At 33.4% G+C, this 72,089-nt stretch overlaps 5 protein-coding genes across 7 annotated transcripts; 2 read left to right on the top strand and 3 right to left on the bottom strand.

Annotated features, from left to right (window-relative positions):
- Positions 1-19,163: 19,163 nt before the first annotated feature.
- LOC106110349 (serine/threonine-protein kinase 40-like) lies at positions 19,164-25,242 on the bottom strand. The gene is made up of 7 exons (XM_013292148.1): positions 24,565-25,242; positions 24,024-24,257; positions 23,556-23,688; positions 22,341-22,521; positions 21,427-21,520; positions 20,695-20,880; positions 19,164-20,070 (listed from the first exon to the last, which is right to left on the bottom strand). Exons 1-7 carry the CDS (start codon positions 25,039-25,041, stop codon positions 19,531-19,533), a joined length of 1,845 nt encoding a protein of 614 aa, XP_013147602.1. The 5' UTR covers positions 25,042-25,242; the 3' UTR covers positions 19,164-19,530.
- Positions 25,243-25,383: 141 nt separating this feature from the next.
- On the top strand, positions 25,384-28,504 carry LOC106110347 (AFG3-like protein 2). Its single transcript, XM_013292147.1, has 2 exons — positions 25,384-27,059; positions 27,599-28,504. Exons 1-2 carry the CDS (start codon positions 25,604-25,606, stop codon positions 28,438-28,440), a joined length of 2,298 nt encoding a protein of 765 aa, XP_013147601.1. The 5' UTR covers positions 25,384-25,603; the 3' UTR covers positions 28,441-28,504.
- Positions 28,505-31,617: 3,113 nt separating this feature from the next.
- On the bottom strand, positions 31,618-36,136 carry LOC106110353 (transcription initiation factor TFIID subunit 3-like). Its single transcript, XM_013292159.1, has 2 exons — positions 35,916-36,136; positions 31,618-35,760 (listed from the first exon to the last, which is right to left on the bottom strand). Exon 2 carries the CDS (start codon positions 35,738-35,740, stop codon positions 32,279-32,281), a length of 3,462 nt encoding a protein of 1,153 aa, XP_013147613.1. The 5' UTR covers positions 35,741-35,760; positions 35,916-36,136; the 3' UTR covers positions 31,618-32,278.
- A 487-nt stretch (positions 36,137-36,623) lies between these two features.
- LOC106110369 (probable RNA polymerase II transcription factor B subunit 1-3) lies at positions 36,624-45,311 on the top strand. 2 transcript variants are annotated; one of them, XM_013292187.1, is made up of 11 exons: positions 36,624-37,045; positions 37,573-37,774; positions 38,204-38,340; positions 38,826-39,027; positions 39,258-39,363; positions 40,037-40,171; positions 40,817-41,068; positions 41,314-41,409; positions 42,445-42,571; positions 43,139-43,338; positions 44,688-45,311. In XM_013292187.1, the coding sequence occupies exons 1-11, from the start codon at positions 36,892-36,894 to the stop codon at positions 44,808-44,810; spliced, it is 1,734 nt and encodes a 577-aa protein (XP_013147641.1). In that variant the 5' UTR covers positions 36,624-36,891; the 3' UTR covers positions 44,811-45,311. The 2 variants fall into 2 exon arrangements, with proteins under 2 accessions (XP_013147641.1, XP_013147642.1); XM_013292188.1 differs by lacking the exon at positions 44,688-45,311 and having other exon boundaries at positions 42,445-42,567; positions 43,139-43,161.
- Positions 45,312-51,089: 5,778 nt separating this feature from the next.
- LOC106110304 (t-SNARE domain-containing protein 1) lies at positions 51,090-57,644 on the bottom strand. Of its 2 annotated transcripts, none has more exons than XM_013292069.1 (6): positions 57,557-57,644; positions 56,460-56,687; positions 54,304-54,469; positions 52,942-53,070; positions 52,247-52,385; positions 51,090-51,396 (listed from the first exon to the last, which is right to left on the bottom strand). In XM_013292069.1, the coding sequence occupies exons 2-6, from the start codon at positions 56,678-56,680 to the stop codon at positions 51,221-51,223; spliced, it is 831 nt and encodes a 276-aa protein (XP_013147523.1). In that variant the 5' UTR covers positions 56,681-56,687; positions 57,557-57,644; the 3' UTR covers positions 51,090-51,220. The 2 variants fall into 2 exon arrangements, with proteins under 2 accessions (XP_013147523.1, XP_013147522.1); XM_013292068.1 differs by having other exon boundaries at positions 51,091-51,396; positions 57,305-57,638.
- Between the last annotated feature and the right edge of the window lie 14,445 nt (positions 57,645-72,089).

Below are 72,089 nucleotides of genomic sequence, written 5' to 3'. Positions count from 1 at the left end.
AACAAACAATAGTAAAATATTTCAAGAGAACTATGGCTTAAAATAAAATCAGTTGCTTTGTATTTTATAAATAAGCTTAAGCCCGCGACTTCATCTAAATTCGTTCAGATGTTTAGGCGTTGAATTCTAACTCAACTCAACCATCCATCTAAACTTTCGCATTTATAATATTAGTACGACAATAGGAAAACAACTGATGCACGACAAAGACCTTACAATAATTCCACCAAAACGTAAAACCTTTGTGTGCTTTACCGTATCGACTGACAACGAATGTTGAAACGAGATTTAAAAATGAATATTTCCCTGTGACTTGCTACCCATTTTGGATACGTCCATACCACTGGTCCATTTTACTTTGATATGATATTGGCTTTATGGGTATTTAAATCATAAACCGAAGCGATCGCAATATCTGAACTTATGAAAGATTTCGTGATCGATTTCAATATAAAATTATATCTTAAATTAATTACTCTTTATTTTAACTAAGGTGTTTTATCATTCCTGTCCTAGAAAATTATTTCCCGCTATCGCTTGTCACTTGTCTCATACTCTCACGTCTATTTCGCACGTTACTGTAGATCAAGCGTAACTGGTCACTGCGTAGTTGTTAATATTGTACGGAACGCCTCTGCGCGTGGTTTATACCACCGCTACGGCCTCTGGGGGTGATTTAAAGACCACATTCGCTTTGTGACTTCCGTAGTTGATGATGCTGCAACTCTTCGAGACGAATTTACGTTTAACGTAAACTATTGCTTAGGTTAGCTTGAAATTGTAAAAGCCAACATACAAGTAATTTTAAGTATTATAGACAAAACATCGAGGTTTGTTACAAAATAAATCAATTTGTTACTTAAGGTTGCATATTAACGCTTGTAATTTAAAAAATGCCGACATTACATGTGCGTCGCTACCAGTAGCTAAGAAGACTAGTAAAAAAAGAAGTAATAAATATATGTTGTCCAATTTTTAATGAAAATCTTCGATTGTTTTGGTTATATAGGGATTGCAGGCATTTTAGTTTCTTTATTAGTTTACGAATTTTATATCTTCAATTATTCATGGGGCGGCTTCCTCCTATATTAGGTCCTACTTCGACTACACCTATAATATAATATCATTTCTTGACATTCTAAAAGACCATAACTGTTATCTTAACGACGTTCATCATTTGCCACCCTTATCGTATCATCATCACCAGCTCACTATACGTCCCCACCGAGGGGCTCGGAGCCTACCCTAAATTAGGGTGACTAGGCCATAGTCAACCACGCTGGCCCAGTGCGGGTTGGTTGACTTCACACATATCTTTGAATTTCTTCGCCGATATGTGCAGGTTGCATCACGATGTTTTCCTTCATTATGTACATATGAAAATTCGATAAATCGATAATCACATTGGTACGGCGGGATTCGAACCCAAGACCTGTAGATTACAAGTCAAGTGCTTAAACCACTGAGCCATCGACGCTCCTTATCGTATCATGTATTTCAATTGTAACAATAATAACTAAAGTCCGTGTCCCTTACTATTGTATAGGTGTGTCAAAGTGGTGACATGCAGGATATGTTATTGCTGTTTCAATTTCAATCAGGCGAGTGGTCACGCCGCACGGCATTGGGCACCAGCTGCAGCGCCGGTTAATTTCATATGCTAATGTACAGCTTGGACACTGGTATTAAAATATGAAACGTTACTAAGCATGTGAAACTCATCACAAACTCGAATGAATATCACTTTGTTAACTTCACTACATAGTAAAACAGTCACTTCACGCTGTCTGTCTGTTCCTATGTATGCTTTTTAAAACTACGCAACGGAGTTTGAAGCAGTTTAAAAGCGATTCAAGAGGAGGTCTTCTATGTATAATATTTTAGAGAAATACTAACAATTTTGTAAGTCTCCAATTTAATGTCACATTTATTTATTTGTAATAAATAATAAATAATTAACTATTAGGTAGTTTAGAAATTAAATAAAAGGAGAAAGTTTTGAACTTTTAAACTAAACGGGGATGAAGTCGCGGTCAACAGCTAGTATTATTATAAAAACGAAAATAAAAGGTAACGGTGTTGTGACAAAAATCGCGATTTTAATGTTTTTTACTCTTTTGCATTTCCATTTTTGTATCCGTCGTGAAAGTTTATAGTCGACTGCGAATTTTAAAAATACAGATGGTAAAAAAATAATTGTATTCATAAACACAAATGAAAATTATTGGTTTTTTCTGTTAATAACAGTATGTAAAGTAAATATTCTTATATGATTTTGAATTTCGCATATTGGTACTTACGTTATTAATATTGCTGTTGAAACCAATCTATATTAATAATAATCTTTATAATAATCTATATTATAAAGAGGACAGATCTGTATTTTTGTTTGTATTGAAAAAACTCAAAAACTACTGGGCCGATTTCAAACATTCTTTCAACATAAAAAAGTTACTTTATCAGTAACATAAAAAAATTACAGCACAAGACAATATGTTTAACATATTTAGGTTCTTCCAAAAGGATTTCTTAGTCCTTTATACCTTTTGAAAATTCTTATTACTTAAAAAGGTTATAAAAATAAACCGATCAATCTTTTGTGTCTTGAGATTTCTACAGAGCGGCAAGAGAACACTGTTCTCGGCAAATAAATCATAACAAGTGACAGTCGCACCACGCCCGCGCATTATCACAGCTTTCTCTTGAACCCGCATTAATACGATACATTTTCTTTGTCACGTAGTCAGGGAAATAAATTCCCAACCCACTTAAAATATTGTACAACAAAATAAAACTAGTTTCTGAGAGAATTGCAATTTATAATAAATTTCTTCAAGTCTACACATATATTTTTGATTGTGTTAAAGTAACAGAAGTATAGTGTAACGAAATGCTTACAATAACACAGTAATTTCGCAATGTAAACGTAGTTGCGAATGTAAATTACGACAAAACCCACACCAGTTAGACAGATGCTAAAATACAGGTCTTACCGTTACGAACTATGTAGACCTCTGTGTAGCCTTAACTACGTCATAAGAGATATTACAGAACACGTGTGTATGAAATTGTCGAAACCACTACTAAATACTACAAACCCACATCTTACCTGAACACACAGTTATATCTGCAAAATTATAACGAAAATTATATTTAAAATTGAGAACTGTTCATTCTGATTGTTAATTTCGTAGTCGATAAGAAATTATTATTAATTACTATCTTTCGTCCACGACTCCGTCCGCGTGGAATTAAAAAGAAAATAAAGTAAGTATCCTATTTATTCTTTCTGACTATCCTCTACATCTATGCTACGTTTCAGCAATTTAGACTACAAACTATAACATCTGTCCACTCATCCATCGAAACTTTCGCATTTATAATATTGGTAATCCTATTTGTTGTTGTTTGATTTCTGATTTATCTATTTTTATTTATTTATTAAGATAAACCAACAGGACAAAATTATGACACATACATTTTTACACAATACAATAAGTAACATGCAAATAATAGGTTTACACAACATACATAGGAAAATAACAACAACAACAACAGTAACAACAGTAGACAGAATATGTTCTTATCTATCTTTTTTTTTTAATATTGAACCCAAAAAGTAAAAATTGAATTTAAGTGATAGCTTTACGTAGATATTTTGTTAAATGTTGGAAAATTTTAAATGTTTGAAAGTTAGTCGTGATAAGTATAAAATTAAATATAGTTCCAAAAACGTCCGACCAGTCAGAAGTTCGAAACTAATCGATGTTCATCGAAACATTCGTAAGTAAGCCGTTTTTAATTCGTTATTGATTCTCACGAAAGTTTAAACAATAAAAGAACTTAAAGAATCTTTGCTCTGATCTTAGTTACAAAGGCAATGATTAATGTATGTATACACTATCGGAGTATCCGAAAGGTATCGTGAAACCCTTCCATTTAACGAGCTAGCATTGTTGCTAAGATTTTTAATTAATGGACTCTTTGTTGCACAACAATGGATACGCTTCGCTCGTTCTTATTTAATTCTATCTAGATTAATAATGTTATATCTTTGAACTTTATTGTGTAAAATAAATTAATTTTCACATTTTCAGTTTGAATTATATTGATACGTATTAATAGCTAACTGTTGCTTGCGACTTCATTTCCGTGGAATTAAAAAAATAATAAAAAAATATAGCTTATATTGCTCTCTGATAACGTAGGTTTTTATTGGTGAATTATTTTTTAAAATGTAGTCATTAGTTTTTGAGTTATTGCAATTTATATACATAAAATACTAATATTTCTTATTTATAACTAGCTTTTGCCCGCGACTCCGTTCGCGTGGAATTACAATAACAACAGAAGTAAGTAGCTGTTCTTCCAGACCATGTTCTACATCTATGCCAAATTTCATCCAGATCCGTTCAGCCATTTAGGCTACAAACTCTAACAAACATCCATCCATCTAAACTTTCGCATTTATATTATTAGTAAGATATTAGTATAGACTAAAAGTAAATACCTATGTACACTACTTATGTAAATTTAAATCTATAGTGAGTGTAAAGTTAATAAAATAATTGAACTTCGAAAAATATACACGATGTTATGCCATTTAGCAACTACCCTATTAAATCCTTTGCAATTCGTTACATTATAGTTAAATCTCGTATCCGCACAGTGTAACTAAATAGAGTTGACAAATCCATCTCTATTGATCAGAGCTACGGGCTACGAGCTACGAGCTACGAGCTACGAACAGGCCGGGCGCAGTAATTACGTGTCAAACAAAGGGACGCATGTAAATATACGCGATATTACGTGGACAGACAGACGTATGTGAAAATTATACGATAGTATCCGTCGTTATTATTCCCGGTAAGGACTTGTATTTAGATACTAAAACAATTTTTTGTCACAATTTTGAAACTTAGAAAACTCGCAATGATTTTGTCCACGTAATATTAAGATAAAAAGTGGCCTATAATATGACCGTCTGTATCAGCTAACCTTCAGTGAAAGTCCGGTTGGAAATCGTCCCAGCCGTTTCGGAGATTACCCGGAATAAACGCGGCTTGCGGACAGACAGACGGACAAAAAAATTGAATGCGATTTTTGCTGTCAGCAACGCAAATACGTCATCTTCTCGAAATCTGGATTTTTTCTTTTGATATTACAAACTGACACTCCATTTATATTATATGTAAAGATAACTCTACGTCAGAATATGAGGAAAAACTTGTTGATGATTAATTATTAATTGTGCAAAGTTACTTGTTATATTAAATAATTTCTTGTTTAACAAGGTAAACAGACTCAGATACCAAGGCAGCAAAACTCAAAAAACAAAAGAGTATCCAATGCATCGTCATTAACGAAGTTAGTAAAGGCTGGTCATTAAACAGGGATTTGAAGGGTCGAGTGGACCGAAATAAAGTTAGTCCCGGCACTATAGAGTACGGTACGGCTGAGGTATAGTGCTCAGGTGATTAAATGCACCGCTTAAGGGTTAATAATCTCCACTGAGGCGAGTTACGAAAGGCTTTAACGGATTACTAGAACTTTAACGATATATGTTGATGTTTGGAATTCAGCTTTAGAGATATGAACATGTTTTGTTTTTATTATTTTAACATAAGGGTAGGAATAAATATGCCAGTATAATTAAGTAAGCGCTTGCGTACTACTGACGTAATGCGTGCACACATGCTAATGTAATGTTAAGGAAATCCTACGTTATGTGATCAGTGACAACCTTTTTAACTGCCTTTGCCCCCTTCTAGCATTTATATTTCCGTCTTTATATTAATACTAACTTTTGCCTGCGAGTCCATCTGCGTGAAATTAGAAAAAAAGCAAGTTCTTTCAGACTAACCTATATATCTGTTCCAAATTTTATGGAGATTCGTACAGCCGTGTAGACTACAAAACTGTAATAAACATCCATCCATCTAAACTTTCACATTTAAAATATTAGTAAGAGGTTAAACGTGAACGGAAAAACGCCAGCAAAGTCAAAATTTATTTTAAAATTAAAATACCAAAGTTATAATACTGCATACATCTTAGCTGATTAAATTATACCAAGTTGATATCGTAACCTATGTTTATCTTCAAACCAAAGCCACGCTTGTCTATTAACCAGTTTAACTGTCGGCCAGTTATCGTCCGCTAGCAGCCGTTCCTATCATAAATCACAATATATTCTGGTCGATGCTTCAAGGTGTGCCTTAGTATTATTATGATACAACGTATGCTTATGGTCGAATTCTGAAACATTTAAATGTCACGGCATCTTTAATGTTGTACTCAAACTGTTAATTACAATAATATTTTGACGTTACTTAGATTGAATTTCATTTTTGTTTTGCTTTGAAGCATAATTGTTATTTTTAAAAGTAACATAGGATAAAAATGAAAACCAATTAAAAGTTTTGTGAAATAATTGTACGAGAACTTTAAACACAATCTTACTTCATGCTATCATGCTATGGTAATATTATAAATGCGAAAGTTTAGATGTATGGATGGATGGATGTTTGGTAGAGTTTCTAGCCTAAACAGCTATACGGATCTGAATGAAATTGGGCATCGATGTAAAACATAGTCTAGAAGAACACATGGGCTACCTACTTTTGTTTCTTTTTTAATTCCACGCGGATGAAGTCGCGACCGATAGTTAGTAATATTAAAAATGCGAAAGTTTGAATGGATGGATGGATGTTTGTTAGAGTTTGTAGTCTAAGCGACTAAACGAATCTCAAAAAAATTTGACATAGATGTGGAGCATAGTCTGGAAGAACACAAAGGCTACTTACTAAGTTTTTTTTTAATTTCGCGCGGGTGGAGTCACGGGCGAAAGCTAATAATAATGTTTCGATTATTGTTCGAATAAATATTACAATATAGTAAATATAAATATGTTTCCTACTAATTAAACTATACTAAGTACATAGAGACAGGTTAATTAGTCGCATGGCTGACTTGTCTTTCCCACTAATTGCCCAAGGCTGGGCAACTGGGGTTGATAAAAATCAGAAGCAATATCGCAAAGGGTGAGCACAAAAGGATAAGCTGACCGGAAAATTGTCGTAACCATAGCTTTTATTATTGACTATTGGATTGTAATAATTAATGTTTAAGTATATTCTTTAACGAGGAAATGTGGAAATATATTTAATATATATGAACTAATGAAAATAGACTCGAAAAAATTATTGTTACAAAAATATGTGTATACTAGCTTTCGCCCACGACTCCGTCCGAGTGATATAAAAAAAACTAAGTAGCCTATGTGTTCTTCCAGACTATCCTGTACATCTATGCCAAATTTCATCGAAATACGTTCAGCCGCTTAGGCTACAAACTCTAACAAATATCCATTCATCCGTCCATCCATCTAAACTTTTATATTTATGATATTAGTAAGAAGTAAGATTTGTTACTGACGATTCTTGTAAGTTCAATTGAATTCATCGAGTTCAAGCGTTCGTTAGTTAAATCTTTTGGTCAAATTTTGAAACGAATTATAAAGACGTTGTGTCGTAAACACAGCACATAATTTCTCTACCTAAAATTCTATAAAATATAATTCGTAGCAATGTTACGAATATGCTACAAGCGGCTACGCATGCTACGAAATTCTACGAAAAAAGTACCAAACTATTTAATAGTAACGATATTACCAAACTTACGTACATTATGTTGTATTTTAAACATATATTCATAAACTTATTTTAATTGAGTTCCCTACGTATTTAATAAACTTATTTGTGTATAATGATGGCCGCCGGGGGCGTCGGTCTGTCTAGTTGTACGTGGTTTATCATTTAATTGACACGACAAACTAGCGGACGTGACTGCAGTCTATTCGCTTTGAATACTAATATACTAACGCCATCTATAGCTAACTCACTACTACTCTAATTTGCAGTCGATGTTTATATAAAAACTATTTAAAATATTCTGTCTTAAAAATGTAGTCATGATTGAAATATTACGATGTACTAAACAGTATGCTTATAATAAAAAAAAATGTGTTTAATCTTTATCTCCAAGAAAGGAAAAAACAAATAACTACATGTAATTAAATTGGAAGACAATAGCCCACAGAGTCTGAAACTGGTCGGTGCCGTCACCGAAAAAAGGAGACGTGAGCAACAGCCGCGTAATACTTAGTTGACTATCGTATTATTACTAATTCTGTCAAAAAGAGTAGAGATTTTTTTTGTTGCAGTTCACAAACAATGTTTGAATAATCTGTTATACTTATTAAAACTAGCTGTTCCCATGCGACTTCATCTGCATGAAATTATGAAAGTTTTATTTTATTGTTTAAATGTGTCAAATTATCAAATACAAATGTGAAAATGACGACATGATGACAACCTTGCTTCTTTGATGTTGGCAGCAACTTATGGTCTCTTTCCCACATTAGGGTTTTTAGCCAAAATATTTACCCCTTAAGTTTAATGGCGTTAAAATATATAGCCTAAAGCGTGACGTAAGTGTAGGGCTTTTCATTAAAAAAAGAATTATTCAAAAGTATGCTGTAATTGCTGAGATCTTAGGCAACAAAGAATTGTGTGTTTACGCTTTATTATAATAGTATAGATACTTAAGCTAACATGAAAAAGCAAATACTATTAAAGTAATTATAAACTCGGAAATACACATTCGTCTGAATAAAGTGAGGAGAATATTTAATTAATTTTCGCTTAGTTGGCTCTCTAATTAAATACGGACGTTAGTTTTTTATTTAACATCCTTTATACTGTAAAGTTAATATGTTAAAACAAACGAAACACTCGAGTAAAAACTTTGCATGTTAACATAACCGCTTAGTTTTATCGTGATTTTTAACAACCATTGGTTAAATTCAACGATTCTTTAAGCAGCATTTAAGTGTTTTGTTTTATTTATCGCGTAAACAATTTATTTAAGGAGACACATAACCTAAAAGACATTTTAGAATAGTGGTGACCGGAGTGTCATTTTTAATATTCTATTGGTCGAATACTAAAACATTAGACTCCAAAATCCTTACAAATTTTCTGTCAGATTATAAGCGACGTTTAGCAAACTTTTCAAGATTATTATAGTAAAGCCCTAAGTTTTTTTGGTAACAATAATATATGTACGATTACGTTCACATTAAAATCGATGCTAAAAATGTATTTAACTAACACTCTTGTCAGTTTGTAGGAAAACAATGTAGTATTGCGCTTTATAATTCATAATTTCCCACAACTAAATTGTAAACCATCGTTCGATTAGAGAATGAGGTAAATTTATTTTATCTTTATTTTATTTTAAATTGTTTCTTGAATTAATGTAGAATCGATAGTTTAACTATAAGATTATTTGCACTCATATGTAGATATTTCTTTAATTAGATAAAGACATTTTTAAAAAACCACAGTGACACTGACATTGAAACTTTATTCTAAAAGTTTCCACAGATTAAAAATTAAAGAAAAAAATTTTTTTCTCCACATAAATATATAACGATATGTATAACCAACAATGTTAGCCTAACATATTTCTGTTATAAGTCTTAAAGCTCATCTCCTGCCACCTCGGGGCCAGTCGCGGAATCGAGAAACGTTCTACTCCGATAAGTCGAGTATATTTCAAGTCCGGAATAACTGCTATCTTTGTTTTCAAACTCTAACAAAGCCCCTACTACGAGTACATTATCGAACAATTGCGAGAAATATTTAAGATTCGAAATATTACTTTTTCAATTGAAAATAATATCACGGCTTATTCAAAAAAGTACAGACAGGAAAGAGAATTATTATAATTTATTTAATTACATTTAACGTGTTTGTATTTACTTATGTATGTAGTGCTGCTTAATTATTTTGATTATTTATAGAACTCAACCCTTATACACTGACATAATTAACTACAAGAAGCAAACAAGGTCAGAACCAAAAGCAATGAAAACTTTTAACAACTTCGCAACCTTAGTAGTGACCTTACATTCAGTTGAAAACAGAACAGTCATAGAGTAGTAGATATTTCAGTACTCAAATTGTTTAAATGTATAACGCCGTGACAAAACAATTTGCATTGTATTAGCAAACGTGTCAAAATAAGTAGGAAAAAATACGTGACAGGCTGACATATCAAAAGTTGATCCTTCGATTTTTCTTTTTAGCCAATTTAATGTATTTTTGTCTATCTGGGGTAAATTTTACAGCAAATGTTCGTTCAATTAATAGTACTGAACTGTCAACTGCTCTATCTGAGTGTTGCGCCTTCGTGTAAAACTGGTAGCCAGCTGCGGGCGTCGCATTATGTATAACTTTTTATAAAAGCGCTTCAAGAAAATGCAATTTGATACAAAGTATCAAGTTTAATGCGATCCTAGATTAAACAGCCCCGAGCTGAGTGAAGTGTATGGAATAATGTTTGTAATGCCTTCTCTCTATCTTTTATCAATTTAACTTTGAAATTTTTAAGAGTGGCGCAATAGTAATAATATACTTGCTTTCAAAGCGAATAAATGATTGTGAAAATAGATGATTTACCTTATTTTAATAAGCAAACGATGAAACTGTATGACTATGACATTTGTATTGTAAAATAACACGAATTTTGTATCTAAATTGAGTGCCTTTTGAGGTTATAAAAGCGATTAGTTTGTTTATAACTAGAATATACTACTTGCAACTTTGTATTAAAACTTGATTATGTTTTTTTATTCATTCATTATCTGAATTCTTATATTTAAACCATTGTATTACAAAGTAAAAAACAAACAGAGATTAATTAAAAACTTGCATAATAAAATTGCACCTGGGACTCAACGCCATTTTGTTTTCATCTCCATCTTGTTTATAAAATGGCTGACGGATTACACGAAGGATTTTAATTTTAAAGCGCACCGTAATAAAGCATTTCCGTCTGAACTCTAATTATTATTAGAGTTATTAGCTAATGGAAGCAATTAGAAAGAATGTTAGGATTAAGGTTTAATTAGCGGGCTCTTGTTTGTTATGTATTTTTACTGGCAATTTTGCTGTCAGACTTAGTTTAAGGTTACCTTTATCTTGTTCATTATAAAAGGAAAAAAGATTGTAAAAATATATTTTATCATCTACATTTCACTTTGTTATTGTTCGATGTTGTTTTTAGCCTTGCATTAGAAAAATTTTATATTTTATGACAAACGAGTAAGCGGCCACCTGAATTCGCCAAAATGGCGATGTGACTGCTACCCATAGACATTCGCAATAGCGGATGCATTGCCTACCCTTAACCGACGAAGTAGAATACGCAATTAAGTTGATGTTTCCCCTTCCTATGCGTCTTCTTCACCGTTAAATCCCAGTTTCCTTCCCATCCTTTTCTTATAAGAAGAAGGAAGGAAAAGGGACTAAAGCTGGGGGTCCAAAGTATTCCATTGAGTTAATATTGAACATTTTTAAATTCTTTCAATAGTCCTAACAACCTATACTGTTAGATATTTAGGAACGTTACTGGCAGAAGCCATAAAACCTATTGAGTGTTCGAATCGTAAAGCGCGAATTTTCGACGCCATTGCTTTCCGCGCGATCCATTCATGACGTTTTATTATCCCGCCCATTCTAACGTTATTTTATTGTCCATGTTATTGTTCTTATGTGCAATAATTTCCAGCACTTTATTGACTTTTTAAATGTTAGCACTAAATGCAATACTAAATGCTAGACTTTAAGGCAATTTTATTACAGCCATTATTTGGTATTGTTAAAAGAATTAGTAGCTTAAGACGCCTTAACCATGAGTATCTGGGTAATTTTTACTTGTGGATGTTAAAAAAAAAGAGGGGGATAACAATATGTTTTACGCATGTTTCCCGTTGGGTCTACGGCCTCCCTAGCAATCGGTCTAACGGTAAACACCCTTTTCATATATGTGTTTCATCAGTTTAACTACAAATTTTTAATAATTCGCTATCATGTACATTTTAAATCAAACATCTCTTAATTGTATGTTATGTTTGTTTCCCAATGTAACCTCTAGTAACCTAATAACATCATATATGCAAATACTAAGTAATTAAACCACTCATCCATTAGGCAGAAGCCTTCGTTAGAACCTCGCCTCTGGCATTGGATCACTGGGTAAAGATATCTCTATAATTGAACGTTCCCGCCAAAACGCGATACGTTGCGGTTATTCCCGCGCAAATTAGGGTTGCCATAATGCATTTTAATCCGCCCGTATTTCCCTAGACGGGGCCGTTAAGTTTTAAAGCTACGTAATAATAAAAAATGTATAGAATACATTATAGAGGACATTTTAATATTGTATTAAGAAAAAACAACTAAATGAGTTTTTTTTAAAAAAAGATAACCTACCTGTGCATATTTATATAAACATACCATTTTGTTTGCGACTTCGTCCCAGCTAAACTAAGATAAAATCTAGTAAAAACAACATAAATCACTCAGTAAAATATTTTTTTAATCAGTTCAATAGTTTTTGAGGTTATCCCTTACATTCAAAAACACAAATCTTTCATCTTTATGATAGTATTACTAAAACATTATACAATATTGTCTATATTAAATTACTCTATGGTAACGCATACATTTATCCGCACGGTATGGGATTGTTTATACAACATTAGACAAATTGTAGCCCGGGGCTCGCTCTGTTTGATGTACCTCACTTTGAACTTCACTAGTGTTTAATGACGTCACAAAGTAAACACTATATTATGCAGAAAGGATAAAATCAAACGTACATTTAGAATGAATAGTTTAAACTACGAGTAAATAATTCCAAAATTATTTTAACGAAGTTTTTTAATCATACTTCATACTAATATCTTACTAATATTATAAATGCGAAAGTTTAGATGGATGAATGTTTGTTAGATTTTGTAGCTTAAACTGCTGAAAGGATCTTGGTGAAATTTGGTATGAATGTAGATTATAGTCTGGAAGAACACATAGGCTACTTATTTTTGTTTTTTTTTTAATTCCATGCGGACGGAGTCGCGAGCGAAAGCTAGTTACCGTATAAATGAGAAAGTTTAGATGGATGGATGGATGTTTGTTAGTGTTTGTAGCCTAAACGTCTTATCGGATGTCGATGATTCGTTATAGATCTAGAGTATAATCTAGAAGAATACATAGGCTAATCACTCTTAATTTTTTTTTAATTCTACGCCGACGGAGTCGCGCGAAAGCTAGTCGTTGAATAAATATAAAAAAAATAGTTCAAAATGTCTACTAGTTTAGTATCATTTGTTATTTCAATCATTGTATAAAAAAAAACTATAGAAATTCACAATTACATTGTTGAACAAATTTATTTATATATTGTTGAATATATATTGTTGAATAAATTTATTTATTATATTTATTTATAGAGATATCTTAATACAAATAATCTTATTTTTCTTTTGCATGTAGACATTTTTTAAAGTAATTTAATAATTCAACATACGAACGATAGTAAATGGAGACATCAGTATAAAAGCGTTCATTGAAGGGAAAGGAATAGACAACGCTGCAGACAAATGGCGGCCATCAATCCCCTTCCACATTGGCGGGAAATGAAAGCCTAATGTGCGTCATCGCATTTGCACACTCGATTCAATTCTATCACTCTAAACATGGATGTACAAAAATGTTACAAAAAAAATACACAAGCCTAAATGTGGGACGCCATTATTCAAATATGTTAGTTATCATGAAAATCGAAGTCGTTTAACCGTTTCGGAGATTTCCCGGAACAAACGCGGCTTGTGGACAGACAGACAGACAGAAAAAAACTTATTTTCGTTGTCAGCAACGCTTATACATCATCTTCCCGATATCTGTAATTTTTCTTTTGTTATTACAATACAATTATACAGACATTCCAATTTTTTTATGTAGTATAGATATAGATTACTACTTCCAGCAACGTTAAGCAATTAAATCTGAGATGCAAGAATGCTTATAGCAGTATGTCAATTATCATATGCCACGTCCAGCTATTTCACATTTCGTAGATCAACGTATTTATACAGAACAAATAACAGTCTATATTTCAAAGGTGTTTTATGAAATTATATTATTTTCAATGATATTTTTGCAACGATATTTTCACTTTATTTCAGATGATTGTTTTATGAATAATACGAACATAAGTGTGAAACGTATATTGAAGTGTGTTTTTATTTGTCTACCAAGTTTATCTTTTTAAAATAAATTTAAATAATTTTCGTAATTTGAATGTTCTCTTTGGATCCCTTTTAAATTGTTAAATAATTACAAATAATTAAATATAGATTATCTTTTTAGAATAATCCTTGTCTTAAAAAAAACATTCTAACTGGTATAACAATAAAAAAAAACGAACATAAAAATATAAATTATTCCTGGCTAGTTACAAAAACGAAAAAAACTTGAATTAATGCACGCGGAACGTTTCAGTTCAACGAAGTTTCTTCGCTGTAAGGAACGTATTAATATTAAAATTAGTTTTCATTTAAACGAGGCTCTATTCTGACATGGAAATGCCGGCTTTGGACACTGAAAAATTGTGCCCGTCTCAGCGCCTCGGGGAATTTTCAATTGCAAAGCTCGCGGGACGTAGTTTTTAAGCTAATTCATATTTTAACTTTTATGAAAACAGATTTCTCGAATAAAAGAATTGTGCAAAACTTTGTAGCAAAATCATTACATTTGAGTATATTTTTCCGTGTGTTTTTGATAAAACAATGTGCTCTATGTTGCTCCAGTTTAGTTTTAAAGTTAATTTAATAAATAAAAAATGTATCGAACGGACATGAAGATAAAACCCGTACACTAAAAGTCAGGAACTCTGACTATTCATATCTCACGATCTAATAAATCAAATTTCTATTGCCATTATCAAACGAAAATCAAATACACGTAAACCAACAAAAACGGCGACCCCTAGTGAGTCAATAAGTCATTGTAATATTTTATTTTTATTGGCAACACTGAAAATAATAGAACATCAATACGTGTGGCTACATTACTGGCAACATTCATTGGTTACCAATGATTTGTTTTCGCCATAAATTACCTGGACTATTTTTATTGGCAGTTAGAATATCGCTGTAACAGCAAAATGTGTCAGCTAAAATTGCTATTGCAAAAAGATAGAGTATAGACCATTATACCTATTTATTTACGTTTTATGTTACAATATAAGAAATATTTATAAAGTCTTTAGGAAATGAATTATGTATTTCAGTAGAATGTAATTAAAATAAAATTAATAAATGTTCCGTACAAGACGGGTTATGGTCATCGAGAATTTTAAGTCTACCCTCATTAACCCTGTATACTAGGACCGCGAAATTTAAACCTGTAGGTCGCCACTGAATGTGGTGAACACATTATCTGTAAAAAAATAAATAAAATAAACGCTTTCATTGATTCCGTTTCTTACATTTTAATTTTAACTTTTTATCTTTTTTTTTCTATTTATATTGCTAATATGTATTTATTTATTAATATTTTTAAGTTCAGTTTTCAGTTAAAAAAACCGCCGTTAAATCCTCCTCTATTTGTTGCCATCCTTCTCTGTCTCTAGGTAATCTACTCCAGGTTTTTCCTACTAAGCTTGTTATATCATCGTCCCATCTCTTACGTATATATATTATCTGTGCCGAACACTAATAACACGCGATATTATTTAAATAAGGATTTGATTTACACCCTATTTTACCTGTAGGTAGATTTAAAAAATTTCACAGATAATAACGTACAGCAGGTATGGGTATAAAAAAGTCATAAATAATTTATGAGTTGATGACATCGCATGATATATTTGCTGTTCGCCTTGTGCCCGCTTGCCGATGTAATCTTTCATACGTGAATACTGTGTAAAGGGTGTTCAAACAATCTTCAATTTCGTAAGGTTGATTTTTTAAACGTAGAACTCTGTACAGTGACACTTGTAGATGTATATTGTACACCAAAACAGGTTTTGATAAAGGGAATAAATGAGAAGGGAAAGGATAGAACTAAGTCTTAGAAAAGTATATATATCTATGGTAAAATATTATTTCCCAGTGATTATAATTAGCCTCAACTTACCTAGACAAATATGTATTGTAAATAGACCTCCAAGCAGATGAAGATGGCATTTCTTATCGAAGGCGAAGTCATCTTGGGGCTATGCGCTAGAGAAGTGAGAATTCGGTAAACCGTAATTAGATCGCGATTGGTTCAAAAGTTTTTTTCGCTGTAAGTCAAGCTAATCTGAATCTTATTTTCAAAATTCAAAATCTAGGCTAGACGAAGATCGTTTTTGATATTTTCAAACCCGCACACTTTAAAGTTTTTGCAGTTATTATTTCCAACTAGATGTTGCCCGCCACACTTTAAAGTTTTTGCAGTTTTTATTACCAACTAGATGTTGCCCGCGACTTCGACAATACAATATTAAGATAAAAAAGTAACCTATAATACACCCGTCTATGTCAGCTACCCTTCAGTGAATGTACGGTCGAAAACAGCCCAGCCCTATCGGAGATTACAGACAGGCAAAAAAATTTAAAAACTATTTTCATTAGCAGCAACGCAAATATATCATAATACCGAAATCTGGAATTTTTCTTTTCATATTACAAACAGATACTCAATTTTATTACATGTATAGATTATTTACAAACATCCTGTATGGGGCTCAATTTTGCTGACAAAAAGACGGAATGTATGAAGCGGATCTGTCGCCTCGGGCGCCGCCTAATATGCTAATACGTACCCAAATAACTACGCAAATAGAATGTAAATGCACCTTCAATAATTCTTAATGTAAACTTGATTATACGTTAATTTTGAAAATATGGAAATAACACACATTTTTATTAACTGCCGTTTTTTTATTAAATCTGAAAAAATCTTCAATAACCTATAAATTAACTTGAATACAGATAACATAGTACGTAAATTCACTTTATTTAAAAATTATACATTTTTGTCTCTTATTTAACAGTACCTTAATTGTCTTGTTAACCTAAAACCTATAATGTAAAAAAAAATGTATGTATGTTAGTAATACCCGTCGCAAAGATTCATTCTATAAATTTAGAGAAAGAAAAGAAAAATTGATATACTGTACACCCTCAAAACGATCGCAATTCGGATAATAGTCTATGGATTGAAATAAGAACGTAAAGTATAATCCGACAGATTTCGATCGTTACTTTGTTTCTACCTCCGGGCGATTTAGACGTTTTATTTGAAGGCTTTATTGAAATATTATTACCTCCATTTAGCAATAAAAGGTAGATGAAAAAAGTTAAACCGCCAACAGATTTCTAACCTCTGTTTTGAAAGTGGTGATTAAAAAAAACATATTAAGTAATAATTTTTTATTTCTGCATACCCCAATATAGCCATGCAACTAACAAATAACAAAAATTGTCCTACTTAAATATACACTAAACATGGAAAATGTTAATTTCAGTACAAAATGTATGTAAAATCAGCATTAAATCAAGTACATAAGGTTGATTTTACAATATCAAACAACATTTTTTATAAATTGACAAATGTCACAGATAACGAACACAATATTTATAGTTTGTCTAAATAAGATAGATTAGTTTGATAAATGACGCATATGAAGTATCGAATTTAATTTGTATTAAGGCAAATGCCATACTTAATAGACAGGTATCGTAGTGACGAAACAAACACGCAGCGAAGAAATATGAACTATCGATATTCGGTTTAAATAATTATCGAACTCAACTAAAATTATTATTTTCTTATTAACTAATTTATAGGACAATTCTATTATTGATTATAGTGTAGAGAATTTAGCGATGACAGAAATAATAGCGAAATCCAATTCGATTACTTACGGCTGTAGTAGTAATAAACATTGAGAAAACAGTGTTTTTTTTTTTCAATACATAAGTTATAACTATGCATCTATCGATTCCAACTTCTATAAGAATAAAAATCGATAACAATTAGTCATGTATCTTCCTACTAAATTTGAAGTCAATTGTCAAACTAATCTAATTTATTTAGACACACTATAGAACAGATTATATAAATTCATACAACAATGGACCTTCAGTTTTAAAGAATTAAAAATATATGCTTAATAGTTAAAAAAATATTGAGGCCAGTATTTTCTCTTCCTAATTCAAATTAAAACTTAACCTAACCCTATTAAAAGTACAAAGTCCATTAATAATGCCATTATCGAGACATAAACTAATTTGCGTAGAGTAACAATATAAAAATTACATTTGCTAAATTGAAAAAGAAACATTAAAAATATCAAATTGTTTTTCGTATTACAAAAACCAAAATGTGTAATTAAAAAATTAAATTCGATAAATCAAAAATTATTCACATAATTTATTTTATCGAAAAAATATACCATACCATTTTCCGAAAAAAAAATTTAAAAAAGTGTAAAAAAAAAACAAAAGCACATGACCAATATCTATTGGCAAAAATAAAACTTCTATCGTAAAAAATTATATACAAATCTAATATTATAACCATTTCACTAAAATATAACGCCCCATGGCAACACTAAGCGTGTTGCCTTATGTATTACAGTAAGTACTAACAATAATATAAAACTACCCTACACATTTGAGAAGCTGAAAATCAGACTTAATTTACCCTAAAAAAGGGTTCTTTGTTATTTTAATAAATCTATATTAGTATCTACATGTTTAACTATTTTACCTAACTAGTACTTAACGCAAATATTACATACAAATAAGCTTACATTGGCCGCGAAATATTTTAAAGGACAGGACATTTTCTATACATTTTATAAAGAAAAAAAAACTTTTATAGATCTCGTTACAAAAAATCTAAATTTTTCTATGATAAATAATAATCATAGGAAGATTTCAGATGTGCATTTTAAATATTTTTTTCTTTCTATGGGTTTCTAATGCTCTTTTCTGCGTTGCTTCACAGCCGAAACTATAATCATATAGTCATCTCTCTCTTATACTACAAAAATGAAAGAGACATCAATATATTTCATGTGTAGGAATTATATCCGCGTACTGTCTAATAAATATTCGATAGGGAGGCTTCGTTTTAATCCACTTTAGTCCACCTTTTAATAGAAGGGAAAGATTTTTTTAATTTCTATAGTAACCACTAGTTGTTGCTCGCGACTTCGTCCGCGACAAATAAAGAACGTTACTGATAATATAGCTTTTTAATTGTGTAAGAATTTTTAAAATCGGCAAAATAATTTTGGAGTTATTTCAATACATAAAAATACAAATATTTCCTATATTTTGCTAGGTTATATTGCATTAAACAAAATATGTGAACAATAGAATTGGCAGAGGAGGGGACATAAGTATGGGATAACTCCTTTTTTTGTATACTTCAGGTTTTTAAAATTATGTAAGGTTATATATGGGTTTATGTCACTTCGTTATTTTGGAGTTTTATAGTTTCAATTGCCACTTTAAAAAAATGTATATTTTAGTAGAAATATTTCAAAACAATAAATTCGTATATCCTTTACTAGTAATCAAGTTAATTGTAGCACTGATCACTCTGAGTACGAGTTAAAATCCTAATTATAATCCAACTCAGCATTATCAACTGGAGGCCGAGGATTATTTACAACCGATTCTGGATTAACTACATGCACCGGCGCTGGATTCATTATCCTATTTGACATTCTAGTAATATCTAAAATAGGCAATCGAACCACATAATCTTGATCCCAAGTCCTATCTTGTAATCTAGACCTTTCAGACCATGGTATCACTCGAAAATCTGTATTTATAGCATTAAGCCTAGGTATTCTTTGAGCTAGATTCCTTAATCTTGAATTTTCCTGCCGTTCCTGTCTCTCGGGTACAAAATTCTGTACATCAGATCTTCTTTCCGTTCTATTTGTTGCGAACATATGTTGATATCTTGATATTTCACATGGTAATAAAGGTCTTGCATCTCTGCCGACCCTCTGAACGGTGATTTGACGTTGATTTGGTGATGTGATTGATGATGAGTCTGTCGGTTGTATGAGGATGCCGTTCTGACGGTTTGATGATGGGAAGTTGAGTGCAAAGAAATCGGGCAATGGTACGCAAAATACACCCAATTCCTCCTGAAATGGATACATTTTTTAATCAACAAGAGATTTAAAAAAGTTTAAAACATTCATGTTTTTTTATTTTTAAACATTATCATTTCATGATGTCATGTTTTATTAACGCTACAAAGAAATTCATTTAAAAATCATGTAAATATGTTAATAAACCAATTATAAATAAATAAATCTTCATCCGCATTGAATTTATAAAAACCTTAGGGCCTGTCCTGCTAAATTGTAAATTGTCTGATAACAATCCAACATGTAAAATTGTAATGGAAATATTGGATTTTGTTCCCTTATCTGACAATAACGTAATTTTTAAGCTATCTGAATCTCTATCAGCTAGTAGTGGGACAGACTCTTATTCTAATTACTACATAGAAAAATCCAAACATACAAAATTTTCCTCTTTAAAATATTGGTATAGAAGATATGTTAAAAATCAAGAATATTCTGGAAATAATTTTAAATGTACAAACAATTCTATGTTATCTTACTAATACTATAAATGCAAAACTGACCAGATCTTGATGAAATTTGTCATAGATGTAGAGAAAATAGACATACTTTTTTTTAATTCCTTACATAGACTCGCGAGTCAAAGCTAGTAGAATAAAATACAAATATCAAACTTACGTTATTATTAGCTCGTTCAGAACTTTCCGGAATGTTAATAAAAGGTTTCTTATCAACTGTACTATTTGCTACCGGCTTTTCCTCTTTCTCCTCCTCCAATGGCACGTCAGGTACCACCTGAAGATCCTCAGGAGGGTTCGGGACTATCACGTAGCTTGCTATTATACTTGACAGTTGATCTAAAACCTAGAAAGTAAACAATATAAAATAAATAGATTACAAGTAAAATCTTAAATTATCTAATCCCATACATTTTATCCGCATATTTTAAAAATTGTTTTTATCTGAAAATTTCAAAATTAACATGCACAAATAACAATAAAGGCCTGTCGTTGGTTAACAATTGTTACCATGACAACCATTTTATGTTTTCAGCTTGTAATTTTTGCCTTTTCCCGCATGACGGTTTTTTTTAAAGTTTAATAGCGTGAAAATATATAGCCTAAACCGTGTCGTACCTGTAGGGCTTTTTATTAAAAAAATGTTAATTCAAAAATATATTGTGATAGCTGACATCTTACATAACAGTGTGTGTTTTCATTTTATTATTTTACTATAGATAAGCTGTTGCTCGCGACTTCGTCTGCGTAAAATGTAAAAATAAAACCTATGTTACTGATAATGTAGCTTTTTAATGGTGTAAGAAATTTTGAGCTCATCCCAGTATTTTTGAGTTACTTAAATATATACAAAAATACAAATCTTTCCTCTATATTAGTTTAGATAACTTACATCATCTGCCAGTAACCTGTGTTTTGGATCCTTCACCAGTAGCCTTTGAATCAAGAATACCGTATTATCTGAAACTTGAACTGAGTTACCGTCCCTGGAATTAGAGAAATACAATCTTTGAATTACTATAAGTTGTGCTAATTTCTACAATTAGATGAATAAATTTGGTTACAAATAAGAACAAATAAAAATACTCAGTTTTTTTTAAGTATAAAATATACGACAGTTTGGATGGATGGTCACGACTAAACAGATTTCAATTAAATTTGTCAAAGAATACATAGACTATTTACATTTTTTCCTATACAAGCCAGGATTTTTATAATTTTGTGTAAGCAATAATCATAAGTGCGATTTTTAAGATGGAAGTATGGATGTTTGTAGCCTTAACGGCTGACCGGATTTTAATGAAATTTGGCATAGGTGTAGAGGATAGTCTTAAAGTCTTTTCATGCTATGCAATCGGAGTCTCGGTCGGAAGCCAATTAAAAATATACCTTAATGTTACATCTACCACAAAAAATGTACTAACAAGGGAAATATATCCTATAATTTATTTTTAAACTAACTGTTGCCTGCGGCTTTGCCCGCGTGAAATAAATACAATTGTAAAAATATAACTCTATAATAGTGGAAATCGGTTTAGAGTTATAATACATTAGCTTTTGGCCGCGACTCCGTCCGCGTGGAATTAAAAAAAGACAAAGTAAGTAACCTATGTGTTCTTCCAGACTATGCTCTACATCTATGCCAAATTTCATCCAGATCTATTCAGCCGTTTAGGCTACAAACTCTAACAAACATCCATCCATCCATCTAAACTTTCGCATTTATAATATTAGTATGAAGTATAATGGAAAAATTCATAAAATACAAATCTTTCTTATCTACAATATTAGTATAGATAAACTTACGGCGGTATATTATAATTAGCAGCCTGTATCCTACTGAAGAGCTGCGTAAGACTTGTATCACAGAAGGGGAACTGTCCATACAACATAGTGTATAATACCACACCTAATGCCCACATGTCTGACGGCTTTCCGTGGTACGGCTTGCACATTAACACATCCGGAGATATATACGCTGGTGATCCTAAAAGATTAATAAATATGGACTTTGGGTTCATAGTATCAATGTCGAAATCCGCGGTATTACTTAAAAAATTGCCTTGTTTATTGCAACGCGACCTCCACCTTACATATAACTATTTTTTTTTATAATATAAGGTGGCAAACGAGCAAGCGGGCTACTTGAATCCACCGAAATGGAAAACGACCGCTGCCCATAAACATCCGCAATTGCAGATGCGTTGCCTACCCTTAATTTACGGAGCAGAAGACGCACATAAAGAGGACATTTCCCCTTCCTATGCGTCTCCTCTACCGTCAAATCCACTTTTCCTTCCCATCCTTTCGTCTTAAGAAAAGGGTGGAAAGGGAAAGGGACCAAAAATAGGCCTCCGGCACCACACTCATCAGACGAAAACTAGTTGTTCCCGTGCGACTTCATCCGCATATCATAAAATTATGAAAATTTTATTATATTGTTTACATGTGTCGAATTATTGACATGACATGATGAAAAACCATGGCAACCTTGCTTCCTTGATGTTGGCAGCAACTTATGGTCTCTTTCCCACATTAAGGTTTTTATCCAAAATATTTACCCCCTAAGTTAAATGGCGTGAAAATATATAGCCTAAAGCGTGACGTAAGTGTAGAGCTTTTAATTAAAAAAATAATTATTAAAAAATATGCTGTAATTGCTGACATCTTAGGCAACAAAGAAGTGTGTGTTTACGCTTTATTATAATAGTATAGATATAGATAGGTAGTAGTGAGTGGGCAAACAAAGGGATAATAAAAAAAAGTAGCAAATTATTACCAAGTTTTTTGCACAGACACATTTATAAGTATAGTATTGGTTTTTGTTCCGCGTCTTGTTTCATAATGTACTAACAGTTGCAGCTTTTAAGGAACACCACCAGTTTCTCCGATAGTACATTAATAAAATGTAACTAACATTTTAGAGTTTTAAGTGTTCAATTACAAGCCTTAAATCTTGAATTCTCTAGACTTGTATTGATATAATAAATGATGTATTTAAATAGTAAATTATCTCCTTACCTCTTTGATCCTTCAACAAATCTCTATCGCTGCCCAAATGAGTGCCCAAGCAGAAATTTGTTATAGTTATTCTGCCAGTTCTTTGGTTCAACACTATATTGCCTAACTTCAAGTCTCTATGTACTATGTTTCTCTGAAACAGATTATGTATTGCATTGTATTACATTTTCACTGATAAACCACAATCAGACGAAACACGGAATTACTCCCACTTCATGCCATTCTTCTGTATGGTCATGGTATTATTAAAGAAGGCTGTACCATTGTTAATTAGAGATGATTTAAGCCAAATCATTTTGAAAATGGATGGATTTTTCTTACATACTTCAGAATGACTCAATGAATCTTGCTGAAAGTTACTGTATTCAGGAAGAACCAGGGATTATGAATTTTTTTTCTATTCTGCACAGACAATGTTATTGGCGACAAGTTTAAGTAAAAAATAAAACTTCTACATCAAATTCTTACCTTATGTAAATTGGCAACCACCCTAACAATATCATAGAATATAAGTACAGCTTCTTTTTCCGGAACTTTCTTGACTTTTGTGACATACTGCTGCAGGTTTATCAATTCGCTGCCTTTCTCACTAAACTGATGTGATGTAACACAGTCCAATACCAGGAATAATCTTTGGCGGACTCTACCAGTGTATAAAAAACCCGGGCCATTCGGATTGGGGATTTCCTCAAGTGCATGATCCTAAAAAAATCAATTGAGGTATTTCCCATTAGGTGAATCAACTCTCTAGAATTTTAATTCCCATAGGATCAATTAATTGTATTATTTAGTTGGTCGAACAAGAAAAATAAGACCTATTGGGCCATTGGAGTATTAAACACAACTACAAGTTATCTGTCCTGTAGAACCATAGAATTTACTGCAATAAAAGCATTTAGATTGGGATTATTGCCTATAAAAGACATGTCAATCCCATAGTGCTTCTTCTGGATTTATAAAACTAGCTGGAGAAAGACACTATGGGGTTGACATATACAAATAAAGTTACCTTAAAGAGACCATTATGATGAACCACACCATCTTGGTCTTTTAACAATGATAATAGTGAATATTCTGTGTGCAGCAACATCTTTCCTTGTCTATCATCTTGTGTTTCAGGTTGTCCTTCATTTCGAATTGTTAAAATTTTAATCTGATAATAATCATCAGTTTTTTCTTTCCTTGCAAGACATTGAACTATACTCTTAACTGGACTAGGCCCTAGTTTAGGCCCTAATAAGTAAGGACCAGCCTTACGGACATATTTATCAGGTACGGGAGTGCCAGGGGGTGGAACATCGTTTTTATTAATTAAAGGTTTCGTCTTTTTAATCGAATGTGGTCCCAATTTTTTTGAATTCTTAAGCACTGAACTAGATGAACTCCCGTAGGCTGATAGCCTTGCAATCTTAGGACTCGGTTGAAGTAGCAAAGGTCGACTACGTTTTCCGTGATTTACTGTGCTTTCTGGCCTTTCTTGATCCATGTCGTGACACTTTTCGAACGGTTAGTTCTGTTTTAAATTGAGATAAATAGTCAGATTTTCTAAGCACACTCTTATTTATCAGCACACGTAATCTATTTACGTATGTAAATATCGTAAGAGGGTTACCTAAGTATTTAGCACTTTTATTTACTGAATTAAATAAATTAAACTTCAATTTTGTTGTACTGACACAGATATAAAACAAAAAACATATGATTGTTATTTTGAAATGCGGCAACACTTTCGAAATAGAATCGAATGAAACAGAAATTGATTAAAAAGTTCTTTTTTCTTTTAATTCACTGTATTTATGTTGTGCGATTACGTTATCAATGTGTATTTGTAATTTGGCGCAGTACTATTTGGTTTATTCAAAAAGTGATGTAACATCTCATTATTATTTTCCAATTTTGTGCAACACTTTTTTAATATTAGCAAATTTGACAGATTTCTAACCATGTTTTTGTCGTGACCATCGTTTCTTTTTTTCCGTGCACTGGGCGATATAATATTGTGAAATAACAAAAAAAATAAAATAATTGTAAATATAACAGAGATCAGCATGTGGAAAGGCTTAAGATTAACACAGTCACAATTAACTAAGATACATTTCAATGGCCACAAATTGCAGCCAATCGGTGTCCCGGCCCTCGATTCAGTATTAAATCAGTGGTATGAATTTTGTAAAAAGCCACCGAAAGGTTTTGAAAAATATTTTCAGCCCGGTGCAAGCCAAAAACAGACAAAAAAAAGTGAAAAAGATGACTCCCCTGCACCATCAAAAACTACACCACCCCCGTCAAAACCTTCATCATCACAAGATAAATGGAACATAAATATGTTCTCCAGTAGTTCAGGAAGTGGTAGAGGAGGAGGTAGAGGCGGCTACGACAATCAGGACCGAGAAAAATGGATGATGTTTGGAGCAATGGGTGTCGTAACATTATTGGCATCGATCGCTTACTTCGAGCTCAGGTACCGAGAGATAAGCTGGAGAGACTTCGTCAACATGTATTTAAACAAAGGAGTCGTCGAGAAACTGGAAGTTATAAATAAAAAGTGGGTTAGAGTAAAATTACAACCAGGTGCATCACTAGAAGGTAAAGTCATATGGTTTGCAATAGGCAGTGTTGATTCATTTGAAAGAAACTTGGAGAACGCACAAATAGAATTGAATGTAGACCCACCACACTTTGTTCCTGTAATTTATAAAACTGAAGTGGAAGCTGCAAGTTTGACTGGAATGTTGCCAACACTGTTAATAATTGGTTTCTTAATTTATATGATGAGAAGATCAGCTAACATGATGGGGGGAGCTGGTCGTAAAGGTGGAGGTTTATTTGGTGGTGTTATGGAGTCAACAGCTAAATTGATAAACCCAACAGATATCGGTGTAAAATTCAGAGATGTTGCTGGTTGTGAAGAAGCTAAAATTGAGATTATGGAATTTGTTAATTTCTTGAAAAATCCTCAGCAATACATTGATTTAGGAGCTAAAATTCCTAAAGGTGCGCTGCTTACTGGTCCACCTGGTACTGGAAAGACCTTACTTGCTAAAGCAACAGCTGGAGAAGCTAATGTTCCCTTCATAACGGTGTCTGGTTCTGAATTTCTGGAAATGTTTGTCGGTGTAGGTCCTTCTAGAGTCCGTGATATGTTTTCTATGGCACGAAAACATGCACCTTGCATTCTCTTTATTGATGAAATTGATGCAGTCGGTAGAAAGAGAGGTGGACGTAATTTCGGTGGACATTCTGAACAGGAGAATACTCTCAATCAGCTCCTTGTCGAAATGGATGGGTTTAATACAACTACAAATGTAGTTGTACTTGCTGCGACGAATAGGGTGGACATTCTTGACAAAGCGTTACTCCGACCTGGTAGATTTGATAGACAAATCTTTGTTCCTGCACCGGATATTAAAGGCAGAGCTTCCATTTTCAAAGTACATTTAGGCCCTTTGAAGACCACACTGAATAAAGACAACTTGGCACGCAAAATGGCTGCATTAACTCCAGGTATAGCATTTTTAAACAAACATTTTGATATAGTAATCTTGAGAATTTTTATTAGAATATGGATATAAAGATATAAATAGACTAAGTTTCTGTATTTAATTTTCAAACTAACTTTGTTTAACAATTTTTGGGTTTTAAAATAAACATCTAGGTTTGGGCATGTCCCCAATAAGACAACAGTGTATCTAAATCCACTTGTCACATAAAAAACGATACATAGCATATAAGTAGTTTATTACTTGTTAAAAATTTGTACACAGTATTAGGCTAAATAGGCTAAAGTTAGTTAATTAAGAAATATTAATAAAAAACATAGAAAAATATGAGTTAAAAAAGTGAAAATTCTAGTACTTTAGATTCAATTTTATTTGCTTTTTTCTCCACTAAGGTATTGGCTTATATCAATTTAAATAAAATTTAATAACTAAAAGTATACAAATAGTACTTTAGTGACATTAATAATGTGTATTTATGTATCTTATGACTTTGATAATTTTAAAACATTACTAGTTGATTTTAATTAACTATAATTTTTTCAGGCTTTACAGGTGCGGACATTGCTAATGTATGTAATGAGGCAGCATTAATTGCTGCTAGAGAACTCGCTCATGATATCAATATGAAGAACTTTGAGCAAGCTATAGAGCGTGTTGTTGCTGGTATGGAGAAAAAATCCAACGTCTTACAACCTGATGAGAGAAGGATCGTAGCGTATCATGAAGCTGGACATGCGGTTGCAGGTTGGTTCCTGCAACATGCGGATCCATTGCTCAAAGTATCCATTATCCCTAGAGGCAAAGGATTGGGTTATGCGCAATATTTACCCAAAGAACAATATTTGTACAGCAAGGAACAACTTTTTGACCGAATGTGTATGACTCTTGGAGGACGAGTGAGTGAGGAAATATTCTTTGGAAGAATAACAACCGGTGCTCAAGATGATTTAAAGAAAATAACCCAAAGCGCTTACGCCCAAATAGTTCATTATGGTATGAATGCGAAAGTCGGAAATGTATCCTTTGAAATGCCACAACCTGGAGAAATGGTTATAGATAAACCATACTCAGAGAAAACTGCTGAACTAATTGATACAGAGGTAAGAGAGCTAATAAATTCAGCACACAGACATACAACAGAATTACTGACTAAGCACAAAGATAATATTACCAAAGTCGCAGAGAGATTACTTAAGCAGGAGATATTAAGTAGAGATGACATGATAGAGTTGTTGGGGCCTAGACCTTTCCCCGAGAAGAGTACATATGAGGAGTTTGTAGAAGGGACTGGATCTCTGGAAGAAGATACAACACTTCCCGAAGGACTCAAGGACTGGAACAAGGAAAAGCCAACAGACAGCGTGCCTTCCGCCAGTAAAAACTAAGCAATCGTATTATGTAGAATCTTTTTAGTCAGTTTTATGTGAAATAAACGTAACATATAAGACATAAAAGACTTTTGTTTTGAATTAGATATTTTGAATATAACAAAATCGAACATTGAAAACATGCTGTAAAATTTCTATTTATTATTAGTTGAAAACTAATTGTGATTATGTCGATTTTAATTTGGGTATTTTTGAAAAGGTTTTTAATTATTTTATCTTTATAAGTATTGAAGTATAATGCTATCCAAAGTTTATGGAGGCTTTATTCCTGGCGCTGCGCATACGCATATCAGTTCTCGCGACTTCGAGCCTCTACAAAATTGGAATTGTATAATACCATGTAAAACTTTTTCATTTATTTTCACTGTTCGATTTTATGTACATGGTTGGGTATTTATAACATGGATAATAAAAGCACTGTTTTCAGCTTTGCTATGTTGTGTGCATTTTGGCTAAATGTATTTATTAGTTGTTTTCATGACGTAAATAATTTAATACTGTAGTTGGATTATTTTGTTAAATAAATAAATGATGATTTTAAATCTAAAAACCCTGTTTTAACAAACTACATGATTTACAAAACATTTAAGTACGGTTTAGTTGAGATACATGGACTTGTTACTGAAACTAAAAAAATAGTAAGTATAACATATATTTATGTAACTATTTTTAAATCGGATTACAGAAAGGACCCTAAGTAAAAAGATTATTAGATGAATCTTCTGAAAGCTGAGGTCCTAGCACGAAAATTTGAGAGAAAGTATTCGAAACATTTTATATATTTTTTGGTGTGTACTTTATGCTCGAGAATACCGATGACGCGTCATGTCATGACGTTGCGATTACTTATTCGAAAATTTTCGTGCTAGGTTCCCAGTTGGTTTCAACAGCTAAGAACACAGTACTGAGAGAAATCATTTTTATGTTATTCTAGATTACAAAAAGATGGCGTTGATTTGGTAAATGGATCGATTTTATTCTAACTGCCATACTCAAAGACGTTTAATTAACGGTAGGGCCTCTAACTGTAAGTTAATAAATTAGTTTGAATATAATGAAACAATAATACAAATTAGTTATTGAAAAGGTTGCGGAGTTCAGGTGATTTAAATAAAAATAATAAGGTTATATCAATCTACTGTCATTAGTATTGGAATAAAAGTCCTCGGTACTTTGTTCACATTTGGTACAAAGCAAGGACGAAAAGATATACATAGTTGTAGTAAATGAATAATTATATTATACTCAAATATAATTTCGTTCAACAAACAACTTATTTTGCGTCAGTCGTCGCAAAACCGGATTATAGTATACAGTGCACCTCATAAACAAAAACATGAATCACATAATTACGTATCTGGAAGTTTCTTATAAGTCTCAACACTTGTTTTAATTTGGAAGAGGCGTCGCCTGCCAGCCCTATATACTACGTCGCATAAAACCATAGTAATGGTAGCTCCCCTCTCCTTGCTGCTAACGACGCCCTTGGTCGACACAAGACCGAATAGCACCAAAATCTAGCTTTAAATAATTAAAAATGATAATAGTTATTCGACTCCTGATTCAAAAATAATTGTCAAATTTGCGAACAGTAAAATGCAATTCATGTATATTATGTCATACATTTTTTATATTATAAACTTAATGAAGATAATAAACATTGTACATAGTTCTCATTCGAACTTTATCTTTTATGTACAGTTTTCTAATTGGAACAAACAGCCGGTGTTAGCAGTTTTGTTGGATTACCTAACCATAAGTAGAAACACTATCCATTGTCACTCATAAAATTAGACATTCCTTCCCTTTTTCTATTGTAGATCCTCATGCACTTGTAGTGAACACTTGTTCTGTGATCAAACGTCAAAATAGCAATTGTAAATAACCGCTAAGGCATTGAAAGTTTAATTCAAAGGAAGGTCAAAGGCGAACGCGTTCTCTTTTTCTCGTCTCACAAAAGTAAACGTTATTATTCGAATTTTTTTACATAACAAAACACTAGTAAAGGTTGCTGGGGTGCTTTGGCGAGCTGGGTTGGCTGGAATAACCTCACGGTAATGCTGAACTTCTCCAGAAATGTAAACGACCATTACAGAAGTTTCGACTTTCAACTGTTTGTGTATTGTATTCAAGAAGGATAATGAATTGATTAGAAACAACGAGAAAATGTGAAATTGCTTCCACTTGACGACTGCCTTCTGTGTGGTGGTATTCCACCGGTCAAATATGATAAAGCGGTCTCTACTACAGTTAGCGAAATAGTACAATGTTTGTACATAATCGGTTCAAGTAATAACCAATTTAATTTATTTCGATCGGGAACAGTTTAATAAAAAAGTGTTATAATACTTTACAAATTAATTAGGTCTCAAATAGAAACTGTCAATAGCTCATATCAAATCTTATCACAGGACCGTTTATCAATATAGATACATTTTTCAATGCTAGTGTCGTTACTTTGGCGCCATTTAAAACAGCATTCGGGTAAGCAAATGTCATCAAGTGCTTGAAAACGGCACAAGTTATTTTTTTTTTAAGTATAGATTTCTATCCGACAATTTTTTGTCCTAAGAAAGGGACATCAAGAGTATTTTCAATACAGATAAGAATAGAGAACAAGGAATGGGTCGTTTAAAACGTAATGTTAAAAAACGCTAGTTTGGATGGATGTTTGTTCCGGATGAAATTTTGTATGAATGTAGAGCATAGCCTGGAAGAACGCATAGGCTACTATGTTTTCACCGCGCGACGGAGTCGTGGGCAACAGTATATTAAACAAGATTTTTTTAAAAGTAAGTACCTCTGGGTTAGTCCAATAAAACCATTGGAGGGGTTATAAAAAAGTTTATTTTAGTAAATTGCGGCCCATTCGTGAACTGTTATACATAATCTATACTATAAAAGATATTGTGAAGTAATAAGTAATTAAAATCGTCACAATTGCTTTTCCTTGTGGAGAAACGAAATGAAAATTATTGCTTATTTCTCTTAAGACTAGCTTGATCGTGGCGCCATCTAGCTAGTTAATATTAAGAAAGTGGAAGAAACAGGTAAAGTTTAAACGAAAGTTTTTTTTCGAACGAAAGATTTGGAAAGCGAAACAAAGTCCTCAGTTTCCTTGCAACGGATAAGGAAAAATGAACACAATAAGGTGTATAAAATAACTCACTACAATTTCGAGTACCAATATATTTAATTGGCCGCTGGCTGAAATCAAAAAAATTACATTTGCCTGCCATCTCCACTTTAACATAACGCGAGTATAGCGCGGCAACACTGTACCGCGCGCGTTCCTGCTCACCTCTGCCCACACTGAGGAACAACTTTAACAAATAAAAACAGGGTTATATTAAAATTATAATATGAAAATATTCAAATATTGGTTGAACATACATCCAACCTACTTTCTGTTTATTTAAATATTCACTACATTACTTTATACATCACCAATATCTTAAGTAAATTCAGTTTTTTGTACAATATAAAAAGAATCTTACATTACTTCTATGTTTACACGAAAGAAATGTAACGCCCGCCATCTAATTAAACTTGATCTAACCGAGCGAACGGCAAATTAGACAAAAATTTAACAAAAAAAAATATTAAAATTATGGTAATTATTACAAGTAACTAACACTATTATTTCATGTTCAACATTTCATGTCAATTATTTTATTATTACCTATGCTTAACATTACCCTACGATAAATCATTATAAACGATGAAAATGTATCTCCTTGATATCATTCAACAATTATCCATTAACAATTTGCAATCCGTTACGCGCAGATCGAACGTAAGTTAAAACTAATCTCAGTAACAACAAAGGTCCACATCAGTGACAGTCTCTCAGTTTTTCTGCCTTGGGCTTGCGGCCGCGCTTCCTGCCCGCGGTGACGCCGGCCAGCACCATCGCAGCGCGCTTGGCGACGCACGACTTGCAGAACCAGTCCTCGGTGGCGCCCGGCTCCTCCGTGATGCCCACGCACTCCCAATGGTACCAGCCGTCACACCCGTCGCACCCGATCATCGGAGAGCCGTTGTCCTGCCGGCCGCACGCGGGACACACCCAGATCTTGTTCCCCTGCTCGTCCACGTAGTACGGCGTCGGCAGCGGCCCGCTCGGCTTCGGCGCGGCCGCTGGCGATTTCTCCGGTATCGACTCGCTTTCCTCGAAGCTTTCCATATGCCCCTTTTTGGCTTGCGATTTAAATAATATCCGTTTGTATTTCGAATGACTTGATGGTGGCCTGTTCTTTCTAGGTGGAGAGTTCCCGGACGGAGGGGACGAGGGTTGCCCCTCGACTTCGGAGACGTGATTATGCTTCGAGTGCTTTTGCTTTGGCGGCCTCGTTACCAGAGCGGATATCTGTGCTAGCTCCGGCGACCGGCTGTGCTCGCGAGACCGCGGTTCCTCTTTCGGTGGCGGACTATCTTCCTCCTCTTTTTTTACAACCGGCTTAATATTGAGCTTGAAGATATCCGGCGAACTCGGCGGCATCGGTGAGTTTGAATTCGAGGAGGCCAGTTTTAGTGTTAGCTTGGGAACTAATCCATCGGCAGTCTTTTCCTTTTTCTTCTCTTTCTTTTCTTTTTTTATCCTGTCTTTCTCTTCCTGCTTTTCATCCTTGTCTCTCTTTTTCTCAGATTTATCTTTGTTTTTGTCCTTCTTATCTTTTTTCTTTTTTAATTTGATACCATCTTTATCTTTCCTTTCTTTTTTATGGGCTTTGTCTTTCTTTTTGTCTGCAGATTCGCTGTCTCCGACGTGACTAACTTCAGGTGATGGCAACCTGACCAGTTGGGGCGGAGGCTCGGGCTCTAGCTGGGCGACAACCGGTGGAGGCTCCGGCGTGGGTAGTCGGACCGGTGTAGGTGGCTCCTTCGGGAGTTCCCGTCTTACAGGATCAACTTTAGGAGGGTTCAGTTCTATAGTTATATCCGGCTGTACAGGTGGCATTTTATACAACGATTTATGTTCCTTGTGTGACTTTGATTTTGGTTTTTGTAAAATATTTGGAATGGTTGGAGATTTGTGCTTGTTATCGTGTCTATCTTTATCTCTGTGCATAACTGGAGATTTATGCATACCCCGATCTTCTTCGTTATCGACGGGAATCACTTCTAAGCTTGGGCGCCGTAACATCGGCGGTATTTTCATCGACTGTGACCTCGACGTGTGTGGGAAATTTCCCATGGGCATTAAACTATTTGGTAAACCAGGGCCTAGACCGCCAGGAAGAAAACTGGGACCTGGAATTAGCCCTGGGCCACTTGCTAAAGCAAAGGGATTCGTTAGCAAATTTGGAGATGGTAATCCTCTCAATGCTGGATTATTTGCAAGCCCTGCCAGGAAATCACTACCTGGTATTAGTCCAGGATTTGGTATTAGGCCTGGTCCAGGTATCAAGCCCCTGCCTGGAGGCATTGAAGAGAAAAATGGAAATCCTGGTGGCATTTGCGGTAATTTCGCATCATTCTTTGGCCTACTTGATTTAACTTTTGCATTTCCAAGTTTCATTTTCTTCTTTTCCGCTTGCGCCATTTCCATTGCCAGTTGTTGTTGTTGCTTTTTGAGTAACTTTGCTTCTAATTTAGCAGCTTTGTCCTTTTTGTCCTTATGTTTCTTTTCTTTTTTAATTTTAGGACTGACACTAGCTACATCTTTGGAATATGGAAGTTGCAACGACTTGTTGATTGATATACTTGGTCTAGGTTCTGGATGTACAATTTTATCCTGTGGCATATCCTGGGAGTCATCATCAATACTAATTACTTCATGAGCCCTCATGTCAATTTCTTTTGACAAGTCTAAAGCACTAAAGTTATTGTTCACAACAGAATCATTGTTCACATGAACCTTTTCACTAGTGTTATTAGAATTTTGTAACCTTGAGATCATCAAATCAGAATTTTGCTGCGGTGCTGTAACTTCCAGTGGAACCTTATCTTCTTTATTTTTGTTCGTTATTCTTTTAAATATATTAAGTTTTGATCTATCAGGTTGGGATGCTAATTTTTCCTCTACAATTATTTCCTTTTTTATCTCTGTCTCAGGTATTAATGAATTTGAAGATTGATTTTTATGTACAGGTAAGGCATTAGATATCAATGGAGACTTGGAAATTGGTATTTTTCTTGGTACAGGGATAGCATCCTCACTAGAAGTCATTGGTTTTGTAATGGGTGGGGGTAGTGTGTCGGGTGGTTCTTGTTTGATAACAGGCCTGATTATCTCAGGGACTGGAAGATTGGAGACTGGAGCTGGTGTTAAAGTCTGTGGTAAAGGCAATGAAGGTTTTGGAGGTCCTGGTGCTTTCGGCGCTGGCATTGTCACATGATTATGATGTGTAGGATGGACATCTTTACTCTTCATTGGATGTCCAGGAGGAAACCTGTCCAATTTATTGCTATCCTTGGATTTACTACTTTCACCTTTATGACTTTTATCTTTTCTTTTACTCTTCATGATCTTACCATTTAACAATTTATTCTTTTTAGACTTTTTATCACTTTTATCTAAAATTGGTGCTTTCATGGGATTTGAATGATGTGAATTAACTTTATGCTTGTCATGATGTTTTTCAGAAACTATTGTAGGAGGTCTAGCTTCAGGTAATTTCCCTTCGCGGGCTGGGGATAAAAAACCAGACATAGTCATAATTACACTGCTGATTTCTCTAGTTCTTTCTTCTTCTTCCAGCCTTAGCCTGGGCCTTTTACTATTTGGTAATGATACAGGGTCAATTGGACGTTTAAATATGTCTTTTGTTTTTTCAGGACTATCTGTGACTGATATTTCAGGACTTGTACATGAAGTGTTGCTATCCATGTTATCAATACCATTTTGCCTAATTTCCACAGTGCCTGCAACAACTGGTGTATCCCTTTCTTTTTCAGGGTACATGGGAGGAAGATGTTCATGAACATGCATCGGTCTTGTGACGACTTCATGACTACCCGGTTTTAGAAAATTTAGGTTTGATTCCTTTGGTTTAGGAAATTTTTCAGTTTTAACTGGTGGTGGTACAGGGGGCACAGATCTTGTGTACTCCGCTAACTCTGGCAAATGGACATGCAGGTCTCGGAACACTAATCCTAGGTCATGTAAATTTGGTTCAGTTCTATTGAATTGTTCGGCGTATCTGTTAGCTTGTGTTCCAAGTGTACATATGTACTTCTCCAATACATGTACTAGAATATCCAGAGGCGTCGAGTTTATACCGTTCCATCCTATAGTCTGACATATTTGCGCAACATTCCTTCGTAGTATCTCGCGGGCGTACGCCTCTGACATAATGACACCAACAAAGTTATCTGGAACAAACGTATTTATCGAAGTTATCACAACAAAACAACAGAAAAATCTATTTCACAGAATTAGCCATCTAATTTTAGTATCATTAGGTGATAATTTAACTGTCATAAACACGTTTATATGGCTAAAACTGTAAATCTCATGATTTTTATACCTGCAAGTGTCTAGTAGTACAGAGACGATGATACGAACAAGTGAAAACGTCACGTTTGGAACACACATGTATGCTTCCCTATAATCCTTGAATTTCACGGATAAGTTATCATAATACATAAACTGGTTTTATTGCAAAATAATGAAGTGTTTACGTAAAAACTTCTCAGCATTCTAAAAACACAGTGCCCCGTGCGCCATGATTGCATTTTGGGTTGTCAATGTTTGGTGTTGCATGTTTATAATAAATGAAATGGCGGTCTATTATGAAAGCGTTCATTTAAATAAAAATTACCAAAGTAGACAAAGTTTTACTTTTAAAAGGTTTTAAGAAAATAAAATTACAATAAGATAATATTGCACAAATAAAACAATGAGGTTATACGAAAATAACACTGAATGTGCCTTGCGGTTACACGTGCGTCTAACAAATTCGTTAAGTTATCATAACACGTAATTTTATTATTTAAAAAATTAAAGAAATGGCTTGAACCGTCCTGGGATGTTTATAGTTAATTTAAAAATTGATAAATCTCCTCTATTTATGTTTTCAATTCTGATTGCACTTTGAGTTTCTAGTAACTTTTCGTTTTTGTTTAAATTACGAGTATACGATTGGAAAATCTGTTAACATAAAAAAATATATGGCAAGAATGTTTTTAAAATATTTTTTAATCATTCAACATTTTCAAAACGTTTGACATGACACTTTGTCAAACAATACCGCAAATGGGGTTTGACGATGTGCTTTTGTAGAAAGAATTTCGTATTTCATAATTTTATACATGAATTGTTCATATAAGTTTGTTATGTACAGAAATATTAACAAGAAATATATGCATTCAAATATAAATACTACCCGGAACTTTGATTTCGCCCTCAGCCAAGCTAAGTCTTGCAATAATCATAAAAAAGCCTGTAAGGTCAACCTTTCAATATATTTTTGGTAATTGTGTTATTAGTTCCTAACGATAAAAATGACAACATCTTCGGAGGACGTATTATTGAGTGTTGGATACGTGAGATATAAGAAGGGAGATGGGACCCTTTACGTGATGAATCAGAGATTAGCTTGGATGCTGGAGAACCGAGATACAGTTGCTGTATCTCATAAATATGCTGATATAAAAAGTAAGTAGTCATACCAAAAGTTATTATATTTAAATAAACTTTCTTAGGAGCCTGAATTTATATTTGAAGAAATTTAGATATCTGTCTGATAACTAGTCCCCGTAGAACTAAGGTAGGAATGTAAATTAGATGACAATGATGATTTCTACGTTTAAGATTCAATAAATGTGTCAATCCAGACAACAAATACATTTTAAAAAGTTTAATGCTTGCTTTTACAGCATACACTTTAATAGTTACTTTGAAAAAAGTAGGACTATTCTGCATTAAATATAAAAGAATCTACAAGTCAGATAATACTCTCAGTATCTTATGTACATACATAAAATAATGATGTAACTGAGAATCACCTTTTTGATGTCAGTTAAAAAATAATTCTGATTTAAGGAAGAGACAATAGAGTATTTGTAAATTATGCAATAATGTTTTATTTATTTCATAAATCTATTTAAAGGCATGGTTTAAGTGTCTCTTGCATTAGATATATGTTTAAAAACTAACAATGACTGATATTGTAAATATCTTAGCTCAAAAAATCTCACCTGCGGGAAAGCCGAAAGTCCAACTCCAAGTTGTGTTACATGATGGCACATGTTCAACTTTCCATTTTGTTAATCCGGCCGGAGCGGACGCACAGGCCAAAGATCGGGACCAGGTTAAAATGTTACTACAAAACCTACTGCCCAAATTTAAAAGACAAATTGATGGAGAACTAGAGATGAAATCAAGGTAATTTTTACTCTAGTATTTATCTCTATGTTATATATTATGATAGATTGAGGTAGTTTTTAAGATTTGGTAGAGGGTATAATAATTATACTTCATACTAATATAATACAGAGAAAAGATTTGTGTTTTTGTATTTTTTTATGTATTCAATTGGTGTAATAACTACTAAGCTGATTTCAAAAATTCTTTGAACCTTAGAAATTTAATTTATCTCTCTCTCATTTTTTTTTCAAATTTTACACGGGTGAAGTCACAAGCAACAGCTATAAAATGGAGCAAAATTCCTTTACACTTTTTAATTAAATCATATATACTCTGAAAATATTTACCTCCTCATACATGACTTTATTAACTAAGTGTTGTATAGAGTATACAAATTATTAATATTGTTAATTTATGATTGTGTATGTTTTTTTGTCTACATTTCAGACTTTTGTCGCTCCATCCGACTTTAAAGCATTTATATGAAGATTTAGTTATATCTAAAGTAATAAGCAGCGAGGAATACTGGAATACACCCACATTGAAACATTATACAGATTCAAGTAATGTTAAACAAGAGGCTGGTAAGAATTGTGAAATTTTTGTACTATTTTACTGATAGACTCACTACCACTTATTGCTTGCTAGAAGACTAATTTTAGTTATCTTCCCCTCCCCACTTACTTTTTGAAGGGTGGGAAAGGGTAGTTGGATTTTGCAAAGAAGCTTTGTAAGGGAAATATTCGGAATTTGTGATAATAACAAGATGGCAGGACCATTTGTGCTAAATAAAATTTAATACTAAATTTCAAAACATTTATTCAGTTTTTCTACATCCAAAGTTACTGATATAAAGAAAGTTTAGATGAATGGATGTTTATTAGAATTTGTAGCCTAAACTGCATAACGGATCTATGAAATTTAGCACAGATGTAGAGCATAGTCAATACTTATGTCTTTTAATTCCACGCGCACGGAGTCGCGGGCGAAATCTAGTCTATCAGTATATATGAAAATACTATTCGGAGTTCTTAATTAAAATGCTTTTATTCTATATTTATTTATTCAGGTGTGTCGGGAGCATTTCTCGCTGATATACAACCTCAGACAGATGGTTGTAATGGACTGAAATATAACCTAACTCAAGATATAATAGACGCTATATTCAAAACATATCCAGCGGTTAGGAAGAAACACATAGATTATGTTCCTAATAAGATGACTGAAGCTGAATTTTGGACCAAATTCTTTCAATCACATTATTTTCATAGGTAAAAAATGCATTTACTTACATACTCTATTTATAATTTTTTAATAATCCTACAGTAAAATTCTAATAAGATGTACAAAAAGTAGGGTCAGATTCAAAAATTATTTTTAAATTTGAGTTTTTTGATATCAGTACTTTTCTGATCATATTACTAATCAAGATCACATAATAATAATTATTAAATGATGTTTGCGTATTTATTTTAATATATTAATGTTTATAATATTTCAGGGATAGGATAGCATCATCTTCAAGTAAAGACTTGTTTGGGGAGTGCGCCAAGTTGGATGACCAAGCCATTGCTTCCGCTATGAAGAATACTACATTAGATCTCACAGTATGTAAATATTCATTCTTACATATGTATTCAATTCATTTATTTAAATATTTAAAAAAAACCAACAGCGTACATATATAAAACACTTAAACGTTGAGTATTATGTATAGTAAGGCCAATGACAGGAATAATAATGTCAATATACATAAAAAAATGACAAATTTTGTTCATATCTAGTTTTAACATATCTGGATAAAATTAAAAAAAATACAGTTTGGAAGAGCACATAGGATATTAGTACAGTTTTTTTTAATTCATGCAGATGAAATCTCCGGCTCCTGCTAGTCTCTTTATAAAAATCTTATGAATGTTAAAAAAATAAGTCTAAATTCAAAATAATAATAAACATTTAACCAGCTAAAAACATATTGCAACAAAACACGTGAACAAAAAATGCAAACGAGAAAAAGAAAACTAACTACAGTAGAACCTCGGTAACTTAAAAACCTCTCTAACTTAAAAAAATAATATGGTCCCTTCCCATCGGAGCTCAAAACCTCTACAACGTAGACCCCTGAGAACTTAAAACTTCTATAACTTAAAATATTTTGTGTTTCCCTTGGACTTTAACTTATCGAGGTTCTACTGTAATAATCAAAACTAAAGAAAAATTGCAGAATTATCTTAAGTTTGTGTAAAAAGTTGTCTACAAAGGATAATTTATTGTGTTTAGGTGGATTTACCGCAGTTCATAGAGCCGGTGCCGCTGCTGCCCGCGGAGGACGAGGCGCCGCACGACAAGGACCGCGGCGACAGCACCTCCATACACCGCAATATGATCAAACGATTCAACCAACACTCCATCATGGTGAGTCATTCGCTACTAATCTATTATTAGATATTATTAATGTGTGACCACTAATATTAATTATTAATTCGTGATTTTTATGTAATGTGATAAAAGTTATTTTTTATTCATCTGATTGGCTCAGAGCCTACTATAGATTAGGGTGGCTAGGCCATAGTCAACCACGCTGGCCCACTGCTGGTTGCTTCACAAATATCTTTGAATTTCTTCACCGATGTGTGAAGACATCACGATGTTTTCCTTCACCGTAAGAAAGTCGGGTAAATTATGTACATATGAATTTCCAAAAATTGAAAATCACATTGGTACAGCGGGATTCGAATCCAAGTCTTATAGATTACATGTCAAGTGCTTAAACCTTTGAGCCACAAGAGATTATTACTGTGTGACCACTAATAGTAATTATTAATTAGTTATTTTTTGTAATAGGGTCAGATTATTTTTTTTGACTTAAATAATCATAACTAAATTATTAATATTTGATCATTAATTAATAATGAATAAACCTATTATTAATTAGTGACTGAGAATGAACACAGTTTTTATGAAATAGTAATTGTTTTGTTGATAATGTATTTAATAATATATAATTATGCAGTGTTATTAAAAATAATGAGGTTGTAAATACTTTATGTGTATTTTCAGGTGCTCAAAGCTAGTCATAAAACAAACTCTAGTAATAGTAATAGCAGTAATAGTAAAACAACAAATAATAATAACAAAGTAGTAGAAAACGGTGTGAAAGAGACAAACGGAGTAACGGAAAAAAGGCCAGCGGAGGAGAAATGTAGTACAGAACCAATAGAGAAGAAGAAGAGAATATTAGAGAAAATACATTACGAAGATCTAGAAGATTCGAATACGAATGGAGAGACGCAAGAATTAAAGTTATCAAAGGTAGGTTTTGAAAATAACCAGCTTAGTCTCAAATCTCGAAGCATTTTGGCTTACATTTAACTAGCTTTTGCCCGCGACTCCGTCCGCGAGGAATTAAAAAAAATGTTTGTAGCTTATAATCCCTTCAGTTTTTAAGCTACAAACTCTAACATCCATCCATCCAAACATTCATAATATTAGTAAGATGTGAGATTAATTGTGTTGTATAAAATGTTTTTTTTTTATAGATTTTTTCTTTGTTTTAGGTAGAAAGATATTTATTAGGACCGTCGTCCCAGATGAGTCAGACAGTGAACACGACCAACCCGCCGCCACTTTCCGCCCTCGCTTCAGTCTGTCAGGTAAGTTAATATGTTAAAACAGATTTCGACTAAAAAACATGTTTATACACAGATTTTAAATAGTTTATTATGCATTTATCACTGCGTATTGGGTTTTAGGTTTCACTAAAGACGTTGCCAGATGACCTAGACTAGGTTTATATATCTTATCTTACTAATATTGTAAATGCGAAAGTTTAGATGGATAGATAGATGGATGGATGGATGTTTGTAGCCTAAACGGCTGAATGGAGCTGGATGAAATTTGGCATAGACGTAGAGGATAGTCTGGAAGAACACATAGGCTACTCACTTTTGTCTTCTTGAACTCCACGCGGACGGAGTCGCGGGCGAAAGCTACTAGTATATTCTACATTTTTCGATTTTTAGCAATATCCTCAAGTTTTCCATTGCAAATGTCAAAATTCAAATGCACAAATGACAAGGAAGGTCCATTCATTCGATAACAATCACCGTTACCATGGCAACCTTGCTTACTTACTTACTAAGTTGAAACTTAGGGAGTAAAGTAGACGCTATTAATAGCGTGAAAATATGTATCCTAAAGCGTGTCGTAAGTGAAGGGCTTTTTATTGAAGAATAGAATTATTTAAAAATATACTGTTTATATTGCTGACATCCTACGTCACAAAATACTGTGTGTTTACGCTTTATTATATTAGTATAGATAATACTATATCCTACTGAGGGTACATTTTTGTTGGGTTGTCCCGCACTTAAATCCTTTACGTTTTAAGTACCTAAAAGGTGTTGTAAGATGTGTGAGGTGTGTATGGTTTGTATGGTGTGTATTATGTGCAACGGCGGATCCAAGGGGGGGATACAAGGGGGATCATGGGGGTCATGACCGCCCCCTGAGCGGGTTGGTTGAGCTTGACAAAATATATTTACATATTTTGTCAAGTTCTTGACTTGACCACGACTGTGACGCCCCCCCCCCCTCCCTGGAGCCAAAGCTGGATCCGCCCTTGATTATAGGTGTGATATGTTTGTGTGTATGATGTTTATGATTTGTATGATATGTATGGCGTGTAGGCGTGGAGCGGCGGGCAGCAGTGCCTGCGGCCGGTGCGCGTGGGCGCGGGCGCGGCGGTGGGCGCGCTGGGCGAGCTCAGCCCGGGCGGCGCGCTCATGCGCCACCAGCACGCCGCCTCCATGGCACGTTAGTATGCCTACCTAGGCGACATTACTCACACAAACTACACATCTCCCTTTATCCTACTCCCGTAAAATCCATCTCATCTCAGTCACTCTCTTTTTGATATCACCTTTAAATCCAACCCTTTCTATGTGAACCTCTACCGGTGTACCTCCACACTAATAACTAACGTTCTCCTTGGAACATGCGATTCATCCCTCCTCATAACATGACCATACCATGCTAGCCTTTTACTCCTTACCTTCTCTACCACTGGGGCGACTCTCAAACTTGCTATTCTATTCATCACCAGCTCACTATACGTCCCCACTGACGGGAGAAGTCTACCCTTAATTAAGGGTGATTAGGCCTTAATCACGCTACACTGAGATTTTTTTTTTTGAGTTGGGGTTGGGCACTGGGCGTTGACTTCACATATATCTTTGAATTTCTTTGTCGATATTTGCATCACGATGTTTTCTTTCAACTTAAGAACGTTGGGTAGATTATTTCCTACGCCTCAATGGGGACGTTGTGACGATAACCGATATTGGTATTCTATTCAGTTTTTATAGTGTGGATGTTTATTAGAGCTGATCCCCGCGGAGGTGAAGAGTGAGCTGCACCGGCTGTACCTGTCGTGCGGGGAGGTGCTGCGGGAGCTGTGGCGCAGCTTCCCGCAGCCGGCGGGGGGCGGGGGCGGTGCGGGGGAGGCGGACGACGCCGCGCGCGCACACGCGTTCTATGAAGCCTTGTTGAGGTTCAGGAATGTTAAACTAAGGCCTTTCGAGGTAAGTTTTATCGATTTCATTAATTTTTTTTTCAGGTATTAATTTTTAAGTTTAACCGAAGTTGTTTTTTTTTAACTTTAAGGGTGAGTTGCACCATATCGCCGGTTACCGTTAAAGTTAAAATTATTTGTAATGGTAATATTTGAAATAACCTTAAAATTTACTAAGGGTGAGTTACATTAACTAACTGTAAACCTTAACCAGCACATTCCCGATGGTTACGTCTACGGATGTCCATGATATTCGCTATACCAGTTTTGCGCTGGTCAAAATGACGTCATATTTGACACTAATCATAACCGCCCGATTTTGGGCGGTTATAGTTAGCGTTACGGTTAGTGTCAGTTCGGTAGTGTCAACTGTCACAAGCTCTTATCTTCAGAAGTACAAATAATGGAAAAAGTAATGGAAAAAGAAAATCTCTACTATTATCCTATACGTAATCCAGAAGAATAAAGTCTTGCGTGCTCGGAAATAATGGATTTCCAAGATGGAAATCGAAATTTGGCCAAACATTCAGTTTGGACAAATTTCGAGTGTCTAAAGCTATAGCAACAGCGCTTGTCCCTTTTCTCTTATTTAAAAAATGTCCTCCATAAAAGGACAATTTGTAATATGCATTGACAGGACAATTTATAATATGGAAAATAAATAATATGCATTTATATTTGTATAATTTTATTGCTTCATTTTTGGCGCTACATATTTGAGTAGTAAAGTAAATATAGTTCCAAAAATGGCCCAAACTAGTATATTTTCACAAGAGTTTGCCATTTTCTCCATCTCCGTGGGCAAAAAGTTTATGTCACTATAAAATACCATGCGTATGATACATAAATATAATTGGCGAAACATGTATTTCCAAACATTTTAATTTGCGTAAATGTCATTCTTGACACCAACTTGACACTTTAGTGACATTCAGGTTTAAATGTTTCCATTGTAAAAACGAAAAACATATAAAACCTCTGTGAGAATATGTTTTTGCACTTGTAACCCTATTAACTATAACTATAACTTTTACGATAACCGGCGATTTGATGCAACTCACCCTAAGTGTTTTTTTTTTCAACCTGTGAATTCACAGCTTCGGTTCCAAGTATTTTTAACCCTTGATTTTAAGATCCTGTTCCAGTGTTCGTCATAATTACTTACTAACTAAAAAAATTATTTCATTTATTCATTTATGTTTCATATCCGAAAATGTGAATATGTGAATTTTTAAAAAAAATGATTATCTGGAATTTTTTCTCTCTCGTAAAATTCAATATTTCTCCTCTTACAATCACTCTGCTTTAAAGGTTATATGTAAAAAAAAAATAGGAATAATGCTTGTAATTTAATTACAGGAAAAGATGTTAAGAGATCTAACACCTTTAGCGACGACGTTGACCAAACATTTGAACCAAATGATAGACACGGCGTGCGCCAAGTACGCCGTCTGGCAACAGCGGCAAGCCAAGCTGCGGTAGTACTGGATGCCTTAGTGTTCACACAATAGAGTTCAATTTACTAACAAACGCCTTAACAGGCAAAAACTGATCCTTATAGTAACCAATATAGGGTTCACTTTAATATCAAACGCTTTAACAGGCAGAAAGTGAACCTTATTGCACTAAGATAGAGTTCAATTTACTATCAAACGTCTTATCAAACTGAACCTCATTGAACAGAATAAGAAAATGGGTCTCATTTGCAACCGATTAAAGTTCAATTTAGATTGCCTTCGAACCAATTTGTTAAACCATAAAGAATTTAATATGAAATCATTTGTTACCTAATATGCAAGTGTACGGAATGCACTAAAGATTTTTGGAAATATCAATTTTTTTATATTACTTTAATAATTAAAACGGTTCAACTGTTTTACCGACCGGGATGTCAGTCAGTCAAACAGTTGCATTGAATTATTAAATTCATTAAATTTTAATAATTGAATTGTTAAATTCATTAAAATGTAATAATTGAATTTTTAAATTGATTAAAATTTAATAATTTAATTTTAAATTCATTAAAATGTAATAATTGAATTATTAAATTTTAATGAATTCGTTCAGTCGGTTGAAAATACGTTTTGTTTGAATGTAAATCCCAAAAGGCCATGTCGAATTTAGAAATAAGAACGATATTGAAGTATTTGTATGACAAATGATATTTATACGAACACTACAATTATTGTGTAAATATATCTAATAGTTTGCTGTAATGAAGGGTGAATCAGCTTCGAACCAAAATAAACTTTATTACAATAGAATATGATTCATTTTTGTAACATTTAGTTGATAACGAAAAATAATACAGATTTTTTTTGTGAGAGAAATAATGTTAATTAAAATCTGTTTATTGTACATTTTAATAATTGACAGCGACTTAAAACTTGATTTTTGATACGAAATTAAAATCATTAAATTTTAAAAATGCCAATAATTTTTAATAGTACTTTTTTAAGGAATTATTATTAATTTTGGACTATTATCATTTAATTATGTCCATTAGTAATAGAAATTCAAATTGCATTACGTACAGTCGCGCACATTGTCGTCAAATTTTTATTGTACTCAATAATTGTTAATATTTCGCCATAAATTATTTAATTCACACTTAAAATATTAAAATATAAACTTGTATGAAGTTAAATTGTGTACAATCTACAATAAAAATACGTAAATTGTCATTTATTTTATTATATTGTAAAAAAATATTCGACAATAATCATAGTTTTAAGTGAAAGTCAAAATTTCTCACGTTACCATTTTTTGGTTGATTTAGGTTAAATTAGTAAATCGAAATTATTATTAATGTTTAGTTTTAATTTTCAAACTGAATGTACTCCTATTTGCATTTAACTACAAAAATTATTTTATACTAGCTGTTGCCCGCGACTTCGTCCACGTATTAAACATACGAACTATAATAACAAAAAAACTACGTATCTCTCGGGGAACCTTATCTCGTGTACTCCAGGCTTTGTTTTATATCTGTGCCAAATTTCAGTAAGATATGTTGAACCGTTGCAGAATGATCGAGTAAACATTTAAAAACTAAATTAATGAGTCCCACGGGAACCGTAACTATTCCAGGGATAAAAAGTAGCCTATGTGTTCTTCCAGACTATGCTCTACATCTGTGCCAAATTTCATGGAGATCCGATCAGTCGTTTAGGCTACAAACCCTAACAAACATCCATACATCAATAGTAACTTTCGTATTTATAATACCATTTTACCACTTTTTTGAAGTTTCAAATGGCAGGAAAAATTACTTAAAATGCAATTCTTTTCAAATTCATAATTTGTTAAAAAAATATCACTTAAATTTTAAAATGACTTTTGTAGTTGACTGTACATGAAAAGCAATAAGTATAATATACAAATCGTTGAATAACGCTTTAACTTATTTAAAATAAACTAGGGATTAACACACTCAGAGTCCTATCCGCTAAGGAGGTCCCTTAATGTTAAAAACTAAAGAACCGATGAAGTATATTTAAAGGACTTTATGGCTGGTAAATATTTAAATTAGAGGTGTTTACCGTTGGGCCGTTCAGTTTTACCATTGGACCCTAAGATTTTTTCCCGTTAGAATGAATTATTCCATGGATGTATCAGCTGAATGGGAAAAAATGAGCATTGGACTGATCGGTCCAACGGGAAACATCCAAAATTGGTTTAATTTGTGACAGTTTCTGATTCATAGTCGAATAGATATTAAAGAAGTTGAAAATATTAGAGGAAAGAAAATTATGTGCAAATAAAGACTGACTTCCTTATTCAATTTAATTTAGTTACCTTTTTAAGAATTTAGTATAGTTCATTTAGCATTTAATATATTACGAGTAACTGGCTTGATAAATGTGGAACTAAAGAGTTTGTTCCTATTAAAAGTTACTCTATATTTTATTAAGAAAACAGCTTGTTCCTGAATATAGAAAAATACGCAACAATTTTGACAAAATTGCGTTTATCTTGTTTTCTTATCGAGAAAATAACTAATGACAAAAGAAAAATAACTGGTTTCTTGACAAATAAATGGGTAATTTATAGAAAGTATTCAATGAAAATCTCCATTTTTTTTAATAAAATGTAATTTTCTTTCCTCTAATAATTAGAGTTTTCTGCTAAATACATGTTATTACTGAACAGTTCATTGAAAAAATCATTTAAATAATTTTGTACTTTCATTTTGATAAGATTCTTTTAGTTCGTAAAAGCTAAAATTGCGCGCCAAAAAAAAAATGCATCATGACGTAACAATGATTTAGTAAAATAACATTTATTTTCACGTTGTATATATTTTCGTGTAATAATTAAGTTTCAGGAAGATCTCCGGATGTTAAAATAATGTTTCTCGTTACATCTTTCTGTTAAATTGTAAATTTATTTTAGTTTGTATGTATTTAAATATCTGTTCGCGCGCAAGACGCGTGTAATTTAGTTCATTTCTGTTATATGCGCAATAAATGATTTTTTGAACATTACCTTTTTTATTTTAAACCCATTTTAAGATACAAAAACTTAATAGAGAATAAAATAACGCATTACAAATGTTTCCGTAGAATCTAAATATAATTGTGATTTTGAGAATCTATTAATAGATGGCGTTAGCGATCAATAGAGTAAGATTATGCGAATTTCTAACGCCATCTATTGATAGATTCTCAAAAAAACTTGTAAATATAATCATTCATACTAATATTACAAATGCGAAAGTATAGATGGATGGATGTGTGTTTGGTCAGTTCAGCCGTTTAGGCTACAAACTCAAACATCCATCCATCTAAACTTTCACATTTGTAATATTAATATAAATTATTATTATCAAATGGCTTTGAGGATCTGCCAATAGATAGCGTTATTAATATTCAGATAATCTCACTAATATCTGTAACTAACGCCATCTATTGATAGATCCGTAATTCTACGAAAAGTTTTGTATGATAAATTGTTTTAGTACCTGTCAGTGAAAGTACCGATAAAATGGTGTTCACTGCCTCATCCATATATTTATTAAATGTGTTATTGACAAAGATTATCACACTATTTTCACTATTATTAATGAATTCCGAATTTCAAAGATTATGGGTGAAAATAAAACAAAAAAATCTTTATTTATAAGTTTTATTTAAACTATACAATAAATCAAAGAGTACATTATATGGAATGTTTATATTTTAGACATACCAAATGACTGAAAAATTACTTATAAATTATAGATACATTTCAATATAATTATATTTTTAATGAATATAATCTGCTCTTTAAATATGCGATTTTCACCAACTAAAGACAGTGTAGGTTACATTTGTACAGAATATATACAACTAGCTGTTCCCGCGGCTTCACCCGCATGGAGTTATAAAAGCTTTATTTTATTGTTTACATTTGTCAAATTACAATTACAAATGTCAAAATGACATGACATAATGACAACCTTATTTCCTTGATGTTGGCAGCAACTTATGATCTCTTTCCCACATTAGGGTTGTTATCCAAAATATTTACCCCAAAGTTTAATGGCGTTAAAATATATAGCTTAAAGCGTGACGCAAATGTAGGGCTTTTTATTAAAAAAAGAATTATACAAAAACGTTGTAATTGCTGACATCTTAGGCAACAAAGAAGTGTGTGTTTACGCTTTATTATAATAATATAGATTATTAAATACTATAATATCTCGCTAGCTTCAACTAGCTGTTTTCTTTACATACATTAATAAAATAATTAAAACCTGTCTTTTGTTAGGAGTAAATAACACAAAAAGTGTACATGTTAAGTACTAAAGCTCGCTATATAAACAATTCTATTGTTCAGTTAACACTGAACTGTAGGGCAAAACAAGTAAAAGACAAGAAGTATAGAGTAACACAGGTCTTATTTTGATCGCTTTAAACTTTTTTAACTAAATTTTAAAAAAAAATTAAAAAACAAAAATTGACATAGTTAACATTTTTATATTATTTATGAAGGTAGAAAATCTCTAGTTCCTAAGTATTAAGCAATAAGGATTTTTGTATATAACAATCATATAATGTAAAGCCAGCTACACACGTTAATTTACTCTTTAATGATTGTTCAGTTATAACTGAACGTGTGTTGCCGGCTTTATACTCTACAATTAAAACAATCAAATCAGGTATAAATAATTAATATGTACAATATAAATAAAACTAAACCAAATAACAAGCATACAGCATAATAAACATTTCTTTATTATTTACTTATAAAATGTATTATTTCAAGTACCTCACTAAATAATTTAGTTAGCAGCGTTATATTTGCAAATTCTAAGGAGACAAAAAAATACAATAAAAATCCTTTAATATGAAACATGATTCCAAAAGCGAGTTCCTATTTAAACATTCCTACTAAAAACCACGTAAATTTTTTTTTTATATAATCACTAGCTTTTGTCCCCGACTTTGTCCGCGTGAAATTAATTCATCAGGCTGTGATCTACATTTAAACAAAATTTAATAAAAATTTTACACCTATTTGGAGATACATACATCCATCCATACTTCTGCATTTATATTAGTATGAAGTATACAAAACATATTTTTATAATAAAATCTAGAAATAGTTAAAAATTTAAACATAAATTGCATTGGATGAATCGAAAGCAAATCAAGAAATATTTTACGTTCTACAGAGGTAAGCAGATATTATAAAGTTTTATTGATTTATTTAGATATAGTCTAGGCTAAGTCTAGGCTCCCCTACTACATTTTTTCTGATAAGAAGTCATAAGTTATTACTTAATTTGTAAAGAAAATTGTGTGTTTGAATTATAAAGCAGAAAATCTAGAAGGTACATAAAACATAGGCCTCAAATTCAAGGCTAAATAGGCAAGAAAATACACACAATAGGTTCATTTAAGTTAATATACAGGGTGATTCTTAACGGACGGGCTACAAGCTACAGGTAGAGGATCTTTTCTGTCAAGAATCATCCTGTATAGAGACAATTAAGGTGAAAATGCTGTTAAAAAAACATAGCACATCTCGACTGTAAAACCTTTAGTGACAAACTATGAATGGTCAGATATAAATATTTTATACAATTCAAATCTCCTTTAACTATATATTAGGATAAATATGTCGAACAGAAGGGCTTGTCCCACTACTGGCTGATAGAGGCTCAGATAGCTTAAAAATGACGTCACTGTCAGATAAGGTAACAAAATCTGATATTTCCATCACACATTTTACACGTTGGATTGTTATCAGATAGTATACAATTCGGTGGGACAGGTCCTAAGAGTCAGTCCTACTAAATTCTTGTAAATATCGGATTTTGTTACCTTATCTAACAGTTACGTCATTTTTTAGCTATGTGCCAGTGACTTTCGATTAGCAATGTCGCTTGTAGAATCGAAAATGTATTAAAATGTATGAATGAATACGCAAGCAAGTGACTTGTCAAATGTTATTGTCAGTTCCATACATTTTTAAGCTATCTGATGCTCTATCAGCCAGTTGTGGGAGCAAGGTCGGATTCAGTTTTGGCGCCAGGCTGGGTGACATAGTCGTGGTCAAGTCAAGAGCTTGACAAAATATGTAAATATATTATGTCAAGCTCTTGACCAACTAGCTCAGGGGGAAGTTTTTTTTTAACTTTTTATAACCTAAGGTGGCAAACGAGCGAGCGGCCACCTGAATTCGCCAAAATGGCGAAGCGACCGCTGCCCATAGACATCCGCAATTGCAGATACGTTGCTTACCCTTATCCGACAGAGGATACGCACATAAAGAGGATATTTCTCATTCCTATGCATCTACCGTCAAATCCGCTTTCCCTTCCCATCCCCTTATAAGACGAGGGTGGTAAAGCGAAAGGGACTTAAATTGGGCTTAGTTCTTAGTGTATGCTAACTCACTGTTATCTATCTGAAGGCTTTGATGATCCAGACCAGGAGCAGGACCCCGAAGACGAGGCCGATGAGGATGAAGATGAACATCTTCCTGCGGTAGCTGCGCTGGTGCTGCGCCGCCTTCGCCAGCTCCTCCACCCCCGCCTCCACGCTGGCGCCCGCGGCCGAGATGTGGCTCTCCACCGTGTCTGAAACACACAAACACACATAAATAAAACATACAATAAATATATAGACGAACGCACAGTGAACAACATTTTTTTTCACCCGTTAAATTATGGATACTAGCCTACACCTGTGACTCCGTCCGCGTGGAATTAAAAATAAAATAAAAAGTATCCTATGTGTTCTTCCAGAATATCCTCTACATCTATACTAAATTTTACAGAAATCTGTAGAGCCGTTTAGGCTACAAACTATAACAAACATCCATCCATCTAAACTTTCGCATTTATAATATTAGTATGATAGTATGAAGTACATATGATATGAAAATATAAAATTACCAATAGGTGTCATTAATTAATATTTAAATGTTAATTTTGTAAAAGGTCTGTATCCTGTTGGATTAAAAAAAAAGTTTTTTTTTATAACAAAAGGTAGCAAACGAGCAAGCAGCCACCTGAATCCGCCAAAATGGCGAAGCGACCGCTGCCCATAGACATCCGCAATTGCAGATGCGTCGCCTATCCTTATCCGACAGAGGAGGAGATGCACATAAAGAGGATTTCTCCCCTTCCTATGCATCTCCTCCTCTGTCAAATCCACTTCCTCCTCCCATCCTCTTCTTATGTGAAAAGGGTGGTAAAGAGAAAGAGACTTACATTAGGCCTCCGGCTCCACACTCATCAGACGAAACACGGCATTGGTTCCATTTCACGGCTGTCTTCTGTGTGGTCGTGGTATTACTGGGGGCGGGCACTACCACTGTTAAATGTTAATTCTATGAAAGGTCTATATCCAACAGGGTGATGACCCTTTCTCTCCCCATCATGGTGATGATGATGATGGTGGTGATGATGATGATGACGTACGTACCGACGGCCTGCCCCTGCGCGCTGACCATCTCCGCCAGGTCCTGCATGATCTGGTTGACGTCGAGCACGTCCGCCTCTATCTTACTGAGCTGCGCCTCGCGCTCCAGCAACATGCTCGTCTCGAACTGCACCAGGCGCGCCTACAACACTCCTTTATACTAACCCTGTTTCCTCGCGGCTTCATCCGCATGGAATTATGAAAATCTAAATTTTATTGTTGACATGTGTCAAATTGTCAATTGCAAATGTCAAAATGACATGGCAACCTTGCTTCTTTAATGTTGGCAGCTTATAGTTTATAGTCCCTTTCCCACATTGTTTATTTTTCCAATTTATTTACTCCCTGAATTTAATGGCGTGAAAATATATAACCTAAAACATGTAAGTGTAGGGCTTTTTATTAAAGAAAGAATTATTGACAAATATGCTGTGATTGCTGACATCCTAAGCTACGAAGTAGTGGCGTAGGATGTCAGCTATTAAGAAATGTACTGAAAAATGAAAAAAAAAGTGTTAAGTTACATTTTATTTTGGATCATTTTTTAAAAATGATGGAAAACATTATGTCTGTCTACACATTTTTTTAAACACATATTGGTTCAAATTAAAATATATGTGTTAGTAGTACAGCATTGACTGTGACCTAATCACCCCTTAGGGTAGCCTTTTACTCTCTTAGTGGAAACATATATATACCTGTGCCTGCTGGTTGTCGAGGAGCGCGGCCTCCTCATCATCAGCGGCTGCCTGCTGCTCCAGAAGTCGAGGGTCGTTTCTCACTCGAGGCTGAGAGGGCATGTACGCCGCCATCTTCTCTGATACTTGCTGTACAGATTACATTTACTAAACTAGGGGAAAGCCGATAAGGAAGCTAGTATAAAAGGTAGTATTAAAATACTTTTTATTCTAAGTAAATGCTTAACATATGGGAACATCCGAACCCTGAATATGGATATGCGAGACAAAAAAATCAAACGAAAACATTGTTTTAAATTATCAATCAACTGTAGTTCAAGACTTTGCTCGTGTAGATTAAAAAAAAAAACATTTAAAAATATAGCCTATGTTACTCACAGATAACGCATCTTTTTAATGGTGTAAGAATTTTTGAAATCGGCTCAGTAGTTTTTGAGTTATTGTAATACATACAAAAATAAAAAAAAAAACAAATCTTTCTCCTTTATAATATTAGTACAGATTAACGGTTCACGGATCACGAATTCCTCTGTGCGGAATTAAAAAAAAATTTAGTAATACAACTTTCTGATGGTAAAAGTTTTTTCTTTAATTAATCCACTAGTTTTTATGTGAATCCAATACATACAAAACATTTTCCACTTTATAATATTAACATAGATATAAATAAATATGACATTTACGTTTGATAAATAAAATAAGTAATGTTACCTTAAAATGAATTACAGATGACAAAGGCATTTGGAAAACCACTGTTTACTATCTAAAACTATTTTCAATGTCAAAACTTATTACACTATGTGGGTAGTTTAAATTTTTGTTCCTGTGTTTAACAGTTGTGTTAACAACTTTATAAAATAACGCCATCTAGCGGCCATTTAAGAAAGTTCAATTAACAATTTTTTTTCATAACATTTTTCAGTATTAATTCTTAAATATACTTTCAAGGTTAAATATGAAATATTCATATATATGTCCACACAAAATAAACAAAATCCAATCCAAAATCTTAACTATGGATGGATGTTAGAGTTTGTAGCCTAAACGGCTGAACGGATCTTCATGATATTCAGCATAGATGTAGAACATAGTTTAAAAGAGCACATAGGCTATATACTTATGTTTATTTTAATTCCACATGGAGTTACGGGCGAAATTTAATATATACTTAGTATTATAAAGTGGAAGATTTGTATTTTTTTATGTATTGAAGTAACTCAAAAACTACTGAACCAATTTCAAAAATTCTTGGACCATTAAAAACCTATATTATCACTGAGTAACTTAGGCTATATATTTTTGATTACTTTAATCCCACGCGGAGTTACAGGACTAATCTAGTATACATAAACTTCTACTCACCTTCTGTACAGTTGTATATTTTTCCAATGCATCTCTGAAAGCCTGCGTCAGCCTTTCCACTTGCAACTTCTGTGGCTTATCCCCTCTCCGCACTATCACACCTAACCGCTGGATATCTCTAGCAGTTGCTGATACTGACCCGTTGACATTCTGCTGAGAATCATGACTGGAATGAAAATTGTACTGTCATAACATTGTATAAACTTCTTGTATGAGACTGGTCCCATTTATTGTTGTTACATAGTGTGTTAAAGCCTTAAAAATAAACACGGTATTTTAAACTTAGGAATAAACTGAGTATAAGCAAATATTACTACAAATTTTACTTATACTTAGTTTATTCCTAATTTTATCTTTGTACCACATTTAGTTCTTTTCACCACATTCAGTTTCTTATAATCTCTAGTTTACAATCTTACTAATATCATAAATGTGAAAGTTTAGATGGATGTTTGTTTGTAGCCTAAAATGCTGAATGGGTTTACTGAAATTTGGCACAGATGTAGAAGATAGTCTGCTAGAACACATAAGCTAGTTTTAGTTTTTTTAATTCCACGCGAACAGAGTCGCGGGTGAAAGCTAGTGATTGTATAAAGGATAACTTGTTCCTTGTAATATCTAGATTACAATTTTATTACAATTACATTATATTCATAATGCCTAGGTTTCTTAGGGGCACATATATTAAAATATGCTGTTGCTTGCGACTTCGTCCATGTGAAATTAAAAAATAGTAAAAACAGCTTTTTAATGATGAAAGAATTTTTTAAATTGGTTCAGTAGTTTTTGAGTTATTCCAATACATGCAAAAATACAAATCTTTACAATATTAGTGTAGTATAGATTAAATTTACCCGACGTTCTTACGGTGAAGGAAAACATCGTGATGCAACCTGCACATATCAGCGAAGAAATTCAAAGATATGTGTGAAGTCAACCAACCCGCACTTGGCCAGCGTGGTTGACTATGGCCTTGTCCCCCTAACTTTAGGGTAGGCTCCGAGCCCCTCGGTGGGGACGTATAGTGAGCTGGTGATGATGATGATAGATTAAATAGTAAACAATATTAAAATCCAATCATAAAGACAAATAAGATCAATACATATTAATAATATTGGAGATGTGTACAATATCAATAAAATAATAATATTTAGTACACATGATTTTATGGTGCTTTTTTTTTATAACATAAGATGGCAAACGAGCAAGCGGCCACCTGAATCCGCCAAAAGCGAAGCGACCGTTGCCCATAGACATCCGCAATTGCAGATGCCTCGCCTACCCTTATCCGACGGAGGAGGAGACGCACATAAAGAGGATATTTCCTCTTCCTATGCATCTTCTCCATCGTCAAATCCACTTCCCCTTCCCATCCTCTCATAAGAAAAGGGTGGTAAAGAGAAAGGGATTTAAATTAGGCCTCCGGCACCACACTCATAAGACGAAACACGGCATTGGTTCCATTTCACGCCTGTCTTCTGTGTGGTCGTGGTATTACACCGGGCGTGCCGGCCCATTCGTGCTAAGATGTTAAAGAGGGCACTACCACTGTTAACTTTGTTGCTGATAGTAAAAAACCAATATATAAACTTTATATCTTTCTATCTGCCTACAAGTTCCCGGTTATTTTTGTAATCTGAACAATCTTCATTTTGCCCAGTATTGCCCAGTATTGTTATGAAGGCAGCCGATGTATGTTGGAATATTGTAGTATAGTTTTTAATTCTACACTAATGAAGTCAAGTAAAATATAACTCTATATGTCTCTACTGTGGGGCTCGGAGTCTACCCAAAGTGAGGGGAGACTAGGCAACAGTCAACCACGCTGTTGAAGTGCAGGTTGATTGTCTTCACACATATCTTTGAATTACTTCACTGATATATGCAGGTTTGAACACAATGTTTTCCTTCTCCGTAAAAATATCTAATAGATTAAACTATATATCATACTAATATTATAAATGCGAAAGTTTAGATGGATGGATGGATGTTTGTTAGAGTTTGTAGCCTAAACGACTGAATGGATTTCAATGAAAATTAGTATAGATGTAGGGGATAGTCTGGAAGAACACATAGTCTACTCACTTTTGATTTTTTTAAATTCCACGCTGACGGAGTCGCGGGCGGAAGCTAGTTTAAAATAACTGTGTACTTACATCTTATCTCTCAACTGAACACTATCATTAGGACCACCAATTTGCTTCATCATCTTCTCCAATGATCGGAGACCACTGTTAATAGCGTTTATATTGTCGGCTATAGCCTCACTCAAGTTATACAGTTCAGTGGGGCTGAAATCTGCGAAGCCCACGGTAGGTGGCGCTGCTGTCGACCCATAGTCACGACTCGAACCACTGATAGGTTCCCGTTCAGACATTTTGATACTGTAAGAAAATTGTTGTTAGTTATAAAATTATCAATACAAATTATATACTTTTATTACTAGCATTATAAATGCGAAAGTTTAGATGGATGGATGGATGGATGTTGGAGGGTAACTCAGGAATGGCTCAATGGATTGTGAAATTTGTCATAGACATAGAAAATACTCTGTAAGATGACATAAGCTACCTAACAATATTTATTTTTAACCCACCAAACAGAATCGAGGGCAAAATTTAGTACTACACATGACATTGTTTTCTCGATTTTTATGATTAATTTTTTTTACTTTTGATTGAATTTAAAAAGGGGTTTAGAATAAAACTTTATGTCCAGACAAATTCTTCAAGTATTTGCTTTATTCATTTAATAGCATAATTAATCAATGACAGTCATTATTGCTAACAAAATGTTTGGTATGAAAAAATGAATTAGAAGTTGACGAATTGAATTTCCGAAAAATATTTTTTAAGGGAATTTGCAATTAAAATATTATCCATGCTCATTACAATCTCTAAATGGAAACAATGACATTCAAAAACTAAATTTAGAACATTTCATATTTTTAAGAGGTTTATAAATGCGTAATAAAATAAATGTGTCCGCAAGAAAAAAGTACCTTTAAAATGATGCAATGCGAAACTTGTTCTTGTTTTAAAATGTGGCACAATAATTTCCCCTGCACCGTAAATAAACCTACTGTGTTGTAGCCAATGAAACAATGAATCACTATAAATTACAAATATTTTTACAGCGAACTACTCGAAAAATTCGACTCCAATGGACACCGCTAAAATCTAAAGCTATTTCAAGAATGTGATAGAAAACTTTAGGTATCGATAAACAAAACCGGAATGTTGAATAATTCTACCTTTAAATACGCAGTGTTAATAATTTGGTCAACGAATAAATGATAAAATTTGCTTTTGTAATTCTGTCAAACAAATGTCAATTCGGTGTCAAAGTCAAACATTGACTTTCTTTTTTTTATTTCCAAAGACAAGGGCAAAATATGTTTACATCACGCTTTTTTGTGTCTTTTTTTAGAATTTTCTTAAAGTCTTAGAAATAAAACAGTAAAATGTTATTTTCTTTTATTTTGTGAAAGATAGTTTCACTATATAGCTTTTTTGAAAAACTAGCAGAAGTTTTTCTTTTAAATAAGTAGCTTATCGAATCTAAAACTAGGGCACTGCAACCCAGGAAGATGAGTGTTATACGTGAATAATCGCTTACAAGTCTCTTTGTAGTACGTATTCCGGGTCCTTTGAAGCATCACTTGTCTTATTGTGTCGTATACCGCTAGCCGTTTGCTATGGCACTAAAATGATATGTACAGTGTGGGATATAGAACGTCTTGCTTCCGAATGTTGTCATCATATCGAATAAGTTTTGAATTTGAACATCAAACGTTGACTTAAATCGCTTACATAAATGAACCATTTAAAAACAGTTGAAATATGCGTCTCTATTCGTTTATTATTGCAACCAGAAAAATTAGACGAAGATAAACCAAATCAACTAAAAAACTCTTGATTATCTCCTGACTGAGTCTTCAGCTACAATTAGGACAAAAAAATAAGCTCCTGTGATCAAATAATGATTCACTGAAGTTAATGTACATGATTTTAAATGAAATTAAACTTTTAATTGAGTATTACTTATGGCACTCGCAATGACTGCAAGGAGCGTTGTGTTTGAATAAGCACAAGAGTGACAGGCGCTCTGTCATTGACGCAACGAGCAATAAAAGTTGACTTGCAATGATGTATGTTTTAATTAGTGCCCTTTGTTATTTTAAGTGAATTAAAAAAGTAATGCAATTTGGCGTCCCGCCAAAAATTTTTTATGATTTATAACTGGCAATCTTTAGTTGCATTTACGTCAATTTCAAATTTAGAATACTGAAGATATTTTTTTTGGGAGTTCTCCCCTTACCATAGAATTTCAACCATGGATCTTTTAACTTAATCTAAAATTTTAAATGTGATTTATGTTCATTTTACAATAATATTTGCATTAAATATGTCAGGGTTTTTGATTTCTTTTTAATTCGCACATCCGTTGAGTTTACAACTCTAACACTTTGGCGGTATGCAATAAAAATAGTAAATTATCTCGTCCAAAGCCCATTAGCAATTACCGGCCGGTAACATCTAAGGGATTCCACTTAAAATATCTGAAGACTGGCTTATAAACGGTTTCTAAGTGCTCAAATCCTTCGAGAGTATTGCATTTGTAGAAATCGTCACTTACCTTTTTAATTGGCCCGTTTGAGTGACAGTTTTACTCGTAAATAGTTTAATTTCTAATTACCTTGAAAGTAACGATGCGTTAAGTGGGAAACTAGTTAGCGCTCCCGGTTTTACTTTGTTCTATTACATTAAAAATGAGAGAGATTTTATAAACACGTTATATCTTCAACAAAAAGGTTTAAGAGAATAGACATCGTATCATAGGATAAATGAAACAAGATAAATATCATATACTTAATATAGTACAAACTTTCACCCGCGATTCCGTTCGCGTGAAATTAAAAAAAAAACGAGGCGAGTAGCCTATGTGTTCTTCCAGATTATCGTCTACAACTTTACCAAATTTCATCTAAATCCGTTCAGCCGTTTAGGCTACAAACTCAAACAAACATCCATCCATCTAAACTTTCGCATTTATAATATTAGTATGAAGTGATTTGATTATTTTTTAGTCTATATCTACGTTTAATTGGTGTTTCCAGTATATATACTAGAAACAAAATAAATTCTCAAGCATTCTCGGTGACCGTGCTCATAAATAGCGTTGATTTACACACAAGCGACATTGTACACATTTACACACACTAGAAGCTGTGTACACTATTACACGTGTGCTGGTGGGGTGTGGGTGTAATTTCATGCCTGTAATGAGAATTAATGTACGATGTAATGTCGCTTAAATTGTACGATGTAAATTCTGTCCTTGTTTAACTTCACCTCTGGTTGCTTAAGAGAATACATTACTTTGACTAAGGTAATTTTATATTCGTGTACTAGTTTACAGTTAGTGTAATCGTCTAGATTTATTACGCAAAAGTTATTAAATTTAAAATAAATAAATCGATATTACTTACGTAAGTAAATGCTAGCACTGTCAGATAAAAAGTAGGGTTAAATTCGGTCAGTGTTTCCATTTAAAAAGCAAAATGTCATTTGGAAAATTTTTGTAAATTTGATGTTTGACATATGGAAAACGCCATCTATAGGTTATTTTATAAAGCAATGTATAAAAATCACGGACAGGCATTGCTTATTGGTTATTAAGCGTAGATTTAGTTCGAGAAATCCACACTAAGCGACTATTAATCATTCTATATACAGAATATGCGGTAGTTAATCGTTAGTTTGATAAATAGATTCTGTTTCGAGTTTGATATTTGCGAATAAATCTCTTGGCAACGAATGATTTAATCAACTCGTGATGGATCTAGTTGGAACACAAGTATAGTTGCTAGTCGACTTCAAATACTGGGCGTACGAAATAAATTTTGGATGTGGCAAGTGAATTTATAGAAAAATCAGATCAACGTGTCAGTTAACAGGATAAACTATTTTACTACGTTAGACTCTTATTTCTTAGGGTTAGACGTATTAAAAAGCCAAAAAGTTCCTAATTACATATAAAAAGTAACTAATTGAGGTATAAAAATATTATAACAGTAAATTTTAATAAAGAAATAAATTAATTATAGGACAAGATTTGACAAGACCCTTAAGCTGATATTAGCAACATAGATATTAGTATTAAACTGTAGAAACATTAATGTCTTAATATTTATTTTGTTGCTCATATGCCGCATCCAAAACACAGCGTCTTCCCACCTCTATGTCAATTTCACAGGAAGTCAGCCGGCACGCGTACGGTTTCCTCGTTTACAGGATGTTTTGGCCGCACCCAGCCAAATACGAATTAAGACCGAAGCTATTATTTTCATGCTATTTTCGGCGAACTAGTTTTAGCTTACCCAGGATTTGATGATACGAGTAAGAATCATGTTTAGTATTTTGTGGTAAAAAAGAGAAGTCTTTTACTAAATATGACAATGTTTCAAAGTATGACGTTTACCAAAATATGGTAAAGAAATGTCTTTTGATTTGAAAAAGTTATATTTCGTAAAATAAATACAGTTTTTTTTTTCATCAAACTCAATTAGTAATTTTTAGTTTCTTGTAAAATGAGTAGTTACGATGAAGTAAAAAACTAGAACAATTTGTATCATACTGTATATCATGTAATAAAATGACTTATAATATTTTTATGGCATTCACAATTTAAGAGGAGCGAGGTATTTTTGGAGCGGTATTTACAGGACGCAAGACTGTTACAAAATGCTGTAAGGTTTGTTGACCTTGGGTACAATGTTGTGCTATCTTATGCACATGGAATAGTACAAGCTGTACACTGTACACGTTGTACACTGTACACATTGTACACTGTACACATTGTACACTGTACATTACACACTGCATCACTAGTAAGGAATCGAACACATTCATTAGTCACAAGCGCAGCGGATGTGAGCCAATTGTCCCATCAATACATTAGCATCCATGGGGTTGTTCATTTGTCCAATCAATACTAACAAGTAAAAATCAAACTGTCCGTCCGTTACTTTGTAATAGCGACTTGATAAATTGCTATCAAACTGTATGAAGTAAGTTTAAGACCTTGTCCTGGACTACAAAATTGGTTGGTCGAGGCGATATTTATTCGTGGGAGGTTAAAATTTTTAATTATCTTTTGGGTAATAACCCAGCACGACAGTACATGTGATAAACTTAGTACTTGTACTTGAGTGTGACCATAGATAACATCATACTAATATTATAAATGGGAAAATTTAGATGGATGGATGGATGTTTGTTAGAGTTTGTAGCGTAAACGGCTGAACAGATTTCTATGAAACTTGCCAGAGATGTAGAGGACATTCTGGAAGAACACATAGGTTACTTACTTTAGTTTGTTTTTAATTCCACGCAGATGAAGTCGCGGGCGAAAGTTAGTAAGAAATTAAAATAACTGATTCTAAATATTCAAAATCTTTTTCTTTTATAACCTTATTCTTCTACCAACTTAGACCACCTATGAGAAACATTATTTTTTCATACGAATGTTTTGCACGTAGTTTCGTTAACCGCAGGCATTAATTACCACTTAAAATCAAATTAATAATTTTATAGGTTCCGGCGCCATCGGGCTAAAGATATTCCTTTCATAAAGAGGTTAGCTTCTGAATTAAATAACTATCGGTCTTAGTTTTCTGGACTGTTAAGTAATTTTATTTTAGGCATAATTCTGAAGATCTAAATTACCCCATTACTCTCACATATAAGACACAAAATGTTTATTTGCCTTTTATTTATACTTAATTTACTTTTTGTTTGGCTTTTGTTTTTCAGTTTTTTTTATTCCAATTGTGTGTAAAATTAAAAAGTAAACATGGCGCCTCGCTTGCCAGTATCTTGTTACGTAGTACCAGGTGTCGAATGTTTCCATATTCATATGCTTAAAGCACGCGCACACCTTGGACTAAACTATCGCACAACTGTAGTCCCGCTTTGATTCTAATGAGCTTGTATGGAGGTGGGCACACTACTCGATTTTTAAGAGCGCAACTAAACAGTTGAATTGCCGGTGAAACAATCGACAATCGCACAACAGTGCGATAGTTAGTCAAAGGTGTGCGTCCGCCCTTATTGTTTACTAATTAGTCTACCATAGAACATGTTGTCTATGAAGTCGACAGGAAACTGTCTAGATGTTTTGTACTTTGTTGGACTTTATGATTTAGTAGCTGTTCCTCGCGTCTCCGTTTGCGCGGTATTAAAAAACCTTAGTAGCCTATCTGTTCTTCCAGAATATGTTCTAAATGTGTGCTTTCCGTTTAGTTGACCCAGAGATACGTAGTAAAAAATATACATCCATCCAAAGTAAGATAAATAAAATTGTAAAAAAAAAACAATTATTTTCAATCTATAAAAACGAAAGATATTCTGAAAATATTCTTTTTTTAAAGCGTGACATAAATGTAGGGCTTCTATTAAAAAAAATATTCAAAAATATGCTGTAATTGCTGACATTATAGGCAATAGAGAAGTGTGTGTGTGTTTACGCTTATTATTATAGTATAGATATAGAAATTAACGAATATTCTGGATTATTATTAAATATGACGCGTTATATGCATGCTGTGCTAATCATAATCGCACCAACACCCAGTTGAAATGGAAGCTCTGTTGTGATGCAATATGGACATTAACATCATTTATTCGCAATAAATTTGCGCCTAACAAACGTATGTGGCAATTAAATGAATCCTTTTATCTATAGAAGAGTTTATTCCACTTTGATACTTTCTTATTTTTAAGTAAAAAACATTAACTTTTCTATACTTGACTCAATTTTTTCTTTCTTTTTTTGAGCACTTATGTTTTGATTTTTACAAATTAGGAAGGGATTGGCTCAGCTTAGGGAACCTAGTGCAGTAGCCAAGGATCCTATGAAATGTTTATTTTTAATTCGAGTGAAATAATAAAGCATTTAATAATTTAATTTAATAATAATGTCAACAACAAATGCCTGCTATAAATATAAGCTGGCAATTCTCATAAGATATAAGTAATTTTAATTTTAAAATATACAAAATATAACAAACATAATAAAGAGTTCCTACTGTCAATTTTCGTGTATTAAAAATATTCCGATATCATTCTCATTATCTATACTATTATAATAAAGCGTAAACATACTGCACTGCTTTGTTGCCTAAGATGTCAGTAATTTCAGCATATTTTCCAATAATTCTCTTATTAATAAAAAGCCCTACACTTACGTCACGCTTTAGGCTATATATTTTCACGCCATTAAACCTAGGGGGTAAATATTTTGGATAAAAACCTTAATGTGGGAAAGAGACCAAAAGTTGCTGCCAACATCAAGGAAGCAAGATTTTCTAGGTTTGTCATGTCATGTCATTTTGACATTTGCTATTGATAATTTGACACATGTAAACATAAAATAGTTTTCATAATTTTATGTAGATGAATCCGCACGGGAACAGCTAGTTTTAATATACTTTAATAACATGGAGGCAGCAGATTCAAAACAAATATTTCGACTATAAAAGGTTACAAGTGGAACACGCCATTGGTCGATTGCATAAACCGATACATTTTAATTAAGATGTCTCTCAATTGGCAATAAATCCGCAACAGATTGTACTGTCGCACTCAGGGATAGGAGATAGTTAATGGAATACTTTAATTAAAGTTTTCATATAGTTTTCTTATCTGTGAAACACCAAGCTAATTGCCGGTCGGCGTTTTTGGTACAAGTACGGCTATCAAGTATTCGTATCTACATTGTCATTTGTCGTTGTACTTTCTGCTCAATAGAGGGCGTTGCACAAATGTATAATACTGTAAAGAGGAAAGTTTTTTATTTTCGTATGTATGGAAATAACTCAAAAACTACTGGGACGATTTCTACAATTCTTTACAATTAGAAAGCTATGTTATCTGAAACATAGGCTATATGTTTTTTTGTAATTTTTTTGAGGTTATAATTTACTTTAATTAATAAATCTAAAGTTGACTATAAGTAAGTAATAAATATCAAATAAAATTGCTTGTTGTCAATTACAAGTTGTTTTAAATTCGTTCTGAAAAATAAAAAAAAACAGTTATTAATAAAGCAACGTTGAAATTCTAATTTCAATATTTTTACCGTTTGTTTATACTAACATTTATGTTGTTTGTTGAATTCGTAGATGAAGGAATTCAAAATAACACGAATGTCGTCACCGAACATGCAAATTACGTACAAAACAACAGAAATAGAATTCTTAGTTCGAGCGTAATCAAGGAAACGTTAGTCAAAGAAATTTCCACGTTTACGGCGTCTGTTTACCGTTTTAAACGTTCATCAAATCAAATTCAAAACACACGAGCCCACGCCGAGACCAAATCAAAGGGTTCAGAGAACAAAAGAAACTACAAAATCAGGAATAGTCAGAAATTCGTTAGTTAAAATAAGCCCATATCTTGTAAATTTGTGTAAATTATTATCTATATGTATAAATACAATATAAATTAGGGATCTAATTTAATTGTTTAGCTATTAGTTTATTTAGACTTTTATATAATAACTGTATGTAAAATAAACGTAAGCTATCGCCAACGTCCATACCACGTTGAATACACCGGTTCTCGTCCGATCACCGAAGTTACGCAACGTCGGGCGCGGTCAGTACTTGGATGGGTGACCGCCTGGGAACACCGCGTGATGTTGGCTTTTTGCTGTTTTTTTTTTATATTCTCATAAAGAAAACACCTCAGAAAAGCTCTTTATATTTTGTTAGTAGTAGGTTATATTTTTTTTAAATAGTTTAGATTTTAAATTGTTACCGTAAAATAACGTGAAGCTGTCGCCAACGTCCATACCACGTTGAATACACCGGTTCTCGTCCGATCACCGAAGTTAAGCAACGTCGGGCGCGGTCAGTACTTGGATGGGTGACCGCCTGGGAACACCGCGTGATGTTGGCTTTTTGTTAATTTTTTTGCCAACAAGATTCATAACACTTTTATATATGTAGTAAAGTTCCATGCCACTCATAAGAACCATTTCCTGCGTATTTGCTGTAATATGTACTTATGTTGGAATGCCTACTCCTAGCTATGATGGACAGTTTAGTTGAGCGAAGAATTCCTTGCAATAGTTCTTGTTGCAAATACTAGAGGAAAGTCGGATGCTGTCACATTCTTTAAACGATGTTTTTTTATGAATGATTCTTTAATACTATGAATGTAAGTACTTATAAAAATATTTTGTAAAATTATGAATAAAAAAACTCTGAAGCATATTCTCTAAGGTGTAAAAACTCCGAGTAAATTAGCTTTAATTTATTACAAGACAACATTACTAGCTTACAAAACTAAGTAGCCCATGTGTTCTTCCAGATTACCCTCTACATCTATGCCAAATTTCATAGAGATCCGTTTAGCAGTTTAGGCTACAAACAAACATCCATCCATCTAAACTTTCGGAGTTATAACATTAGCAAGGTTAGATTATTAAAGACACTTTGTTACTCAGAAATGTCCAGTCTACACTAACATAATAAAGATGAAAGATTTGTATTTTTGTATCAATTCAAATCCCTCAAAAACTGGCCTAATTTCAAAAACATTTACACCCTTAAAAAGCTATGCTTTCACTGAGTAACATAGACTATGTTTTTTTTTACTTTTTAAATTTCACGGGGACGAAGACGCGAGCAACAGCTATTGGTTAACAAAGGAATCTCTCGGAACACTCCTTTCAAATCTGTACTGAATTATTTTAAAGTACGATGGACCACACACCGCTTTCTCCAATGATTCATATCTAATTTGTACTATAAACGTTAATTACCGAATCGGTTAAAGGAAATGCGTTAAAACAATTAAGGATAAGTACACATTGAGTGCATTACAACTGTTTAGCAGCTTATCGTAAGATATTTCTTGTAAAGATAGCTTTAGAGGGCACACACCTTTGACTATTTTTTTTATATCATGAGGTGGCAAACGAGCAAGCGACCACCTGAATCCGCCAAAAGTGGGCAGCAACCTCTGCCCACAGATATTCGCAATAGCGGATGCGTTGCCTACCCTTGATCGACGGAGGAGAAGACTCATTGCGATTAAAATTGGGCCTCCAGCAACACATTCATCAGACGAACCGCGGAATTGCTCCTATTCACGCCTATCTTCTGTGTGATTGTTGTATAACACAGGGCGAGCCGACTCATATGTGAGAAGATTGGGCTCTGCCACTGCGAGAATTTGTGACTATTGCAAAACTGTTTAGTCGCTTTGATTCCTATGAGATTATATGGAGGTGCGCACTACTTGATTTTTAGCTATGCAATCTGCTGCGAAATAATCGACAATCGCACAACAGTTGTGCGATAGTTTAGTCAAAGGCGTGAGCCTGTTTATAGAGTTTCGATTTAATCTCTATCCTTAACTCTTGGATTGAATAACGAAAATAACAAAACATTAATAAGAAATTTTCAACTAAACCTCATAGACATTTATTCTCTTTTAGTTTTAATGTCAAAATCTCACGCTTTATCGCGGTATTTTTTTGCTTTAACGAAACCTAAATATTAACTTATAGTTAATTTATTAACAGGTATATGAAGATCTTCAGAAGTCTCACGAGAATTCTGGCCTTGTGCTGCGGCCAAATAATATAGATTACGCCTCGTCATTGCTCCCACAATACGCGGACAATTGAATAACGATTTTAATGCGTGTAGCGTGTAGGGGCTTAGTTATAGTGATGTAACTAAGATTTATCGATATTTTTAAAACTAATTAATACAAGCAATTCCCTTTATGATAACATTGCTTATTATGATTGTAATAGAAAAAGTTATAAAACTTTATAGAATAAAATTAAAACTCCTAATTTATTACAATTAATCACATATCGACAATTAACTAACTCCTCGCTAGACTTCACCTCTTAAGTATCTCTCTCTCTAATCTAAATTTTATCGTGTATCGATATCGATAATACAACCATCCCCGCACTCGAAGATGCACAAATCAGAGTAGCGGCTCGAGTGGATACGGGAGGTAATTCGCATCACCTTGGCTTAGTGTAACTAGTCCATTGTAGACGTCAGAGAGCACCAGTCCGACACGTGATAGTTACATCGACAATTGATAAATTAGACGACACCGCTCAATGCTCCAGATACTATTGTTTGACAGATCGTGCGACCTCTTTGAGCTACCACCTGAAGACAATTTAGGTCTTAAATTAGATAAGTGGATTGTTTGTGTCCGTTGAAAAACATGTCCATTATTCAACTAAGACTTTTGTAAAGGACAGGAATCTAAATCAGAAGTCCAATCAACCAGGGTGGTTGACTATGGCCTGGTCACCCTAATCTTTGTTCACTAACTGTAATACAATTAATAATGCATCTATTACTAGCTTATGTCCGCGAATTTGTCCGCGTGGAATTAAAAAAAAACTAATTTAGTAGCCTATGTGTACTTCCAGAATATTCTACAACTGCGCGGTTCCAGAGAAACTTTCTAACAAACATCCATCTAAACATTCACATTTATAATGTTAGTTAATTGTATTTTATTTTAAATCGGCGCGAACGGAGTCGCAGGCGACAGCTAGTTCTAAAACATACGTCATACACGTTTTTAAAACCCTTCATTCGTCTATCTTATGATATTCAATTAGTCCAATATAATTGACATACTAATGTGTTCGTATGTCGACAGGCTGCCCTCGGAGATGTCACCTCGATTCAATCCGCGGAGACACGATACAGTTTTATTGACCGACGCTGCCACCGCGGGGATATAACGGCCCATTAGTTTTTATGCGTGGTGTTGCAAGGAAAATCGAAATCGACGAAATCTTTTAAAGGTGAAGTTCCGTAGTAATATAAAATTAGTGACTTTTTATGAAAGCTTTTTAAGACTGACTTGTGCACAGATCTCGTGATGATGGTGGCAAATTAGTAATAGGTTATTATTGGATATGTATTATGGGCGTCACAGCCATGTTATGCTTTAATAAAATATAGTCTTCATTACCTCTTATGTTTTCTTCCAATATGCACAAAATAACCTTACCAATATGGCCGCCGTGTCGCTGAGCTAATGCAACACCCTTATTTTTGACATCCGACTACTATCCGTTTATTAACATAACAAGCAGAATTACGACATTTTAAAACCGTGATATAAATATTTTAAATAATGTTTTGGATCACAATTACAAAGCTTATATCGTTATTTGAAATTATGACAAATGGTATTAATTTATAGGACAGACTAAAAAATCTTCAAGAATACATAATACATCAAAATAGTTAACAAGCTAACAGTATGGAAGAAATAATTGTATTTTATACAGAACTTTTAATACGAATGAAGGTTACATCAGTACGAGTATGTTTAGAAAGAGATCGATGGAATTCATAGAACTTTTAGAGCGGGCGCAGACCTTACACCAAACTATCGCACCACTGTTGTGCGATTGTCGATTGTTTCTCAGCCAATTCAACTGTTTAGCACAACTAAAAATCGAGTAGTGTGCTCCATATAAGTTCTTAGGAATTAAAGCGGGACTAAACAGTTGTGCGATATAGTCAAATACTCGGTTTCGGAACCCTAATAATGTTTCCTCGGATGACGTCGTAAACGTCAACCTGAGTCGGATTTTATTCACCGTTTCTATTTAGGATAACGCATTCAGGATTAGTTTATCAGAGTTGTAAAATATGAATTTCTGAAACGCCTGCACATTTGAAACATAAAATACGTTATATAGACCGTATGATCATAATGAGGTAGCCAGAGTTTAATAAAAATACAATGCAATGACACTTTCTGAAATGGCTTATCTAAAGACATTTAATTTTCAGTTGTTTGTGTAGAATCATAATTTCATAAAATCAAATCACGGCTTTTTTACAATTTTGACAGTGATAGTGCCCGCTTTAACATCTTAGCACGAATGCGCCGGCACGCCCGATGTAATACCACGACCACACAGAAGACAGGCGTGAAATAGAAGTAATTCCGTGTTTCGTCTGATGAGTGTGGTGCCGGAGGCCTAATTTAAATCTCTTTATGTTTACCACCCTTTTCTTATAAAATGAGGATGGGAAGGGGAAGTGGATTTGACGGTGGAGGAGATGCATAGGAAGGAGCAATATCCTCTTTATGTGCGTCTCCTCCTCCGTCGGATAAGGGTAGGCAACGCATCTGCGATCGCGAATGTCTATGGGCAGCGGTCGCTTCGCCATTTTGGCGGATTCTGGTGGCCGCTTGTTTGCCACCTTATGTTATAAAAAAAAAACAATTTAATGTTGTATTGATTCTTATTCTCTTAGTTTTAAGACGTCTTTACTCTTACGAATACTCTACTCACATGCACAATACGAGGTATTCGTAGAATTGCGGAAAATGAAGCTCAAATATGTAATTAGGATAGTTTAAATTGCCCTTAATGTTATGAAATACATGATCCTATGGACATCCGTATTACCAAAAAAAAAACGATCGAAGAACCATATTATATGACAAAATAATTTGTACAGTACTAATAGTAAATATCGTGCAGAAGTCAAGGGCCGTCAATAAAATGTTCTCGGAACCGCGACGGAGACAATTGCATTCGATTAGTGCGATCACAAGTCAATTGAATTGGCAGGACATCGGAGCTGAGACGTATATCTCAAATGCATATTTACATTCACCTAACATCTGAGGTCAAAGATCATGTAATCAGAGTGCAAATGCCAAATACTGTTAATATATAAAAGACTTAAGGTGGACAAGTCACTCTGCCAGTAACTTCGTCCGCGCGGAAATAAAAAAACAAAAGATAGTCTATGACTTCTTACAGACTGCTCTACATGCCATAAACTTTATTGAGAGCCCTTCAGCTGTTTAGACTCTAACAAACATCTATCCACATGTATAGTAAAGGAGTTTATTTCCTAGTTTACGTGTTTCGTAATTCCCTTCCTTGTTTGTTCTGAGATTTGAAATGATTTACAGGTCATAGGTTATTTAAACTAACAATTTACGTAAATCTGTCTAATTCTTAGCGCGCATTCAATCTATTGTTTGAATAGTATTTGCATATCTCACTAACTTTCCGTGCACATTATGGGTACCTTTTCACTGGACTATATTAACTGCTGTGATGTTTTTTTTATTTAACGTAATTGTTTTATGGGATTCTTTTTACTGGACAAATCAGAAAAGTACGGTTGTGATCATTTTTTTCAAATCACCGTTTTAGAAACTACGTATTTTTTTAAAAAGCGTAAAGCTTCAATCTAGTGGTAAAATTTGGTTTAAGAAATTAAATTTAACTTTGTGCTGTCAGTGGAAACCCACCTTTACAATTTCTATTGTTCTAAGTTGATATTAACTGAGTTTATAACCCAGTTACTTAATCCATTAAGCTATCAGAGAATGAGCTTTTGTAGTTATATTAAATAACCTCATTCCGTGATTGTAATATTTTGATATTGTGTTGTGTTTTGTTGAAATCCACGATTTGTCAACTTTAGACCTTTATTGAAAGTGATTATAGGTGGTCTAAAGTTGCAGTCAGTGGTCTAAATCCAAAGAGTTTTTTATTCTTTTTATGTCGGAATCATATGGAGTAACACTGGCCGAATTTGTCTTCGGAACATTTAAAAATATATTATATCAGTCTCGAACGATCACAGCTATGCATCTAATAAAATTACTACAGTATAACTACTATTATTAAACATGGGATAGAAAATAATTACATGAATTTAGCTTTAAATCTTTTAGAATGTACAATTTTATAAATGCGATGTTTTTGATAAATTAATGGATGGATGTTTGTTAGAGTATGTTGTGTAAACGGCTGAACGTATCTCGATTAAATTTGGCATAAACGTAGAGGATAGTCTGGAAGAACACATAAGCTACTTACTTTTGTTTTTATTCCACTTTTTCGCGGGTGAAATTTAGTAATTTAATAAAGCTTGCAAAATTCAGACAACAATAAGTCATAAAATTTGATTTTTATTAAATTCCGGCTGTAAAACTCTTCCGGTGTCCGAAAATGGCGGAAAAAAAATATAAAAAAAGTTAACCATTGTGATGTATCGTTAATATTCAAGGAATACGTCGATATGTCGGACGTATCAAGATCTGCAGTGAGATAGGACGGTAATGGTAATATGAGCGTGCATACTGAACGATTTGCTAATTTGAATCATTGAGACGGCGGCGGATAAAGGGTTTTGTTTTTTATTATATTTTTAAATGGCATAGGATTTTCAAATTCGTCCTTTAACATACGATGCGCACTAAAGGTCGGAGCATAGAGTGACTCAAATTTAATAGTGTACACCTGAAACTAAACTAGAGCCTAACTGTTTAGTCGTGCCTTGATTCCTAAGAGCTTATATGGAGATGCGACTACTAAATTTTTAGTGCAAATAAACAGCTGAATTGGCTGCGAAACAATCGACAATCGCACAACTATTCTGCGATTGTTTAGTCCAAGTTCTGCGCCCGCTCTAAGAATTTATTATGAAACTCGCGACTTAGTCCGCGTGAAATTAAAAAAAATATATAGCCCGTGTTACTCTCTGATAACGTAGCTTTTTAATGGTGAAGAATATTTTAAATTGACCCAGTAGTTTTTGAGTTATTTCAATACATACAAAAATACAAATATCTCCTCTTTATAATTTTAGTATAGATATTTATTTTTTAATTTTAAACACGTTAACTACAAGCCAATGTACTTAATAAACTGAATTTGTTTCTTAATTTCCACGAATG

The sequence above is a fragment of the Papilio polytes genome, unplaced genomic scaffold, assembly GCF_000836215.1.
Source record: "Papilio polytes unplaced genomic scaffold, Ppol_1.0 DF820678.1, whole genome shotgun sequence".
Taxonomy (NCBI): domain Eukaryota; kingdom Metazoa; phylum Arthropoda; class Insecta; order Lepidoptera; family Papilionidae; genus Papilio; species Papilio polytes.
This window is presented reverse-complemented; position numbering and strand designations above follow the sequence as displayed.

Bases quoted from the DNA above. Each gene is read 5' to 3' on its own strand.
- LOC106110349 (XM_013292148.1), bottom strand. From the start codon at position 25,041: ATGGATCAAGAAAGGCCAGAAAGCACAGTAAATCACGGAAAACGTAGT. The intron at 24,258-24,564 runs GTAACTTTATTT...TGATTTTTTTAG, and splicing joins ATCATAATGGTCTCTTTAAG to GATCATGCACTTGAGGAAAT. The intron at 20,071-20,694 runs GTAAGTTTGATA...TATCCATTTCAG, and splicing joins CTGAACGAGCTAATAATAAC to GAGGAATTGGGTGTATTTTG.
- LOC106110347 (XM_013292147.1), top strand. From the start codon at position 25,604: ATGTGGAAAGGCTTAAGATTAACACAGTCACAATTAACTAAGATACAT. The intron at 27,060-27,598 runs GTATAGCATTTT...TAATTTTTTCAG, and splicing joins AATGGCTGCATTAACTCCAG to GCTTTACAGGTGCGGACATT.
- LOC106110353 (XM_013292159.1), bottom strand. From the start codon at position 35,740: ATGTCAGAGGCGTACGCCCGCGAGATACTACGAAGGAATGTTGCGCAA.
- LOC106110369 (XM_013292187.1), top strand. From the start codon at position 36,892: ATGACAACATCTTCGGAGGACGTATTATTGAGTGTTGGATACGTGAGA. The intron at 37,046-37,572 runs GTAAGTAGTCAT...TAAATATCTTAG, and splicing joins TAAATATGCTGATATAAAAA to CTCAAAAAATCTCACCTGCG. The intron at 39,028-39,257 runs GTAAAAAATGCA...ATAATATTTCAG, and splicing joins CAATCACATTATTTTCATAG to GGATAGGATAGCATCATCTT.
- LOC106110304 (XM_013292069.1), bottom strand. From the start codon at position 56,680: ATGTCTGAACGGGAACCTATCAGTGGTTCGAGTCGTGACTATGGGTCG. The intron at 53,071-54,303 runs GTGAGTAGAAGT...TAATCTGTACAG, and splicing joins AATATACAACTGTACAGAAG to CAAGTATCAGAGAAGATGGC. The intron at 52,386-52,941 runs GTATATATATGT...GGAGTGTTGTAG, and splicing joins TCGACAACCAGCAGGCACAG to GCGCGCCTGGTGCAGTTCGA.